Source organism: Choloepus didactylus, chromosome 13 (genome assembly GCF_015220235.1).
Source record: "Choloepus didactylus isolate mChoDid1 chromosome 13, mChoDid1.pri, whole genome shotgun sequence".
NCBI classification, from domain to species: domain Eukaryota; kingdom Metazoa; phylum Chordata; class Mammalia; order Pilosa; family Megalonychidae; genus Choloepus; species Choloepus didactylus.
Genome location: NC_051319.1, coordinates 10,088,544 through 10,149,576, shown reverse-complemented (window position 1 = coordinate 10,149,576; position 61,033 = coordinate 10,088,544). Strand labels below are relative to the sequence as shown.

The following is a 61,033-nucleotide window of genomic DNA, read 5'->3' as shown; positions in this document are numbered from 1 at the left end:
CAGATTTGCTGGACCTGCACTCATTGTTTTTTATTCTGGATGTACTGTTTGGCAAGTATTAGAAGTTCTGTACAAGATAATATTCACATTTGGTACAATGTATATTTTAGTGCTCATCCTTGGGTAAGTCTAAAAGAACTCTTTGGTGCACAGAAATGACACATTTGGCTACAAATCACCAAAGAGTTATAAACGATTGCCCCCACTGAGAGGCTTTCCAGTATAGTTGGGAGTCATTTGTGAATACATTCTTTGCTTGTTTGAGTGCTTGTTTACTAAACATGTACTGTGATAGATATTAGCGCTAGACTTAAATAGATGCTTCCCCAGATATGTCTGAGGAAGACGAAAGTTTGCAACCCGCACTGCTTTTGTCGATGTTACTCACATTTTACTGTATTTTAGAAAATAGAGTTTAAGACTGATAACAAGCTTTTGCATCGTGAGTGTGTTTGCAGTGTCTAATGACAGATGAATCCTTAACATTTCTTTCTACCTGAATACTTTAGACTAATTGTATATGAATAGCACTATCCCTCTGTGTCATGAATAAGTAGGTTATACTTGGACCAAAATTAATGAGCCGTTGGAATAAAAGAATCACAGTACTTTCCAGCAATCAGCCCCTGGTTCCTAGATATGTTCTAAGCGATGCAAATGCCTAATCGTACTAGCGTCATAGTTGGTGTCTTTATATTGTAGCAGTTAAGGCTCTGTAGTTTATGATGCAAATCGGGCCGAGATGTGTGTGTCACTGCATGGCTTCTGGAGGCAGGATGAATATTCTGCAGCTGTTTCAAACTTGTGGTCTGTCCTTGAAGCCTCTATTAATTACTATGTGTGAGCCAGAGGGAGCCCCAGTGAGGGTGGGCCCCCAGCCTGCAGGGAACTTTCTGGACTCCTGCTCTTTGAATTGATGTAGGCATTTGGGCTCACTACTTGACCATTCTCACCCTGTGAAACGTCCCACACTTTGAAGCAAATACAATTCACAGCACAGTGCACACAAAAACCTTGGCATAAGACAGGGAAGGTTCTTCTTATTTTGTGGACTGGTTGCTGTAGAAACGGATAACAAAGGGCAGCCTTCCACTTCTGGTATAATTGTGTAGCCCCTTTTCTCTAGGCTTGACACCTGTCTGAATAAGAGTGATTAGAGCTGAATAATATCCCTCCCTGGCTATTGAATATGTGGTTCACGTACAAAACTTAAGTTGAAGTAAAATGTTCATGTTCGTGTGTACTTGTTTGCTACTACTACGTTTTTGAGGTTTTGTAAAACTTATTTTTTTTTCACAATGTGAAACTGAAGGTCAATAAATTATTAGACATTTTCTCCTCATTGTGTGTGTGCATCTTGCCTTTGTCTGAATATAGCGATTTTAGGCATCGAAAACTTGAGTATTTTCTAGTTCAGTCTAAAGGAGGATCATTTCAAGTGTTTTCTAATGTCCTTTATTTCATCATTTAGTCACCTACATTTGTTTATTAAAGAAATTTTCCATCATATTAAATAATTAAAAATTTTGACCCTTTAGGATATTTCTTTAAGCAAAGCAAAACACCTCATTTATGGCTTATTCATAGCTCTGAGTTTCATGGAACGTCTAGCTTCTTAATAGTCCTCACAAATGTCTTCCAACAGAAAACTTACAAACGATAAAAGTCATGCACTGTGCAAAATACTCAGACAACATGCTTTATATTGGAGAGAAGAAATTTAGTTTTTATCCTCATGTGGGTTATATTTTGATCGAAAGCTATTAGAAAACGGGCTGGAGTTCAATCTTCTTTTCATCTACTGACTTCCACCTTAAAAGTCATTTAGAGTGGAAATGTATGCATATTACTTCCCCGTAAGGGCACAGGAAACCACAAGTTTAAGCCCTCCGATATACGTCCCCCCCCTCCCCCCCTCCGTTTGGAAGCCTTCATAACTGGCTCAACCTGAGGCCAGATGTAGCCTCTGGCCCTGCCTCTGGATGGCTTGTGTCTCTGAGATGTTCCTTTTTATCATTTAAGAAGCACCCCTTGTTTTACTGTTCAAAGCAATGTTGAGGATAGTCTTGGATAGAAGGTAAATGATACCTAATTGAAACTCTAGGAGAGCCCACAAGTATGCAGAATGCAATTACTTACGGCCTTTGGACTTTGACCAAGATACCAGAGAAGATGCCTCAGTTTTCATGGAAGGATCATTCATTTCCATGCCAGGTGAGGCTGCTCTAGAGCCAAGCCTTGGGGAACCAGTGTCTGGGTCCTCAGATTCCAGGTGCACAGTGCTGATGACCCGGGGAAACCCAGTTGACACCACCATATGCATGGCAGGGTAGGAGGGGAAGTTAGCAGTTGGGAGTCAACATGTGGGGCTTAGAATCAGGGAAAGTCCTGATGTTAATCCTCAGAAAGTTTGAAAGTAATTTATATAGAGATGATTGTGAACAGACCGTCTGTTCTCTGGAGTTCATCATCTCAGTTGGGACATGTATACTAGAGGAAAGAAGATACTTGAAATTCTTAATGTTCATTTAGACAGTAGCATGGATTATCCATCAGGGCAGCTGTGTTAGTTCAGATTGCCTTCGGCTGCAAGTAATAGAGATCTGATCATGGTGGCTTAAACATGTGAAAATGCCTAGAGGCCTACAGCCCTGGGCTGCCACAACACTCACTCAAGGCCATCAGGGATCTGGGCTCATTTTTTTTTCTACTTCGCCATCCTGGGCATGGGCTTTTGGTCCTCATGCTTGCAAGATGGCTGCTGTACCTCTAACATCACATCAGCTTTCCAGGTGGCCAGGATGGGACAGGCCAGAGGGAAGAGGTATTCGCTAGACAAAGCTGTCTCTTTTTTTGGAATAGTAGTAGTTTTCCCAAAAGCCCCACTTGGGAGATGTATTCATCTCTCATTGATTAGAACTAGGTCACACAAACTTCCCAAGCAATAAGGGAGACTGGGCAGAGGAGCACTTTTAACTGGACACATTGCCACCCAAACAGCAATGTGATTTTGTTAGTAAAAGAAACGACAGATGTTGGATAGGCAACCACTCTGTGTCTGCTCCAGTGGATAGCCAGAGTCATTTTAAATACTAGCTGTTATCTGAGTAACTCTTACAGGCTAGGGATTGTGCTAAGAAGGTGCTTTGCAATCGTCTGATTTAGGTAAGTGCAGAAAGGTTTTTTAACATCTCTGAACCTCAATTCCTTCATCTGTAAAATGATAATTAATATCCTCTAATAGAAGATTTAATAATAAAAACTTAAGAGAAAGCACCGAGCTCAGTGCCTGGCACCTAGTAGATTCTCAATAATTTTCAACCATTATTTTTAAATGCCACTGGGGAATACATAAATACATCTAAATCTGAGTGCTAATCATGTGCTAGAGACTGTGTTAAGGGTTTGCAGGCCCCTTGCTTCATTTTGTCCTCACAGCCACCTAGTAACAGGGAGCACTCTTACTATGCCCATTATGTGGGTGAAGAAACAGTTTCTGAGAGATTAGATAATTTGCTTAAAGCAGTGGTGGAGCCTGGATTTCAAGGCAAGCTCTCAGAGCTGCAACTCTTGGTCCAGGAATGCGGAGGAAGGTGATTCACGGGGCTAAGTCTAATTGTGGGAAACCCGAGGCTGCCCACGTCAATCGTGTCCTGCAAGACTTAACGACATGGTCTACAAAGGGCTGCAGTCAGTGCTCCCGGCTCCTGGAAATCAGGTCTAAAGAAGCCGATGGAAAGAGTGTATGCCAAGATTCAAAATGTTTCTTGAGTGGTTTCCAAAGATAAGCTTATGGAGGATTTAAATATAAATGGGGGCTCTGGGTGGTGGTTACTGTCCTAGTTTGCCTGGGCCACTGTGACATATATCACACCAGGATTTGGCTTCAACAACAGGAATTTATTGTCTCACAGTTCTGGAGGCCAGAAGTTCAATATCAAGATACTGGCAGGTCACATTTTCTCTGAGGCCTGTAGCATTTTAGCGGTGGCTCAGTCTCTGCCTCTGTCACGTGGTGATATCTCCTTCCTTCTCTGGCTTCTACTTCTGGCTTCTCCTCACTGTGTCTGAATTTCTTCTGCTTATAAGGACTTAGGATTTAGGCTCACCCTCATTCAACCTGGCCTCATCCAAACAGGATCTTCAAGGTCCTTTCTACAAATGAGTTCACACCCAGGCAACGGGGGTCAGGGCTTCAACATTTCTTTGTGGGAGGCCATGATTCAGTCTACACGGTTACACTCAATAATACACTGAGCTGTACACTCATGCATCATGTATTTTCGGTATATAAAATGTTTATTGACAAATGTTTGCTTAATCAAATAATTAAATATTTCAACACAAAGGCCCACAAAAACGAAGTGGGGACCAAAAATTGCAGGTTCCTGGCAAGCTGGATGTTTCAGAAGGATGGCGTTTTCATCCTGAATGTCTGAATAAAATGAAATGTACACAATCCATATAGCATAAAAAAACTGGAGTTTGAGTTAATAGAGTTGAGATTAGGGCATCTGGTTTGCCAAAAGGAGAACAGTTGCTTTGTTTGGGAATATTTTGAATAAAGTAAGAACACTTAAGTTTTACAGCCATATTCATTGTACACATGCTTATATGAATAAATGCAAAAACTTAGCAGTTAATTTCTGGTCTTGCCTGTCACAAATCTTAAGTGCTTCGCCTGTCTGACACATACTCAGACAAGCCATCTGTCCTGCATTTGAATTTAATCATAGACAATGAATTTTAAAGCTCTGTTATTTGCCAGACATTGGACAACTAGGTGCAAGATCTAACTTTTAGAGGGGAAAAAATATGTACATAAGGCATGACTATGAATTAAAAGCAATTTGACTAAGTAAATTGTAAATCTACCATAATCTTGCCCAGCTCTCTTTACAGCCCAGCTTGTTTTGTGAGTCCTGGGGAAACCAAATGAGACAAAGTTTCTCTCTTTTGCTCTCTGGTCCTGTTTCCTTGGCAACCATAATCTTTATCTCTGCAAAGATGGAGGACTGCAGAGGAGGCGAGGCAGTTGGAATTTCAGCAAAGTCTCTCAGTAATCCTTTCCTTATGTTATCAGATAATTTGTTTTGTTAGGAAAAGTTATTTTACACCCACTTTTTAGATGATGCTGGGAGTGTTTATTAGATAGCTTAGAAAGGCTGGGAGGATATTTTTTTCCCCAAGAGATATGCTAATATTGTAACCACAATGAAAACTAAGTCTGCCTCTTGGTGGACAAGGCACCTGCAAAGTGAGAATTAAAACCTCTCTCTTTCTGAGGTCCTGACTAATATATAAGCAAGCTCTGAATTGCAAACACCCCAGCCTCCCCTCAGCACCCCCACACACATTCAGGCTGAGGCATTGTTTCCAGGAGAACCATTTTGAGAGAATGAATCTTGGAATACTGAGAGAATTTGTATGCTCCGAAGGGAAGGAAGATAAAAAGAAGGAAAATGCAGAATGGACCTTTGGGGAGATGTGTCTCTTCCCTCCACTGTGGTCCTTCCTGAAAGTCCACCTATAAGAGGTTGAGGAGGGTCAACTCATGCTCCCCCTTTTAAAAAAATTATGCTGATAATATATATATATATAACATAAAGTTTCCCATTTGAACCACTCTCAAGCCTAAAATTCAGGGGTGTTAATTACAGTCATGTTATGCCAGCATCATTACCATTCATGCCAAAACTTCCAGTGCCTTCTTTAAAAATGGCAATACCTCAGCTACATTTGGGGAGCTGTTAGTCGCTCACACTTTCATGTGAATCAGGCCAGAAGGAAGGATGGGTGGGAGGTTGGGGGTCTTGACAGGCTGCATCAGGGAACCCCAGATGTGCTTGCCTGCGTGTGGCCCAGGTACTTGGTCCTATGTAGGAGAACACTAGGAGGGAAGAGGTCTGTGGGTGCAGGTAGCAAGTGGGAGAACAATGAAAAAGGCGAACTTTGACTTCAGAAAGTTACCATGGCCAGACTCCACATGCTAGAAAGAGAGAAAACTCTTCCTCTGCACTCAAGTGTCCCAGGACTCAGAATCAGGCTTGGGAAATAGGGTCATGTTGGCTCACCAGGGAACCCAACCACCAATTATAAGGTCGCGGCCAGGAGGATATGTGGCCCACATTGCAAGCAACCAACTTACAACTTATGCTGTCAGAACCAGCTTACTCATAAGTTAATGACAGTCTGTATTCTGGCAAATAACTCCACACAAATTTCTGTACTCACAGTGTGAATGTTGATTCAGAAATTTATATTTCTACACCCTTTTTTCCCCTTCACAGTCTTGGGTGTTTGTAATTTAATTCCTGCAATGTATTTTTATTTTCCCTTTCAGGTGTTTCACTGGGGTGGAGAGGTAATATATTAGTGGCAGTTTGGGAGCACAAATATTCATAGGAGACTACAAATTCATTTCTTCATTCATTTGTTTATTTGCTGGAAAAAATGATTAAAAACAACCAGGGAATTGATAGTAATCATAGATGGAAATGTAGAAATGTTCAAGAGAGACAAACCAAACCATTTGGGAAAAACAAGGGCTGTTTCAAAAAGTTGTACTTGAGCTAATTAAAGATTGATGGGAGGACATGGCAGGTGAACTCACTGCCCCGCCCCCCCCCCATGAGGGACATGACTCCCAGGGGTGTAAATCTCCCTGGCAACATGGGACATGACTCTCAGGGATGAGCCTGGACCCAGCCTCCAGGGATTGAGAATATCTTCTTGACCAAAAGGGGGAAGAAAAATGGAACAAAATAAAGTTTCAGTGGCTAAGAGATTTCAAATAGAATTGAGAGGTCATTCTGGAGGTTATTCTTATGTGTTATATAGATATCCCTTTTTAGTTTTTAGTATATTGGAATAGTTAGAAGGAAATAGCTGAAACTGTTGAACTGCAACCCAGTAGCCTTGATTCTTGAAGACAATTGTGTAACTATGTATTTTAACACACTGTGATTGTGTGATTGTGAAAACCTTGTGGCTCACACTCCCTTTATCCAGTGTATGGACAGATGAGTAGAAAATGGGGACAAAAATTAATTGAAAAAGAGGGTGGGATGGGATGTTTCAGGTGTTCTTTTTTTTGGAGTAAAGAAAGTGTTCAAAATTGATTCTGGTGATGAATGCACAACTATATGATGGTACTGTAAATAATTGATTGTACACTGTGGATGATTGTACGGTATGTGAATATATCTCACACTTATTTAATAAAAAAGGATAGTGGGGAGGGAGCAGAGCAGTTAACGTGGTTAACGGCAGGTTCTCCTTGCCAGCTGTTGGGCTGGGGCTGCTTTCCTTGCGCTGCTCATGTCCAGGCTCCTTTCAGCTGCAGGAGGCTTGGTGGGGAAAGGGGGTGGAAAGGGGTGGGGTTGGTACGGAGGAATGGTGACTGCAGGGTAGATTGCTGGGTGTCCGTTGCTTCCAGCAAGCAAGAGAGCAAGGCTGGGAGGAGGATGGGCATAGGGCAGTGACTGCCAGAATGGCCTCCGGAAAGGCACTCGCAGCTTCTCTTGCCCTCTGCGAGCCACGTCCACTGGCAGAGAACCCTGAGGTGCTGAGGTCTCTGGGTTGGCGCCGCGTATGTGCTGACATTTGACATTTTGTAAGTTCCCAAAGGCTGGATGATTAACTGTCAATAGTAGATCCTTTTCTACCCCTGAGAACAAGTGATGGGCATGATTCTCCCCTTTTCATTTCTGAGAATGTTTGTAGGTGCTTCGTCAGAACAATAGAGGAAAGGAGCCACTTTCAAGGTGAGAAAGGGCTGCTGGGATTGCTCCTGGGAACCAGAAGCAGAGAGACGGGGAGTCAGAGAGAGAGAGAGGAGGAGATCTGCCCATCTTGCCTCTCTCTGGGTTCAGCGTGCCCCACGAATGGGGCACAGGTGGGCCTGGAAGGGCATCGGAGAGTCTATGGTGGGCATAGCAATTAGTCTCTGCAAGTGGCCACACTGGACAGATGCCTCAAGAGAACGTAAGGTAAGAGAGGTGGAGTAGACAGAGAAGCTTGTGCTCAATACAGGAGCCCCACTATCAAAGGGGAAGAGTTAGGGTTTAGAAAACATGTTCTCTGTCCTTCCCCCTCTCCTTCACAGGGGTCAGGCTGGCACAGGGAGGTCTGAAAGCTCTCCCTGCCTTCTCTGGCTCTCACCCCTTTTTCTTCACAGGCAGTTCTCCCTATAAATCTCTTGCATGTCTATTCCATCTTGGCATCTGTTCTCGGAGGATCCAAACTAATGTGGGAGGGTTACAGCTGAAGATTAAGGTTGCAATCTCACCCTTATGCAAGCGATTTCATGTGTGGGAAGACAGATGTAGGTGCAGGTGAGGGCAGGTGTTTAGAGGGGCTGAGGTTACCCCAGGGGCCAGCTTTTAGCACCCCACTTTCAGACAGATAGTTTCTTCACTTTCTGTTTATGTTTGGGGAGATGATTAAATGTTTTTCAAAATTTCTTAGCATTTGGCACAGCTGCCTGAGCATAGTAGTATGATTGTTCTGTTCACAATGAAGCCGTGATTTTAGGAAGAATTTTCAAAGCATCCCGGCATCTAACAACTCATAAAATCTTGGCGGTAATTTCAAGGAACACAGCATCAGCTTATTTCATTTTGTTACAAGTCACCTGGGCAAAAGCTCTTCCTGACTCTGACCCATAAATGAGCTAATATCCAATTAGAACACTTTGGGTAATAGCAGTAGTGATTATCCTGAGATGGTTTATAAAAAAAGCCTTAAAGGTAGTGGCACTTCTCTTAACCAAACAAAACCATTATTTTTCTCTGTAGCTCAGATGGGCTATTTACTAATGTCTTACCAGCTCTAAGGGCTTATTCTCTGAGGAGGAAGTAGTATTGGTTTCTTTGAGAATAAATTACTCCTTTTATCTAGGGGTTTTAAATAAAAGGATTTGGGAGCCATTTAATGTGCATTTTAAAATAACATGGTTCTATAATAGCATCATGGCCAAGCACTTTCTGATCATTTTAAAAGCATGACTATTACATCTACTCAAAATTTTCCAGTGGAGACCTTTGAGCATGGTTATGAAATAGATACCGAGCACACTGAGTTCCACAGTTATTTCTTCTCCAGTTTTCTCTTTTTTATTTCAAACAGCTATTATGTTACTCAGGAGTTAAAAAAAAAAAAAATACACTGATTAAATGCATCTGCACGGACCCTCCTGCTCTGGAAGCAGCAGGAGTCAGGCACTGGTTACCTTCAGTTTATTATGTATCCTGACCCTTTAGCAAGAGTCTTTCTCAAGGTCAGTTTTCTGGTTCTTGTATATCTTTTTGGAAAATGACCAAAGGACAGTCCCTTGGAAAGGACTACAGACTGACGCCTATAGCTTGGTGCCGACAGCCAGGGCTGGAGAAGAGTCTGAGCCAGGCAAACTTTGCTGGTTACGGGATCTGCCTGCTTCAGGGTGCCTCGGCTGAACTTGAAGAGGGCAGGAAATGACCCCAAACAGTCTCTGAACTGGGGTCAAACTAGCCAGAGGTGTGTTCCCTCCCAGTCAGCACACCACATGGGTTTAGCCAGCATGGTTCTCTCTGCTCCTCCCTTTTCCGGACAGAGCTCTCCTGATTTCATGGGATAAGTACTGATTCCAGTCTAAGAATTAGAGTTGGCCTTGCATCTTGACTCTCAGACTATGCTTAATTCTTTGAGGTGACAATTAAAGCTCATTAATAAGCTGACACATTGTTTCCAGCACTGGGCTTGTCTCTGTGATTCACTTAAATGTCTTAAGGAAGGAGAAGATACCCTATTAGTCATGGGCCTCTCTTTTTACATCATAAAGTTATTTGGAATTTGATAGTTATCAAATGCTTTAACTAAGAGTCCTTTCTTTTGAAATGTTAAAAGAAAAAGATGATGTTAAACCTAATCAGTTTGTTGTCCTTGATCCAGTTGAAATGTTATTGAGGAGCTAAAATAAAATTGCTGACAACCACGTCTTGTTGCAAATTCATCCTTAGAATTTAACTGAAGGAGAAACAACAGATAATGAACAATGAGGGTTGGTTGTTTGCTTGTTGGCTTATTTGTTTGTTTTAACTCCAGAAAAAGTTGTCTGGAGAGTTTTCATGTTTTAGCTTGATAAAAGTATTTTCAAACTTCTTTTTATCAAAACCAAAATATCTAAGTAACTTGGGCTATTCACCTTATAGTGCAGTGCATAAAACTATATATGTTTTAATATTCATAAATCTTCAACTTGCCATTTAATTTGATATACATAATTTTAGAGAGGAATATTTTCCAGGGAATTTGAAGAAATATTTTTGGATGTGAGGTTTCAGAATTTTTGTGGTACCTATGGTGGGAGAGCCCGCAAAACTGCACCAAAGGGCCAAATAAAAAATGATGAGAACATGTTAGCTTGCTAGAGGGAGGTAAGTTTTTGAGCCACCCAGCCCAGCTTTTGAAAAACAAGACTCAAGTTCAATCCTCGGCTAAGCCATTTATATTTAACAAATTTTGAACTTCTTCCCTAAGTGGTTTGAAAAGATTAATTCATTGCTACAGGAAGCACACTGTTTCATTTCACATCCATGAAGATCATGGGCCAGCACCAAGAGCAGGCTAATGGACCTGAAAAAAAATTGGTTATCTGTCTAGACTGGTGGTTCTTAAGAGCTGAAGCTTCTCAGCCTTCAGGTGTCTATTAGAACCTTGAAAACTATCAATGCCCAGGCCTCTCCCACTCCCCCACCCCAGATACAGATTTAGTTGGTCTGGGGTCAGGTGCATGCATCTGTAAGTTTTTGAACCTTCTTAGGTGAATGAATCTAAGTGCTTTTCCCCTAAGCAATCCAAGCAGGTAGTGCCGGGATTGCAAAGAGGAATGAGGAGAGGGAATTTTCTCTACCTTTTGCAACTGAAGTACTCGTGCCCTGGGTTTATGGGTATACAGTTCAAGTTTGTGTGCACATGAGTGTGTGTATCAGGTAGGGGGTGGATGGTGGTGAAAGGTACATCAGTTATTTAAAAATTACTGTCTTCTTTTTGAAATTTGTGGTTGTTGCGAAGGGGGGAGTTCCTTCTTTTTTTTAATCTCTTTTCTTGCTACAGCACTCAGGGAGGACTAGCTCTTTGGGAACATTTCACAGAGAACTATTTTTCCCTAGATCAATTTAAGTTAGTTTGTTATGAACACCTAAGGAGAGCATTTCAGAACTACTATTCCATTCCCCATTCTCCCCTACTCTGGGCCAAGACAGAACGGGAACCAGATTTTTTAGTTTTAACTAGCTCTTTTTAGGAATACTTTGGGGAGTGTGCAGAAATACTGGTTTCTACACCATCCTAAAGAAAAACTGACAGGGTTTTTTGGAACAGAAAAAAGTTATAAAAGCTTGGATCTTAAACTGTTAAAAAATTGTCAAAATTCTAAAAGCAGAACTCATTTTGTGCAATGAATATAAGGAAAGAATACTGTATAGATTTTTTTTCCTTTTAAATGAAGAAAAGATTTGCTTAAGGGTTGCATACTTTTATTGGAGTACATCTGAATGTTTTACTCCTTTGGAGTAAAACTAGTACTTACCTGTTTCCAATTGTATTTAGCTTCTGGTTGGAATTTGAAAAAATGAAAACCCAAATAAAATAGGTGAAATTCCCTGACTATTCAGGTGAATACACACACACATACACACACACACACACACACACAGAAAATACTTTGAGGAAAGAAAGTTTATTCCTCATTACTAATAAACATATCACCTAGCATGGGACTAGATCTGTAATAGGGGCATATGCTCATATCAAATGGACTTAGGAATGTACTTTTACAATTAGAGTCAGTTCCCATCTTTAGGAATGGCTTATGTTTAAAAGCTGAAAAAAAATAATTATTTGAAATTTAGGACAGATCTTTCCACAGAGAGACTCCAAACGTGTTTGAATGGATGGAATCAGAAATTCATTGCCAGTTTGGCTTGGCTATGGCTAGAACTCGGCATCAACTCCCATAAGCATTATTTTACAGAAGTAAGGTCTGTTGGCATAGAGCTCAGATCTCTGAACTCCTTTCCTTAATTTCTTGGCAATGCATCCGATACAACCATTGTGGGGTTTGTTTTGTTTTGTTTTCTTTTTTTTTTTTTGGATTTTACAATAGGGATTTATTAACTTATAATTTACAGTTCTAAGGCCATCAAATCTCCAAATTAAGACATCAACAGGATGATACCTTCTCTGAAGAAAGGCTTCTGGCGATCTTGGGCTCCTCTGTCAGATAGCAAGGCATATGGCAGCGTTTGCTTGTCCTTCTCTCCTGGGTTTCATTGGAGGTTGGTCTCCTCTGTCAGGTAGCCAGGCACATGGTGATGTCTGCCTGTCCTTCTCTCCTGGGTTTCGTTTGAGGTTGGGCTCCTCTGTCACATGGGAAGGCACATGGTGGTGTCTGCTGGTCCCTCTCTCCTGGGTTTTACTGCTTTCAGCTTCTGGCTTCAGTGACTTCCTCTCTCAGCTACTCTGTGTGTCCTTGTGTCTCAGCTTCTCTGGATCTCTTAGCTTCTCTGGGTGTTTCTCTCTCCACCATTGTGTTTTGTAGCCCTGTCCCTGATGAATCTCCCTCACTGATGTGCCAGGAGCTATGACAATCAACAGTGTCTTGGGATGTAAGATGTTCAGTTAAGAGCTGATGCACTGGGGCAGCAGAGCAGGTGTGTAATAGGATAGCATGCCAATTATGTATGAAAACAAAGAGACCTATTTATCTCGGTAAGAAAATGAAAATGCAAAACATTTACCCAATTTAACTGGTGCAACTTGAGTGGTCTGTCTGCCTTTAAAAGCAACATTAATACTTATACAGAAGCTGTCTCTGAAGTACAAATGATATGATGAACAAACAGATGTGCCATTTATTATTAACTTTATTATAAATGCCTTGAACTAAAGTGATTGTGGAAGTGAATGTGTTCATATTTGTTTATTGATGAAAGTTGAGTGAATGAAAACATTTCTTTCTCAACCTGCTGTCTTCTTTCTTGGGAATTAGGCTTCTTTTCTATTTGGGCAGGCCTTAGGTCCTGAGAGTAAGGCAAGTGGCACTGTTGCTGTAGTAAGGACACCTGGCTTAATCTTATTTTCTTAACTTGCAATTACATAAACCTATGCCACTGGAAGCTAGTGTGCTCAATTACATAGTCTTTAATCTGGAATGTCTCTGCACATGAAAAACATTATTGCTTTAATTATCACCACACCTCTAGGTGGAACTGTTGGTGGAAACTCTGACCAGCATCCCAATATTACAGGTGAGGTTGTTGAAGAAGAGATACTTAGTGACTAGACTGCCTCTGTAACACCCAAACAGCCTGGAGGGAACATGTCAGCACTGAGGAGTTAGGTTCAAACTTTCAGATGCTGATCTGCGTTGAATGTTCAACAGCCAAGATTGTCGATGACCCTGTGGCACCCTGAAGCATTACGTCAACAATTCATTTAAAGGAAAATAATCCTCCTTCTGGCTTTATTGAGTATAAAAGAATGCAATTTGGGATGAGGGGAAATTAAGAACTTTCAAAGAGTTTTGAACTAGGTTCATGGCAGCCTGTTCCGAAAGAGCTAACCAGAGGAACAGAATTTTTTACTCTTGTAGCCAAGTTCATTGGTCTTGCTCTCCCATCCCTTAGGCCAGCAAGCCTTTTTTTAATCACAGACAAGTAGAACACACACACACACACACACACACACACACTCACACACACACCATTGCAGCTCCGTTCTGGCTTTGTAAATCTTTTCCAACTGACAGTTAAAGGAGACTTGCAATGCTATGATATTAAGAACTAAATTAGTTTATTACTTTATTATTATAAGTTTATCTTACTAGCCACCTAGTGTCTTTTCAAAGAGAGCTAAAAGATACACAAGGCATTTTGATGTGAGACTTCAGGAATGCAGTCTACATATGAGAAATGGCAGGTGCTGCTGGGTTTTGAGGGCTGCATCAAATATTGCAATTACTTACCAAAGGATACACTGGGAGGGGGATCATCTGGTGAAAAGTGCTGATGTGCAACGATGCTGTAGAGGGCTACTTATTTTATTCAAGTGGTGTGAAACACTTACATAAAGTGTCATTTTAAGCCTTGGTTACATGCAACCCAGGCTAGAGCTCCCTAAAGTTGAGGAGCTTAAGGTGAAGGGACCCTGATGAGTTCAGCTAGTCCAGTAGTCCTCAAGCCCCTCAGATCCTGTGCCTCATTTTTATTGCAAATATTTTGTTATTTTCCCCCTTTTGATTCCTAAAGGAAAATTGCTAGATAATTTAACACCCAATGTCCTCAAATCATTTAGATGCTCTAATAGTGTCACAGGTCAGGTTCCCCAGGAAACAGAATCTGAGGTGGCATTAGCAGGCAGGAAGTTTATCATTCAGACATGCAGGATTAGCACTGGGCAGAGAGTAAAGGAGGTAGGACTGGGCAGAAGGAGAAGTTGGTTTGTGCTGTGATGCCATCCCACAAAGGCCTTGGCAGATCCCACAGAACTCTGGAGCTGGAGTGATCCTGAAGAACTGTCCATACTCACAGCTCTGTTCCCCACCCTCCAGCTCCCCAGTGACCCATCAGTGGATGCAGGCTGCCTGGAGGCAGGGGTCATGGGCAGGCCCTTGGGACAGGTGGCTGTCTTCGTCTAGGAGAAATTGCCGGGGGTGAGGTAGGGGCCACTTGGCTTTGGGCTGTCATCGGTAATACCCCCAGCAGCTGCGGGAATGAGTGTTTCAGTCCAGAAGCTGGGGATCCGAGTGGAGCACCACAGAGTTCAGCACAAACTGTAACATAAAGAAAAATAAAAGGAAAGTAATTTATAATAAAAGCTCCTGTGTTTTAGGCATGACTGAAATAGTATGAAATGATATGAAATAGATAATTGTATCCATTTATAATGAATGGGTTTCAGCTTAAGAGAAGTAAGACAATATTCAACTGAATGTTGTCAACACTTTTTTCTTTATATTTAACATTTTGAAAAAGGGCGAAGTAAGTGTACTAATATCTATACATGAATAGAACAGTTACATATGTGGACAGATCTGTTGTCATCGGTGATTTATCAAAAGAGTGCTCAGTTCTTGGGAAAATTCCAAACAAAGAAAAGTATTTACATGTAGTGGTGGTATTCTTGAAAAATCCAAAGCATTTTAAAGCTGTGAAATGTATTCTGGGTTTATATGATAAATGGTGTTAGATATTAGGCTCAGATAATTATATCAGGCTTTTCACTTACTGGATTATCTGGGCATTTGAAATTTGGGCTGGATATGGGAACATTCTATGTTATGCAAACCATATCCCACACTTTGCAAGGTGCTTGCCACCCCTGACCCTACCCAGAAATGCTAGTAATGCCTCCCAAATCAGTGTGACAACCAAAAACACTTCCAAAAATTTCCATACTTCACCTGTGGTAACAGCCGTGCCTTTGAGAACTAAGTTACTTAATCCTCTTCTTCTCCTCTAAGCCATCCTCAAAACAGAGCTGTTTTCTCTTTTTAAGACTTTTTAAAGCCAGAGATGTGGCAACCTTCTTTAGGTCCCTCTTTCAACAAAGGAGTCCAAATTAAGGTGTCTACATAGCCACCTGCTCAAACAATCAAGACCAAAGTCACACTTGGGATCTACCTGCCTTGACTAGCTGACTTCCGGTGATGGTTAAGTTCATGTGTCAACTTGGCCAGTTTATGGTGTCCAGTTGTTTTGTCAAGAAAGCACTGGCCTGATTGTTACTGTGAAGACATTTCCTGGACTTAAATTATCAGTAAGTTGATTGCATCTATGACTGATTAAATCTACACTCAACTAAGGAGATTGCCTTTAACAATGAAAGAAGGCAATCCAGTCAGTTGGAGGCTGTAAAAGAAATGATGACTTCAGCAGTCAGAAGACAGAATTTCCAACTCTACTTCAGCCAGCCAGCTTCTCCTGGGAAATTCTTCGAAAACCATCATCAGAGTTCACAGCTTGCAGCCTACCCTTGGAATTTGGACTTGTGCATCCCCTCAGTCGCAGGAGACAATTTTTGTAAAAATCTCATAATATTTACAGTTATCGTCTGTCAGTTCTGTTTCCCCAGACAATGCTGACTGATACAGGTTTGGTACTGGAAGTGTTTCTTGAGAAGCAGAATCTTAAGAATGAGATTTCTGAATTGGTTTTGGGGTTTCTGGAATTGGTTCTCTAAACTGATTAGATTCAAAGGCACTAATGGCTCTATATAAGATGGCACTGATAGTCCCTGTCATGAGTTGGCAATAGAGACATGTAAAACATCACAACTCGATATGGCTACTCAAATGCTTACAAGAGGCAAGGCTCTGGGTGACAGTGTTTTTGACACCTTTACACAGTTTTGTGGAGTTAAAAGGTATAATGATGTGGGCTGGTTGTTCCTAAATATGCTGGATACAGTTATGAAAGAAAGGGATGAACTCAAGGTTTTAAATTTACCACTTAAGCACACATGAAGGATATGAAAGTTTCTGTGTGTGCCCTGAAAGAAAATCTTATTTTGTGTAGACACGGACTTGAGTTTTCTGGAGCTAGACCCAGCATTTCATTGTAAGAGTGGCTGAATTACAATGTAAAATAAATTCCCAACCTTGCAGGGTGTCTGCTATAAAGTGAGGGCATTGATTGGAAAGGAATGGGATCCTGAAAACTGGAATGAGGACATATGGGTTCATAGTGATGGCAGTGGGGACATTGAAACTCTAGATTCTGCTGAGTCTTTGCCAGATGAGACTGTAACCAGCCACCCAACTTCCAAACTTCCCTGAGGAACCAGCCTCCCCACTTCCAGTCTGCCATCAACCTCCACCTGAAGAGATTAACCCTGCTGTGCCTCATAAACCTGTAAACACCTCCTCTAAGGAAACAGCCCCCACACTTCTGTCTGAAGAGATTAATCCTGTTTCACCACCTGAAACTGCACTGGAATGCTCTGAGGCAGTTGGCTTCCAAGATACTTCTAAGTCTTCTTGTGACTCACCCACACCTCCCTCTTTCCTTCCAGACCTATAACTAGACTGAAGTCCCAACAGGCCCCAAAAGGTGAGGTACAAAGTGTAACCCATGAGGAGATACACTACACACCAAAAGAACTGCATGGGTTTTCCAACTTATATAGGCAGAAATCAGGGGAATACATGTGGGAATGGGTATTAAGGGTGTGGGATAAAGAATATAAAGTTGGATCTGGTTGAATTTATTGACATGGGCTCATTAAGCAGAGATTCTGGATTTAATGTAGTAGCTTGAGGGATTAGAAAGGGGTCTAACAGTTTGTTTGAGTGGTTGTCTGAAACATGGACCAAAAGTTGGCTGACATTACCTGAGGTTGAAATACCAGAAATGTAGATGAGGGAATGCAAAGGCTTGGACAGATTGGAATGTTAGAGTGGATATATCATGGAAGACCTGCTCACCCACCCAAGGAATGTCCAGAGGACACACCTTTCATCAGGACTAAATTTGAGAAACTAACTCCGTCATCCCTGAAGAGCTCTGTGGTTGCTCTTCTCTGTAGGTCAAATATTACTGTGGGAACTGCTGTCACTGAACTTGGATGCTAAAATACAGTGGGGATGATCAGATCCTGGGTTGGCAGAAGCCAAGTGGCTGCACTTAACCACCAAAGACAAGGTGGGTGTGGCTACCATAAAGGACAACAGGCTCAAAGCAGTAACCAAAATAGTCTGACTCACACAGACCTATGGCATTGGCTAGTTGATCATGGAGTACCTGGAAGTAAAATAGATGGGCAGTCTACTAAATTCTTACTTGATCTGTATAAGCAGAAGAGTTCTAGTTCAAGTGAACAAAACTAACTTGAATTACAAAAGCAGAGAGTCATGGCCCCTTAAGCAATTCCCAGACTTGAGACAGTTTATAGACCCAGAGCCCCTTGAATGAAGGGAAGGCTGGGTCCCCACGGAGAAGTACCCTGATACACTACCAAAAATTTACACTATTAATCTTCTTTTTAGCCTTACCCAAAGAGACCTATGGCCTTTTATCAGGACAACTATATTTTGGGGTAAAGGAAATTATCAGATGTTTCGGGGATTATTAGACACTGGTTCACAAGTGACATTAATTCCAGAAGACTCAAAACATCACTGTGGTCCACCCAGTCAGAGTAGGGGTTTATGAAATCAGGTGATCAATGGAGTTTTAGCTCAGGTCTGTCTCACAGTAGTCCTAGACTCATGCTCTGGTTATTTCCCTAGTTCCAGAATGCGTAATTAAAATAGACATACTCAGCAACTGGCAGAATCCCCACATTTGTTCCTGGACTTATGGAGTGAGGGCTATTATGGTAGGAAAGGCCAAGTGGAAGCCACTAGAACCACCCCTACCTAGAAAAATAGTAAATCAAAAGCAATACTGGATTCCTGTAGGAGATGCAGATATTAGTCCACCATCAAGGAAGCAGGGGTGGTGATTCCCACCACATTCCTATTCAACTTTCCAATTGGTCTGGGCAGGAAACAGATGGATCTTGGAGGATGACAGTGGATTATCATAAACATAACCAGGTGGTGACTCTAATTGCTGTTTCAGATGTGGTATCATTGCTTCAGCAAATCGACACATCCTCTGGTACCTGGTGTGTAGCTATTGATCTGGCAAAAGCTTTTCTCTCAATTGCTGTTAGTAAGGACCACAGAAACTGTTTGCTTTAGCCAGCAAGGCCAGCAATACACCTTCACACTCCAATCTCTTGGGTATATCAGCTCTCCAGCCCTATGTCATAATCTAGCCTGCAGGAAAGTTGATATCTCCCCCTCCCACAAGACATCACACTTGTCCATTATAGTTATGATACCACATTGATGAGACCTAGTGAGAAAGAAATAGCAACTACTCTCAACTTATTGGTAAGGCATTTGCTTGTCAGAGGATGGGAGATAAATTCAACAAAAATACAAGAGACTTCCACCTCAGTGAAATTTCTGTGTCCAGTGGTATGGGGCATGTTGGGATATCCCTTCTAAAGTGAAGGATAAGCTGTTGTATCTGGCCCCTCCTACAACCTCATTTGGGTATGCTACTCCAGCCCATTTACTAAGTAACCCAAAAAGCTGCTAGTTTTGTGTGGAGACCAGAACAAGAGGAGGCTCTGTGACAGGTTTAAGGTGCTGTGCCACTTGGGCCATATGATCCAGCAGATCCAACGGTGCTGGAAATGTTGGTGGCAAATAGTGATGCTGTCTGGAGACTTTGGTAGACCTCTGTAGGAGAACCACAATGCAGACCCTTAGGATTTTGGAGCAAAGCCTTGTCATCCTCTGCAGATTACTACTGTGCTTTTGAGAAACAGCTTTTTGGCCCACTACTGGGCTTTAGTAAAGACTGAATATGTAACCATGGGCCACCAAGTTACCATGAGACCTGAGTTTCCTATCATGAGCTGGGCATTGTCTGACCCGCCAAGCCATAAAGTTGGGTTTGCACGGCAGCACTCCATCATAAACTGAAAGTGGTATATACAAGACAGGGCTCAAGCAGGGCCTCAAGACACAAGTAATTTACATGAGGAAGTGGCCCAAATGCCCATGGCCCCCACTCCTGGCACATTACCTTCTCTTTCCCAGCCCATAGCTATGGCATCTTGGGGTGTTCCTTACAATCAGTTGACTGAGGAAGAGAAAACTTAGGCCTGGTTTATAGATGGTTCTGCACGATATGCAGGCACCACCTGAAAGTGGCCAGCTGCTGCATTGCAGCAACTTTCTGGGACATCCCTGAAGGGCAATGGTGAAGGGAAATCCTCCTAGTGGGTTGAACTTCTATCAGTGCACCTGGTTTTTCATCTTGCTTGGAAGGAGAACTGGACAGAGGTATGTTGTATACTGATTCATGGGCTATCACCAATGATTTGGCTGGATGGTCAGGGACTTGGAAGGAATGTGATCAGAAAATTGGTGGCAAAAAAGTCTGGGGAAGAGGTACGTGGATAGACCTTTCTGAGTGAGTAAAAAAAAGCACGAAGATATTTGTGCTCACTTGAATGCTCACCAGAGAGTGACTTCAACGGAGGAAGATTTTAATAATCAGATGGAAAAGATGACCTGTTTGATGGATACCAGTCAGCCTCTTTCCCCAGCCACTCCTGTCATTGCCCAATGGGCTCATGAACAAAGTGGCAGTGGCGGTAGGGATGGAGGTTATGCATGGGCTCAGCAACATGGACTTCCACTCACCAAGGTGACCTGGCTATACCACTGCTGACTGCCCAATCTGCCAGCAGCAGAGACCAGCACAATTGCTTGAAGTGATCAGCCTGCTACCTGGTAGCAAGTTGATTACATTGGATCACTTCCATCATGGAAAGGGCAGTGATTTGTTCTAACTGGAATGGACATATACTCCAGATATGGGTTTATCTTCCCTGCACACAGTGCTTCTGCCAAAACTACTATCCATGGACTTAGAGAATGCCTTATTCACCATCATGGTATTGCTCACAGCATTGCTTCTGACCAAGGAACCCACTTCACAGCGGGAATGGGTACATGCTCATGGAATTCACTGGTCTTACCATGTTCCCCATCCTTCTGAAGTAGCTGTATTGATAGAATGGTGGAATAGCCTTTTGAAGACTCAATTATGGCACCAACTAGGTGGCAATACTTTGCAGGGCTTGGGCAATGTTCTCCAGGAGGCTGTGTATGCTCTGAATCAGCATCCACTCTATGGTGCTGTTTCTCCCATAGCCAGGATTCATGGGTCCAGGAATCAAGGGGTGAAAATGGGAGTAGCACCACTCACTGTTACCCCTCTCTAGGGGTCCCTTAATCTATGCTGGTCTACAGGTCTTAGTTCCAAAAGGAGGACTGCTTCCACCAGGAGACAAAAATTAGTCCCTTGATTGGAATTAAGACTGCCACCTGGCCATTTTGGGCTTCTCATGCCTCTGAATTAACAAGCAAAGAAGGGAATTATGGTACTGGCTGGGGTGATTGATCCTGACTATCAAGGGGAAATAAGATTGCAGTTACACAATGGAGGTAAAGAAGAGTTTTTCTGGAATATAAGAGATCCTCTAAGGCCTTTCTTGGTAGTACTATGCCCTGTGATTAAAGTCAATGGAAAACTGCAACACCCCAATCCAGGCAGGACTACCAATGGCCCAGAAGCTTTAGGAATGAAGGTTTGGGTCACCCCACCAGGCAAAGAACCATGGCCTGCTGAAATGCTTGCTGAGGGTAGGGAATGTGGAATGGGTAGTGGAAGAAGGTAGTGAAAAATATGAGCTACAACTTCGTGACCAGTTACAGAAACAAGGACTGTGATAGCGATGAATATTTCTTCCTTCTTTTGTTATGAGTATGTTTGTGTATGTACATAAAGCGAATACCTTTGTTTTCTTCCCTATCTTATCCCCTTATCATATGACATCAGTTGCATTAACTTCATGTAGTAGTACTTAAGTTACAGGATATCAAGTTTAAGAGTGACTATTACCCAAGGACTGGCACCCTATTCTGGGGAGAGTTAGTTACAGATATCTCCTGTTCTGTTCCCTTAGAGAACCCTGACTAATACACCTCCCTTGCTCTCCCATCAGGCCGGGGGTTGCAACCTTCAAGTGTCTGATCCCCATCTAGGTGGTCAGATCTACAATTTGGTTTGTCTATGACTGACTCATGCAATACCATCTAGGAAGGGCTGTGTGCTTCTTGTGCTCCCTTTGCCTAGAAGGTTTTCCTTGCCCACTGTTTCTGCTCACCTGCTTCCTGCTGTGACAGAGCTGGCAGAGTCATGGGATCATAGTCACATTTCAGGAGAAGATAGTGAATACCTGGGGGAAATAAATCCATCAGAGTTGCTTAAATATGAGCAGGGGACACAACTGTTTTCTCATGAGCCTGATGTGACCCACGTTAGTAGGGCCAACTCTGGGCATTCCTTCCCCCTCCACATCAATGTCTGCTCCAGCAAACACGGCAGAAGCAGCCGTTCTGACAGGAATGATGAGGAATGTCAGACCAAGAACCAGGAAATGGAAAGTAGAGAGAAAGGAAGATTTCTAAACCAATTCAAAATACAAGACAATAGCAAGGCAATTTGAAAATCAAAAAGGCAAGCTGCTAATGTGAATCATTTCATACAAATGCCTTATGCAAATTCAGATGTTAAAATTTAATCTTAAAGTGCTTATGCAGGCAAAACTACTGATGCCAATGATGGTTTAATCTGTATAAGGAATTGCAAGGTGCTGGAAATTACTCTGCTTGAGCCTTAGAGTAATTTGCATTCAGAAGAGGTGATGGTAAGGAGATGGATGTGTTTTATCTGCACACCTGAATAACACACAGACAAGTGGTAGTCATTTGTTTATGAATATTTTCCATTACCACTCATTTCCCAACATATGGGAAACATTTCTTATTTTTTTTTCTGTCCCCTCTTTAATGGGCTGCCAGAAAACAGCTGGCACATATCTTTTAATGTTTTTCCTGATGACTTTTCTGAGGTACCGGGTTTCTTCTTGTGATTAGAGTGAAAAATTATTGACCTATCAAACATATTAGTTTGTTGTTGCTGAGATACCCAAGAGCATTTTTTTATATGAAAAATTAATCCCATTGTGAATTCCACTGCAGAAAATGAGCATCTCAGGAATTTTTAAACAAATGCATATTGACATAAGCATCATCCTATATTCAAAAAACCACAGTCTGATAACATTCTAAATCGTGGTATTATACCTTTGTCAACTTGACTAGTTCACATCTCATCAGAAAAAGCTGTGCTCAAAATTGTATACACAGTTAATTGCAACAAACCTTCTTAAATCTGATCCAGGGCAGACTTACTAATTTAATATTGGATTTTTAATGCTAGTTTTCTGGTGTTTGGGGAGGAGACAAACAACAAGAAAAGCAATTCTGAGTATTTGAGGTTTGAGTAAGAACTCAAAATGCATTTTTCAATACTCATTCCAGAAGCAGGACGTCACATTGAGTGCTACGAGTTGTGATTGTCATGTGCTCATGGAGCCCCTTCCTGAACTGCCTTGCAGATGGTCCTGGACTCCAATGAGGTCAGCACCTTCAGATGCCTTATGCTAACTCCAAGGTCATTTTATTACCCAAAGTCATTTTATTCACCCTTAGTATCTTAGCAATATGGACTGAGGATATATCATCGTAGCAATTCGGCAATTCTCTAGTCTTTCAGATGAAAGGAACTTTACCATTGGAACCCTCTCAAAGTAAGTTTAAAAGGGAAAAAGGATCGTGACCAACGTGGGCAAAAACTAAGGAGACTCAGAGATGATCTCTGAAGGTAATTGCAAATAAGGATTCTAAGAAAATGTTTTCAATGAAATTAATACAAACTTTCCAAGTAGTCTTTTTTTTTAAATAAACTATCTACCTGCTTTTTTTTAAATGAAAAATTATCATTGCCAAATATTTCCATTTTACATTCAATTCTAAATTTTCTGTGTTTCTGTGGACAAGAATATTATGTATAATTGACCCTATAAACTTAGTTGAATATTTTATTGAACTGGTGACTGAAACAAGAGAATAAATTAATTGTATCTCCCCTTCTTGTCTCTGCTTGCATGGTGTGTGTATGTGTGTGTGTGTGTGTGTGTGTGTGTGTATGCATTTTTTAAAGTGAGGAGGCAACCTGTAAGAATATAAATAAGACATTAGGTCTGTGAAAAGGTATAATATAGAATCAGCCTTAGAGTAGTTGAGTTAATTTGAAATAAAAATGAGTTGTGTAAATAGCATCTCAAATGAAAATTATATTATCTATATTATGGTCATTGGTCAGAATTAAAATTTAAAAAATTAAAGCTTCTTTATGTTAAAAAAGTTAAAGGCCAAACTGAGCAAATGTTTTCCCCCCAAAATATCAAAGAGGGCTAATTGAAAATTGACAAAGAAAATGAAAAGACAATACATGAAAGAGGAAATAAGACTAATAAAACATATGGGAAAAGGATCAACCGCACAGAAATGCAAATTAAGACAAGATACACTTTTTTTTTTTTGCCTAACAAATTAGTAAAGATTGACAGAGAGAGCGGGACTGTCCAGTGCTGTCATTGTTGTAATAGAACAAGTATTTTCATACATTGCCAGTGGGAGTATAAATTGGTACAATATTTTAAGCTGTAAATTTGGACTATAAGTTTTAGCAATCTTCTAAGTTATGCTACTTCCAAGAATCCTTACTATGGAAGTAATCTCAATTACTGAAAAAGCTTTAGGTTAAATGGAATGCTCATGGAAGAGAGAAGATTGTGTAATCATTAAATGGTACCTTTTTAAAAGAGATGCTGTAATGGGAAAATGTTTATAATAGAATGTTGAATGAAAATAAAACAGCACTGAGAGTTGTACGTGGAATATTAAATCAGCTATGTTAAAAAGAAGAAAAAGCAAAACCCTGAAACAATGTATTAAAAACAAAGGCTGAAAAGAAATACATCCAAATGTAAACTATGGTTTTATTTGGATATGATACAACTATGGATCATTTCCTTTTTTGCTACTTGTCTAATTTTCTTTAAAAAACAAACCTACTCCTTAAATTATAAATTTAAAAAACCATCAATAATAACAGATTGTGACTGTATGATGAGAAAAGTGAAAGGTGTGGCTCCTATTTGGGTGGCAGATGAAAAATCCTACCTTTAAGGGAAATGGGTGAATTTTCCAAAAAATGTTAGATATTGACATGGCTTAAGCTGAGCCATTAAAATAAAACATGAGATATAAAAGTGACGATTATCTAGCTATGTTTATCACTTTGCATATGTGACGCCCCAAGGGAAGGGTGTTATTCTAAATTATCCTTTATGGTTGCCTGAAATGTCTCCGTTACCAAACACCAGAGTGCCGCCATTCACCTGTGCCGTGTGAGCTCAATTTAGTTCAGTCCCTGTCCACCAGTCCCCCTTCCTTGGCCTGTCCATGTGTCCCTCTCTCTTTCCTTTGGAAACCGGACTCCTGGACACTTTCATAGACTGGATGCAAGAACAACCCATTCAGAGTGTTAATTTCTAGTGACCCATTGTGACCTGTTCACATAAAAGCCCAGTTTCATTGTGTCTGATATTTCTTCTTCTTTAGAATTATGCCTGCAGTTGTCAGTAACATCAGAAATTACAGTGAGAAAAATTAAAGAAATCTTAGCCACAAGAGCAAGTTGTGGTGGGCGTCTTCCTGGTCAGTTTGGAGAAGTCAATGACTTTGGACCCTCCTTTTGCATTGTCTGACTGGAAAAAAGGCTTCTCCTAGCCAGTGATGCCCACTTAAGACCTCAGAGCAAGCATCACATCCTCATAGATGCTTGACTCCCAGAATAGGATAAGACCCTGCTACACAATCCCTGACATCCTGCCCTCTTCTTCCCAGAACTTGTAAATAGTTCTTATTTTTAACTCTTTCTTTCCTGCTATACTCTGAGCTCCATGACAGCAGAGACCTGGTCTCTCATGTCTCCATCGTCAAAACCAGGAACCTGGTTGTGTCAGTTTGGATATACTATGTCCCCCAAAACACCATGTTCTTTGATGCAATGTTGTGAAGGCTGACATATTAGTGTTGATTAAATTGGAATCCTTTGATTGAGTGTTTCCAAGGAGATGTGACTCAATCAACTGTGAGTGAAACATTTGATTGGATAATTTCCATGGAGGTGTTACCCTGCACATTCAGGGTGGGTGTTAATTGATTCACTGGAGTTGTATAAAGGAGTTTACAGACAGAAGGAACTCAGAGCAACTGAGAGTGACATTTTGGAGGAGCTGCAGCTTACAGGGAACGCAACTCAGGAGCAAGCAGATGCCTACAGAGGAACGTTGTGGGAGAAAGCCATTTTGAAACCAGAACCCCGGAACAGACGCCAGCCACGTGCCTTCCCAGCTAACAGAGGTTTTTCTGGACACTGTTGGCCATCCTCCAGTGAAGGATTAGCAAACCAGAACACTGGTATATATCAGATGCTGAATACATATTTGTTTAATGAATGGCTTCTCTGGTGTGATCAACCAAAGGTGGAGAAAGACTGTTGCTGCAAAACCTAACAGTGGTGGAGCTGGAAGCCTAACTACTAAAGGCTTCATTTTTTCTCTCTCTTTCTTCTTTCCTTTCTTTTTAAAAAGTTTTATTTGCCCATTATTTTTTGTTGTAGTTTTGGTGATCCTGTGTCATGGCTGTAGCACTGAGTTCAAGAAGATTGCATTGACTTATTGTACTGTGAGAGATGAAAATATACTTTGGTTTGTTCATTTACTTTGAGATTAGCAGACATTTGGATTCCCTCTTGAAGTATAGGCTAAATGGTCCTAATACAACTTTATCCACTTGAGCAGTTCTTGTATGTTTAAAATAAAGTTTAGCACAACTTCAGAAACTCAAGGGAAGACATTCCACCACTTGGTCTCTCTGTTGATTCTCTGTTAATCCCTTTTTCTTGAAGTTCACAATAAATTGCTCAGTTTAGCACATCTATAATTCTGCCACCTCGACTTCCTTGCCTTTTTTAAAAGCAAAATTCTTGGAATTCATTTTTACAGGCACAAATCACCTTGTAATTCTTTGTGCTTAGTTAGTAGCTATTGAGCATGTAACTCCAGAGCTTAACAATTACCATATCCTGTAATCATGCAAAGATTTTAATCTTTCAAATTAGATCTCACCTCCACACTGGGGAAGAGAAGGAAATTTACAGGATAATTAGCTCAAGGGCTAGTCGGCACTTCCAGTCATTGTCAGGAAGTCCTCTGCATGAATGGTTTCAAGGTACCACTTATTTGTGTTAAGTGCCTTTCATTAAAACTACCCTGCATGTTTTGAAACAAAGAAAAATGCTTTTTACAAGCTGAGGCAACCTTCTTCTCCAACCAACCTGGGGCAGAGCTGATATGTAGTTGGTCCCCCATGTATAAAAGAGAGCCAAATGAAATTTTAAAACTGAGAGGCCAAAAAAGTGAAGCCAAATTTTGTATTTATTCTTCATGAGTTGGTTGCACAGAAACCTTGGGAAAGAGCTTTGAGCCTCCAAGCTATCTACCCTTACCTCAAACCAATGTGGGCTGGAGCCGGCTCCACCGGGCTTGCTAGAGCAGCCTGCACACACCATCACTTTTCATCTCCGAATTCAGTGAAATCACATTCTTCACTTGGAACCGGCTGTGGTAGAACTACTTACACCATGAAAATGGGCAAGTGCTACCTATCAGGGCTCCCAACCCCATACCCCAAACTGGTTGTTACACTTTTACCAGCATATCACTTCTCCAAGGCTGCCTAAGGGAGAGCCACAGAGAAAGAGAAGGAAGAAAGAAGATGGAGAGAGGAAGCAGGGTAAGGAATGGAGGGAGAGGAAGAGGGAAACTGAGAGACAGAGAGAGAGGGAGGGAGAGATGGAGAAGGAGGGAAAGAGACAGAGAGGGTGAGATTTGGGAAGCCGTACATGCACAAAAGGAAGCAATTTGTAAAGCAATCTGATAGAGGAGTCCTTGGCACAGAGCAGGTGTTCAATAAATGTGAATTTCTCCTTTAGCCTTAGAGACATGAGAAGCGAGCACCACAGGGCGGGTTAGGTGGTGTGTGTGCTCTGGGGGTGGGCAGGTGGGGCCACCCAAGCACAGTTTCTCTCAGGTTTCATTATGCCTATCAAGTCAATTGTCTCTGCTTTGTGTGACATCTCCAGGAGTTGACTTACAAATGGGAGGAAGCTGGAGAGGAATGTGGCCAGGAAACATGGGTGAATTGGGCTCTTGCTCAGCATTGACTCCTGAGAATGCACAACTGGCAAGGAAATCTGTTGAGAAATTCAGCTGTGATTGCACAGAGAAAGTTAGGGATCACGTTCAGGGCCTTGGGAGTGCTTGGAGCAATCTCTTTCCAAGGATATTAAAAAAGGCATCAAATAATTTTCCAACTTTGCAGTCCCATTAGGAGTCATAAACTATCTCTTCCTTATTCACTGTGATAAAGAGAATCATCAGGATGAAATGATATGACTGATCAAAAAGTATCGTTGAGGGCTTTGTGTGACCTGTCCCAAAGCTGGTGCTGGAGAGGCCTGGAGAAAGATGAAACATGAGCCTGGTTTCCAAGAGTCTTATAATCTCATCAGGGACTAAGTTAACTCATGGAAAACGAGAAGTTTGCTGCTCGCTAAAAATCAGTAAAGGTTTAGAGAAAGGAGGGAGCCCTGTGGACAGATAATTTAAGTCTTAAAGACCATAATAATAGAACCTTTCTGAGTTTCCATGCCTGCTGATGTATTTCTTTGTATTGTTATGAGTGCCATTACCATCATCAGTAAAATTATAGTACTGCTAATAGAGATTCGTAATAATAAATTGTTTACCATAGCTATAGATTCATTCATCTTTAGAGCTGAATTCTACTCCAGAGTAGAATGTACGCCAAGTACTTTATTTTTTTGTTTTTTGAAATTTTTATTTATATTGTGCCAAGTACTTTAAATCCCTGCTTTATACTTACAAAGAGATTCAAGTTGAATACCTTGTCTCCAACTTTCTATCATGTCAGTAGCAAAGCCAGGGGGAAATCAAAACAAAACAAAACAAAATGAATTGAAACTCAAGTCTCCACATGTGATCACTGGCTCAGATGAACTAACTTGCAGACCGATATCAGATTTGAAGATGGAAGCCAGCCTGGAGAAGACCCAAAATGTCAGAGGAGATGAGAACAACCAAGGAAGTAAAATATGCACCTCTTGGATGCAGAACAGACACAGGATTTTCATCTGTAGACCTTCAGACAATAGGGAGTTATGTGGACTGTAAATGGAAAAATTGGAACTGTCAAGCCGAGATTAAGGTGTGCACATGGGTTTCTGTCTCAGCAAGGAGGAATTCTAGGAATGTTTTAGAGATAGTGCCAGGCAGACCTGCTGAGGAAGTGGTTGTGGGAATTCAGTGTAAGTCCAGGGGTCAGGGACAACTTTTAGACCTGTGAGGTCCTGGGGAAAAAAGTTACAGGAAGGAAATAAAGGAAACAAAGTTCTTTTTTCCCCTCCAAAGAAAATATTTAATTTGAACAGTATCGGGCAGTAAAGGCGGGAAACTATTGGTGTGTTTTAAAGTGACAGAGAAGAGAAATAGGGGGGAAATGCAAAGTTGAAGAAGGTCATCATCATCAGAAATAAAGAATTTAATATCTGGAGAAAAGGGAGGTTAAGTATCAAAGTACAGAAAAACTCAACCAAGTTTGGAATAGCTCCAACATTGAATGGGCTATAAATTTTACCAAACTGTTCAGAGAATATAGAGAAGAGCAAATTTCTAAGACCTGGAAATGTTAGTTGCTGCCTGTCACACTGTTGTGCAGACAGGTCATGATAACCTGTTTGACCAAAAGATACTGTCAGGTTGGTTCTTGAATTCACCAGGCTGCTGCATCCAGAAGACAGGGATTCAAATCTTTAATACATTCATTCATTCATTTTTTTTTCATTCATTTATTTAACATTCATGTGAGTGTCTACTTTGGGTCAATCTCTGCTCTGGCTGTTGGGGATATGAAGATAAACAAGGTACACAGACTATGTTCTTGAGCAGCTGTCTGTCAAGCAGATGAAACAGATGGTTTAGAAAATATATAATTACAAAATAAAATGATGCACTGTAATAAAATGAAGTTCATAGGTGATTGCATTGCCTTTTGAAAAGGGATTCCCATTGCACTTCTGAAATTATACGTTTTTATCCTCCATACAAGAATTATCCCTGCCCTTTCCATTTTTCTCTGGGGACTCTGAGGGCAATGGAAGACTAACTCAGAATGACTCGTCATCACACAGAGAAAGCACAGATGTGACAGGGAGATATGAAACTTGGGTCTGAAGGACATTTTTTGTTGGAGAAGCTTTCATTTTTATAGCATTCAACATAGTTCAATATTAAGCTTCACTGCTATAAGAATCCCAGCATTCTTCCTTATCTAACACAGCAGTTCTTGCCAGATGGCCTTTCCATTTTGCACAATGCCACATGTCATCGGGAGACACAAAGGCAAACATACTCAATTGAAAAGTCAAAGATTCAGTCAATCAATAGGTCTTCTTGTTAAATTGATATCAGACAAGAAATTTGATTAATTTTGGAATTGAAAACACATCCTTTTTTCAGAGACTTAACTAAATTGGCGGTGTTTTTGGCGTTACATGAATAATGCAATTTGCTTTTTAAAAAATTTATTGTGGTAATATATATTCAACATAAAATATCCCATTTTAACCACTTTCAAGTACATAATTCAATGATATTGATTACATTTGCAATGTTGTGTTACCATCACCATCACCTATAACCCAAAGTTTCCCACCACACTTAACAGATACTCTGTACCCATTAACCATGAACTCCCTGTTCTAGTTTGCTAATGCTGCAGAATGCAAAACACCAGAGATGGATAGGCTTTTATAAAACGGGGGTTTATTTTGCTACACAGTTACAGTCTTAAGGCCACAAAGCATCCAAGGTAACACCTCAGCAATCGGGTACCTTCACCGGAGGATGGCCAATGGCGTCCGGAAAACCTCTTCAAGCTAGGAAGGCAGCTGGCATCTGCTCCAAAGCTCTGGCCTCAGAATGGCTTTCTCCCAGGACGTTCCTCTCTAGCAAGCTTGCTCCTCTTCAAAACATCACTCACAGCTGCTCTCAGTTTCCTCTCTTAGAGTCAGCTCATCTATATAGCTCCACCGATCAAGGCCCACCCTGAATGGGTGGGGCCAGGCCTCCATGGGAACATCTCATCAGAATCATCACCCACAGCTGGGTGGGGCTCATTCCAAGCAAATCCAACCAGCACCGAAACTTCTGCCCCACACAAGACTAGAAAGATAATGGCATTTGGGGGGACACAATACATTCAAACCGGCACACTCCCCATTCCCTTTCTGCTCCAACTCTGGTCACTTCTTTACCACTACTTTTATAATTTTGTTCAAGAAGGACAAAGACAATATTCATAAGCATTCTGTATTAGGTTGGAAAGATAAACCATGTGAAATACACATGGGGGATAGGATTTGACCTACAGCATCACTCATTGATACTGGAAGAAGTTCTTTATCATGGGGTTTGTTTCAACTTCTGGTCCATACCTCTAGGTATGAAGAATATATCATGAATAAGTCCCAAATCAAGAATGTTTTAAGTAGCCAATGAACAGAGACTATCTATATTCACACAAAATGATGTTAAGAACCGAAGGAAGTTTACATATAATTCAGTGGGAAAATATCCAAATTGCACATCTGGATATTATAAGAGCAGTAAGTAGATATTTTCTAGAATTATTCTCATGGTTGCTTTGATTGTCTGCTTCTCTTGTATGTACGTTGGAATGGTCAGTCATTTTGTACTACCACCCCAGAATCTTTTTCTCGGAAGACATATCCAACTATATCCAAATTTCTGGTGTGATCCCATATGAGCAGGCACTGGAATACCACTGCCTGAATCTCATATTTATAGTAGTGTATTGGTTTCCTGGCTGCTAAAACAAATACCATACAATGAGTTGGCTTACACAAAGGGAGTTTATTGGGTCACAGTTTAGAGGCTAGGCAAAGTCCAAAATCGAGGCATCATCAAAGCAATGCTTTCTCCCAGAAGACTGTTATTCTGGGGCTGGCTGCTGGCCATCCTTGGTCCTTGGCTTTTCTATTACATGGCATTGAACATGGCCATGTCTTCTTTCTCTTCTAGGTTCAGTTGACTTCTAAGTTCTTCCACTGTGGCTTTCTCTCTCTGTTACCTTCCCTTTTAGGGCTCCAGTAATAGGATTAAGACCCATCCTGATTCGATTGGGCCACACCTTAACTGAAGTAACCTCCTCAGAAGGTCCTAGTTATAATAGGTTCACACCCATAGGAATGGATTAAGAACATGTTTTTCAGGGGTACATAGCTCCAAGCCACCACAAGTTGGATAATGTACTTAGTGTATGTTTGTGGGGTGGTTGGGGAAAATTGTAGTGATGGAGATTATTGGAGGGAGGTATAAAAATCCACAAGTTACCCCATAGTGCTGCCCCTTTCCTGTGATTAAAATCTGGGGAAAAGTGAATGCTATCATTCCCCATCTTGGGAAAATCCTAATAGCCACTAGCATATTAAAGGATCCGACAACTGTTCAACTTTAACTCAGCATTTCTCAAACTCATTACAGAAACCAACCTCCTATCTTACCCACATTTTTTCCCTGCCAAACTCCTATTGACACCTCAAGGAAATTGTGTTTCTTAAAAACAGTGGTTTTTAAACTTTACTTGGTAAGCCTGAAAGAATTTTCAAAAACTATGTACTCTCTTATAAATAGTTAACATCTAAAATTTTTCATCACAGATTTAAATAAGTTCACTCTTTGTTAATAGGAGTTAGAAAATATTAAATATTATAACTTGAAATAAGATGAGGGCTGACTGTAACTGAAATATTTTATAACATATTTGATAAAATAGATTAAGTACCTTACTAAAACACTGTTGGAGGCAGAAAGAATTCAAATAGAATTTTTTATATGGGTTTTATCCTAAAATTTTTGATAATTCTAGGAAACATTCCAGAAACCTTTGAATAATCAATTTCAATAATCTATACCAGAAACTTTTGAATAATTAATTTCAGTAATCTATGCCAGAAATATTTGAATAATCAATTTCAACAATCTATACTGCATTGACTCTTCTGAATTCAGAACCTCCCCCCTAAGAAGTCAAGCTTCATCCTTAACAGAAAGAACCGGCATGATGGGGAAAGACAGGGAGCCCCCAGTTTAAGGTAGCTTGGTAAATCAATCACTCGCTCACCATGAGATGTGGGATAGATGAGGGGTATGGCTTTCTTTTTATAGCGTGATTAAGGTTATCGGGCAGTTTTAGAAAACAGGACATATAGAAGTTGAGAATCTAGAAATTGATTTTCTAAAATTATCCCTTCTGTGTATCTCTGGAAAGTCTTTGGATATCCTCAGGGGAGTGGGTACTTCTACTTGGAGACCCTGCCCTAGAGAACCTTCCCAGTGCCGCTACTACAGCGCTGAGCAGGAACATCTGAACCCGTCTCTTGGCTCAGTGTTTCCTCCCCTCTCCCCAACATTCCCTGTAGTTACTACTAATCACCCCAAACCTTTTTCTATAAGAATGAAATAAACCGCTCAGCCTGGTGGGAAAGCCCCTCCTTTGCTGCCTTCATGCTTTCTTTCCCTCCTTCCAGCCCCACCCCCCAGGAGCCCTTTGCTCCAGCTACAGGGACCTATTGGCTCTTTCTTGACACACCTGCTTCTCCTGCCTATCAAGGAACAGCTCAACTCACCCCTCCAGGAGAGTTTCGCCTGCAGGATCCATCCCCCTTTCCTTCATTCTCACCTTGTCTTCTGTTTGGACTCGCAATATATCCTCCCTGTCTGTGTCCCTTGTATTAGCATCACCTGGGCACGTGTTTGCCTTCTTTATGCTGTAGTCACCAGTGTGTCCTCCCAAGCATCTAGCACAGAGCTGGCTAAATGCTGGTCAAATGATCAACCTAACTTGTTTAAACCCATTTGGAATATGAGAGGTTCATAGATTATCCGAGGAGAATGTTGTTTTTCCCTATCCCAGCAGGGCCCTCTGCCTAATGAGTCTGACTCTTTGGCACCAGCCATAGCTTGGGAAACCAAAGGAATAACACATCTGCGCTCTCAACCTACCCTCACTGAAAGGCAGTGGATGTGGGTGATGGGCAAGCTGCTTATATTTGTGGAACAGCTGTGAAATTTGCAGGCTACTGTAAGCTACACAAAGGCAAATAAGTACCTCCTTTTGTTAAAAGGAAAAAAAGAGAAAAGAGTCTGTGCCCAAAGTATTTTAGGTAACTGTAGACCGTAGGACTCCTGAAGGGTCTAGCAAAAAATTTCAGTCCCTGTCATCAGTTATGTCTTTATGGCAGATACCTAATCTTTTCTTTTTCAAATTTCTTTCAAAGGATGGCTAAGGAGTCTTTAATTAACTATTAAAACATTTGTTCTAACATGGAGGACAAGATTTAGAAAATCCCTTTAATTACTGGAACCAGATTTTCTCCTGATTTGTAAATACCAGTTTACTTTGCAGCCAAATTGGGCTTTAATTAAACTGGGCGGGGGCAAGGGGAGCGTTTCAGTGCTGGAAAGTGCTTTACTTTGCATCAGCCCCCCCCCCCCCCCTTTCAATGAAGTTGGCCTAAGGGTGGGCATGAGGGCCTCCTCTGGTTTATTGTTTGAACTGGAAAACCAAGCAAAATGGGATTTGCTTTCCATACAGGAACTCATGGAAATCAGACACGCCCTTGCCACATCCGATTTATTCAAATGCCGTTACCACAGGATTACCACAGGGTCCCTCGGTGGTATGAATCTGTGAACCAGACATCAGTTTTTGTTTTGTTTTGTTTTGTTTTTTCTCTAGATACATAAATCAGGAAAAACAAGGCTTATGGTTCCAGTGACAAGGAAAGAAAAATCAGAGCTTGCTATATCCCTCTCTCATTTTAATGTTTAACATTCAATATGGTGCACAGTTTGTTGAGAAAATAAGGTACATGTTTTGTCATTCCCCTTATGGATTTCAGTCAACACACGGAGGTGTCTGAAATGATCTGCTAATCCAGTTTCCTTTCCTTGAACCATCTGGTTCGAATTCTGTCTACCTGCTTGGAGCGTACCAGTCTCGTCTGCATGTACATGTAAGGAAGTCGCAACTCATTAACAGTTTAGGGAAAATCCCTGTGGAAATATACAACTTTACTATTGAGGTAGGTTTCCTCTTGGGAGCAAATTAGTTAGGACTTTGATGTAAACCAAAGAAACTTAAGGGTTTTTGGAAGACACGAGTGGTCCTGAAAAAAAAATTAAACTAATGTAAAAGGCTTTATTTTAAATGGGCACCAAGTTATTCACTTGATGAATAAATTATTCACTTATTACCTCAACTATAAGAGGGCAGGGACCATGATGAGCAAGATGTGGCCATATTAGCTTCATATTGGGACTCCTGATCTAATTTATCCACAAGCATCCAATAATAATAGAATTAGTGGAGAGTAATCCTGTGGCAGATGCTTGTCATTGGCTAACTCAGTAGATCTACTCAATCCTCTGGTTGTTGCCTCTATTCTAGAGGCTGGAACAGGTCAACACTTTCTTCTCTGGCCACCCTTGAAACTAGGGATGTCCATGTCACGTGGTTTTGGCCACTGAGTTTTAAGTCAAAGCTTGTTAGGGGCTTCTGGGAAACATTTCTCTTTCTGATAAAAGGGAAAAAATCACTGGACCAGCTTCCTTCCCCTTATTCTTACTTTGAACAAAGAAGTAATATTTAGAGCAGAGGGAATCATCTCATGACTGTAAGGGAAAGGCTATAAAAACTGCAGAGACATCAGCCTGACTTTGTTGAGATATCAAACCAAATCCAGCAGCTGCCTACTGCTTCCGATTTATTTAAGCCACTTTATTGGCTCCTTGTAGATGAAAGCAATCCTAACTGATGTAAAACCCATACAGTTCTATATGCCTTAAGAAAGCACTTTCCGAGTTGAATAGCTCCAGCCAACCTTCCTTCCTCCACAGTGGTATGTAGTCTGCACCTGGGACCGCCTATGCTTTGGGTCAGCCTTGTAGGCTTGCAGGGCAGCACCGAGGGCAGTGCACAAGGTTGAAGGAACAAGTCAAACACACAAGAAAAAAGATTAAAGATTAGTCTTGGGCTCCACTACACATATGGGGAAGTGATGGAATAAGAATGTTCCAGTAGAAGCTGGGTCCTTAGTTCTCTTTCCCATCTTGCAAGATGGTAGGTGAAAAGGGCTGAGAAGCTGGCTAATATAGAGAAGAAACCTGAAGCCAAGAACGCTGATGCCAGTGGCAAGGTTAAGAAGGGTAGCCTCAAGGCCAAAAGGCCCAAGAAAGGGAAACCTCACTGTAGGCGAAACCCGGTTCTAGACAGAGAGGAACTGACCGATATTCCTGAACTGCAATGTATTCCAGGAAGGCCATGTACAAGAGGAAGTATTCAGCAGCTAAATCCAGGATTGAAAAGAAAAAAGAGGGGGAAGTTTCTTGCTCCTGTCACAAAACCCATTGGAGATGACAAACATGGAGGTACCTGAGTAGTTAAACTTTGCAAAATGCCTAGATATTATCATACTGAAGATGTGCCTTGAAAGGTGTTGAGCCACAGCAAAGAATCCATCAGTCAGCATGTGAGAAAGGTGCCATCTAGCTTCACTCTGGGAACCGTTCTGATCTTCGTCACTGGTCACCACAGAGGCAAGAGAGTGGTTTTCTCGAAGCAGCTGAGCAGTGGCTTGCTACTTGTGACTGGACCCCTGGTCCTCAGTTCCTCTGAGTAGGGCACACCAGAAATTTGTCACCACCACCTCCACCCAAATTGACATAAGTGGTGTTTTGGTGTGAAATCCCAAAACATCCCACTGATGCTTACTTCAAGAAGAAGAAGCTGCATAAACCCAGACACCAGGAAAGTGAGAACTTCAACACACAGAAGGAGAAATAAGAGCTTACAGAGCAGTGAAAGATAGATCAGAAAACTGTGGACTCACAATTTAGGCCAAAAATCCAAGGTGTCCCTCAGATCCAAGGCTACCTGCCTTCTGCGTTCTCTCTCACAAATGGAGTTGATCCTCACAAATTGGTGTTCGAAACTTCTTGCAAAGAAATAACAGGTACATTAAAAAAAAAGTTCCAGTCTATTTTATATTTTGTGAGTGAAAATGCAAAATGAGCTATTCACATAATATTTCATCCCACCCCTGTTCCAACCCATTCTCTGGTTCACCCAGACTGCTCTTTTCCTCCAATTCTCTCTTCCTGTTTCTCTAGAACCTAGGAATGTCCTGAGATCAATGGAATGGTTTGTTTGCTTATTTGTTTGTTTGTTTGTCATAGCCAATTTACAGGGCCCTTCCAATTCCCTCAAGCTCCCTCCTACCTTCCCATTTTTCTCAAGCACTATATTTTCTCCAGCAATGCAAGTCTCACCTTATGCAGTTAGTTTGAAGGTGCAACAAAATAATCAGAAGTCACAGTGCATGCAAACTTACAGTGTCTGACATTTTAGCCAAAAAAGCAAACCTTTGGTGATGAGGAATATTGATTTTCCCGATTTAAAATACAATGTAATATCTAAAAGAAAATGCCATCATAAAATATTTTTACTTTTCCTGAACTGGATTAAAAAAAAAAATTACCACTGACTTTATATACAGAATAGAATAAAAATGTTAAAAAATTTCAATGTCTTCATTTGTGGTTTTCCCTAGAGGTGTACTATTCAAGGACAAAGAATCTTTTCTGAAAGGAATTTTTCCTCTGCCCTGGAAAAATCCCAAAGACAGACCCCCAATTCAGCAGGTCAGAGGCCCATCCTCCAAAACCTTGTTTGGGCCCAGAGGCGCTGCTTGGGCAGGAAATGGTGGATTTCCCCTTCAATAGGAATCCCTCCCAGAGCAGAGCAGGTTTGGGGGGAGGGGAGACAGCTGTTTTGATCACTCATTTTCAGCATTTAAGTTGGGAGAGAATGCCCAGAACTGAGATCCTGTCCCAGGCCTGCAGGGATGGGACAATATGCTGCTTCTTTCTACAATTACCCAAGTTAGCCCTGATAGAAATGTCACATGGGAGGTTCTGGTAACATTGCACAGAATGTGGAATGACCTAGAGACAGTGTTTCCCAAAGTGCCTTATGGTGTTTCATAAGATGTGAAATGAAGTTTCTGTGGCCAAATAAATTTGGGAAAATAATGACAAAGTTAAAACAGCTTCTTTACTTTTGTGATTCTCTGAGGGGATTTAATGTCCAGTATTCCCCAGATTTACCTGGTGGCAAACTTACTTTTTTATTTTTCTTTTTGCTGGAATAACAAAATATTCTCCAAACAGGGAAATGCTATGGTGAGAAATCTGTTGCTAGGACTTACCTCCCGCCCCCTCCACATCTACACCAATGTGACATATGTAATTACAGCTGACTATATTTGTCCACTTGTTCCAAACCCAGTTCTTCAGTGCAGAAATAAGCAAGGTTCACAGCATTAAATTTAATATCTGAAGACTCTTCTGAAAAAAACATGGTGTTACCCAGAAGGAATGTGAAGACTGAGTACATTGTTCTGCTCCTACTTATTGGCAGAGCAAAGTCACCTTTTTGAAGGGGGAGAAAGCTTCAGATAATACGATGTTGTTTACACAGACACAGGAAATAATTGGCAAAACTGCAGCTGTATTTTTCAGAGTCTCATGAATTACCCATTACATTTATGTGAAAAGCAGAATTGCTTCACCCTTTTCTTTGCTCTTGAGACAAAACCTTGGATAATCCCTTTGCTGGGAAGAGAAAAGAATTTGAAAATGATTGTTCATTTTTAAAAAGAAATTCTTTTTTTCTTTTTTTTTCTGCCAGCTGGGATAATCCATGATTATGATCTCTGTTCTTTTTAATATCCCTAAAACACTACATATGCTGACAGCTTGCAAACTGACCTCACTAGACTTAAACTTTCTTTTTGAGCTCCAAACCACCCACTCCAGGATGTCGCAGAGGCACCACAAATTCACCACAGTTACATCACACCCTTCTCTCCTCTTCCTGTTTTGCCCATCCTGGTGATTTTTTTTCCCAGAGCAAAACCTGGAAGTCATTCTTTGTCTCTCTCTCTCTCTTTCTCTATCATTTTGCGTTCAATTGTCAATTCTACTTCAGAATGGCTCTCAAAAATATTTTCTCCATCTCCACTCTCTTTGCCTTAGTCTGGGCCTCTTCTACCCTTGGCTTGCCTTGTCCTAATCAGCTCCCTCACTACTCCCTGACTCATCTGTACAGCAAGTTCCAGACCAATCTCTCACATTAATAACCAGAGCAACCTTCTAAGAACAAATTTGATTGGTTAACTCCCTTGCTTAAAAACCTTCACTGGCTCCCCATTGCTGAAGGGATAAAATTCAGACCCTTGAAAAAGGCTTATCACCCTACAAGGTCTGACTTGCCAACCTCTCCTGTGTCATCTCCGCCATGCCCCTGCTTCACCCTCTGTGCTAGCCACCCTGGCTTCTGGAACAATCCCCCAGACTTGCATTGTTGTTTCATGTTGCTGGACATTTTCTATGCTGTTTCCTTTTCTTCAAATGACCTTCCTTGTTTCTCATCCAATGAACTTCTACCCCAATGCCTGAGCCCTCCATCAAGTGCTTCTCTTTGGAGAGCCCTCCCTGATCTCCCCAAGCAGAAATGCCCACTTCCAGCTTTGCGCCACCACTATTTGTGAGAAATGGTGAAGGTTTGTTGTTTGGGGTAGGTTTGAAAAACAAACTGATGCAGCTTGGCATATAATAGGTGCTTAATAAATGTTTGTTTAATGAATGAGCAAGCTGAGGGTATTTTATTTTCTTCTACAAGGTAAAAGAAAAGAAGATAAGTTGCCTAACTTAGAAGGAGCTGACAGAGAGAAGAACACAGTGGGAATGCCAGGGATTAATCATTCTCTCACTGCCATCCTGGAACTTTTCACTAGGCAGATGGCAGGGAGCTGCCTGCTCTGGCAGGGCTGTTCAGCACAAGTATTTTTGATGCCCTGAACGCCATCCTCACAGAGCTGGGACCAGATGTCACCCAGCTGGCATCTCACCTTCTGTAGCCTGCTGGGCATCTGAGCCTTTTAAATGGCCTAATAAGCCTAAATTTGCTTAATACAAAGGCTAACAAAGAATGGGTACCCTGTAAGTGTAAGTTTTCTTGTCTTGCCGTTTTTTAAAAAAAGCAAAAATACAAAAATACGTTTTTTCCTTAAAAAGCCAAGCATAGGCAGTGAGAAGAAGATGGTTGCCCAGGTGCAGTACTTGTTGTGTATCTGTTCCTTTTTGTTTCTAAGGTAAACCTCCTCCATCTCCACCATGCCTCTTTGTCTCGCATCCACAACCTTTCCCACATTGCTGCCTCTTGCCTCTTTTTCTGTGAGCAAGCACAAGTTTCTCTCATCCTGAAGAAACCCTCCTCAACTCCGCTCCCTCCTCACTTGGGCTCGCTCTATCAAGTGGCTTAAAAGCAAGTCTCCTCCTGGGGCCTCTGACTTTCATTCTTGTTCCAGCCCGTGCAATCTGGCTTCCACCCCAGCCATTGTCAGCTCTGACCTCCGGTTGCCACATTCAATGGAAAGTTCATCCTTGTCTCATTTGCCGTCTTTGCTACAATGGACTCTGTTAACTACTTCCTTCTTGCTGCTGTGATGTCTCTCTGTCCCGGTCCTCTTCCTGCCTCTCTGACAATGTCTCCTTATATTTCTTTCCTATTTTTCTTTCCTGAATATTGAGATCAGTTTTACGCATCCTTGGAAACCCAGCTCAATTTCTACCTCTTCCCCAAAATCAAATCCCATTTCTTACTTACTGATCTTCACTAAGTCTGAGAATAAGACTCAGTGTTTTCATCTGCAAAATGGAGATCATAAGAGAACCTAATTTGCAGGATTGTTGGGCAGGTTCAATGTGAGGAATTAGTGTGTTATCTGACATTTGCAAATGTCGTAATACATGTTAACTGTTACAAATATTATTTCCACTTAGAATCGATACCTTTATCTCACCATATTTATGAATGGATATTTCTTTCTGGATTGAGAGATCCCAAGGACACTGGGGAGGTGAGGAGGGTTGTTGACTTAGTCATCTTTTTATTCTCTTCCAGCCCCTGATACATTTCCTGTATTTTATGCTGCTCTCACTCACTACAACTAATTCTTTATGGCTCAGTACAATTCAGTTCATTCAATTCAATTTAATGAAGCCATATTGAGCTAGCTACTGAAAGCCAGGCAATGTGCAAGGCCTGGTGACACAAGAATGAATGAGGCACAATCTTTGCTCTCAAGGAACTCTAGGTTGGGCTAGGGTGGGCTTGGGTGCCAACCTCTGAACCTCCACAACAACTTTAAGATTTAGGCTTACTGATTACAAGATTGGTGATCTGGGTTTTTGGTTGGTTTAGGGCTAATTCAACTTGTGGCCATGGCTATACAATTCAGCATTATGACAGCCTGAATCTCTGAGGTGATTGTGTTTTACTCACACCAGTGAAATTTTTCAGTTGTGTTTAGTGCCCTAATGTCTCCTGCTTCTTCACAGGTACAAGCTTGATTCTGCTGACAGACTTCCATGGCCACCAATTTCACTTTCCTGGGAAGTATGGAGAATGTGACCCTTTCTTGGAGAACTGGTCTCTTTCCTAAGCAACGGAAGTGTGTTTGGCCTGGGTGATGTCTAAAGTGGCTTCTGACCCTGAAACTCTGCGATGATATAGAAGAAAGCCAGAGCCAGTGGTCAGAGTTCTGGCGGCAGTATTCATGTTGACCTGTTTGGCTTGTTAGTGTTAATCAGTAAATGGTTGCTAAGGCAATATTTGAGAGGTGGATTCTAGTGGATTAAGGTGGAGGTGGGGTAAAAGAAAGTGTTCTTTGAGAAGAATAGTAGTAAACAAAATAAGCCTAGTTCCAGTCCCTTTTATGATTTATAGACCCTCAGCTCACATGGCATGCAGTCCTTTATAAAATATTCTGAACTTAGACCAAGACAAACCTCCGACCACACAGTTTCACTCTCATTTTTTTTTTTTTTTAATGTGTTTTTGTTTTATAGTCCCCAAGGAGATTTTAATCTATCTGAGATTAGGGACTGTGTCTTACATATTCTGGGATATGTCTTCTTTCCCCCAGTACCTACTTCCGTGCTGGAGATAGAGTATGTGTTTCAAAAGAACTCTATTGATTATCTGAAAGAGACGGTTTCCAAGGACTGTAGCTTAAGCCTTCTGTACTGGGAAGTGAATGCTTGAGGTGCTTTCTCCTCAGCACAGATCATGGAGAAGGATCTTAGAGATGACCTGGGCTAAAGTTGTGTCATTGCAAAGGTGCTTTCATAGGTGGCTTCTAGAAAGAAAAAAACAAGGACAAAAGATGATACTACAGACTCTCCATGGAGTGCAAGTGCGCTTCTCATTCTCTATAGAATGTGAAGCAAATACTTTCTCTTTATCCTTAACCCTATTTTCCACCTCTTCTTTACATCCACAGACCTCTTGGAGTCCAAGGTTGGGAGCAGGGTGGAGGGTGCAAAACTTTCCAAGATTTCATGCAAATTGTGATGTATGATTTTTCTGGAGAAGGGGCTCATTGCTTTAAACATCTTGGTGTTCCCCAAATGTTAAGAACCACTACTTTATCCACATTTCTGCCACACAAGCTTTCTAGGGAATGATTTGTGTGGGACCATGACCAGATCCTATAACAGAAGGTGGAGATGGACAGCTCATTTGATTTGGGGCCTCAAACTAAAGGGTGGAGTTCCAATTTTAATGTTCTTTTTTAGTGGCAAATTTGTTCAGGGCAGGTAGTTGAGATCTTGACACTAATGTTACTAAATCAAATTCATCAACTTGCTTCTCACCCCCATATTAGCTAAATCTGATAGTGGGAGAACTGACTCAAGGTCAAGGATCCTCAAAATTGGAAAGCTTGGGCTTTGCAGAGGATTTTTGGAGATTCTGGGCATGGTCTGGTTCCAGCAGTGAATCTGGAACCAAGACCTTGGAAAGGTGTTCTCACGTCAGTAAACATGGAAAGGAGAAAGCTGTGAGAGAACTTACCTGAAATGTGAGCAACCCATATGTGCTGGTTTGGGTCTATTGTGTATCTCACAAGAGCCATGTTCTTTGGATCCAGACTTGTGAGTGCAGACTTACTGTGGGTGGGATTTTTTGATCAAGTTATTTCCATAGAGTTGTGACCCACCCAATTGTAGGTGGGATATTTTGATTAGATTATTTCCATGGAGGTATGACCCCACCCATTCAAGGTGGGTCTTAATTAGTTTACGGAAGTCCTTTAAGAGAACTCACAGAGAGAGAGCTCAGAGCTGACACAGACTGAGAGGCTTAGAGAGAAAACTCCCAGAGACATTTTGGAGACAGCCATTGAAACCAGAACCAGGAGAGAAGCTAGGAGATGAAATCCAGAGTTTGCTCCAGAGAAGCTGAGAGGACCCCCAGATGGTTAGAGAATTGCCCTGGGAGAAACAAGCAAAGTGCACAGAAGTGTGAGAGAGAAGCTAAGACAGAAACCCAGAGACATTGTGGAGAAAGCCATGGAAACCAGAAACTAACCCCAGGGGAGGCCCAGCAGACTCCAGCCATGTGCCTTCCCATGTGACAGAGGAACCCCAGATGCCATCGGCCTTTCTTCTATTGATGCCTTTGTTTGGACATTTTTATGGCCTTAGAACTATAAATTTGTAACCTAATAAATCCCCTTTATAAAAGCCGATCTGCTTCTGGTATTTTGCACTTAAGCAGCTTTAGCAAACCAGAATACCATATGATATCGGGCCCAGAAAAATTAAACAGTTAACGCCCCACTCCTGTTGCCAGAGGGATCTTCAAAAGAGTTCCAGAGAAAGCATGATGGCACCCATATTTCTGCACAACAGGAGATCCATTTTTAGCTCCCACTTTAAGCAGGAAGTGGTTCTTTCTGACATAAGAGGGGTTTCACTGCTATCCCTTTCATTTTCTAAACAATACAGTAAGACAGACAGAGAGTTCTCAATTGGAGCAAAGGAACTATAACATTATACAGCCACTCCTGGGGTTAGCAACTAGCAAAAACCAAGAACTATGGGTGGTTGGAAAGAACGGTGCGAGGCAGGCAGCACCCACCAAGCAGCACCCAACAGACAGCATTGCCCTGAGCAACTTGGAAAACACCTAAGAAGCTCCACATCTGAACCAGTCCTGCTTAACAGTGGTTAACACTGGGAAAGAGTTTATTACTGGTTTTGTAGTAAAGAGAAATTGAAGCCAATCTAAAGCAGTTGTGTCCTTTATGTTTACTGTATATATTATATAAAGTATATCTGGATAGTATATCTGTACAAAGTAAATTGTACATAATTCTCATAGAATTAGAATTAGAGAATTTTCACAGTTCTTTTGTTCCCAGCAATATCTTTTGTTGTCCTCATAATGTCCTGGGTGGAAGAACCCTTAAGTAATATCAAATTGAGATGCCTGATCTGATAGATCCTCTAGGATGATGAAAGACAGTGTCAGGGCTCAGAGCGGGCAAATTCAGGGATCTCCTCCTTTTTAGAACTCTGCCTTAGCAAGGCTTGTTTCTGTGGTTTAGAATTGTGGCTACCATATTGAATGTTTCTGTGAGCTCTTAAGTCCTAATTTTCTCTATTAACACCCTTCCAAGTTTTAGTTCCTTTGGTCAAAGGATTAGGGAAGGAAAACAATTGCTTTACATGTATTAAATCAGTGAATCCTCACAACCACGTCATGAAATAGGTAACATGAATCACTCCTACTTTACAGATGGGGAAATGGAGGTGCTGAGAGGCTACAGACTTGCCTGAAGGAAATAGTTGGCAAGCAGCAGCACTGGATTCAAACGCAGGCCATCTGGTTCCCAAGACCACATTTTAATCCCTTGCCCTGGTGCCCTTATTGATGCTGTGCTTTTCTTCAAAGTGCCCAGCCTCCCAAGACTCTCCAAAAAGATTGCAATGGTAATTTAGATCTTAGTGTCTTCTGGGTACAGGGCTCCCCCAGATCGCTGCTGGGAGAGGGTGGGTTACTTGCGGTATGTGGGCTCTCTCTTAGTCCCTAATGATGAAGGCAAGGGGGTTGGGGGAAACTGAGTCCTATTCCAAGCATGCACAACCCCATTTAACCCCTGGGGGTGGTGAGAGGAGGCCACTGTGCCAACATAAGTGCTAGGCACCCAGGGTTAGACAAATAACAGAGAATCAATGTCCAAAGATCTCCTGACTTATTTTCCCTTTGTATCCTGTGCATTCCTAGGTAAGAGCATTTTTATGGTATCAAAGCAAAATGCAAATTGGAAAAGGTGAGTGTGGGCAAAACTCTCTCAAGCAGGAGTTTAGTAAGCCCAGAAATGATTCATCTTATAGCCTACTCCTTCCAAATGAAATATTCATTTTATATTAAACATAGATCATTAAAAATGAATTATTCTTTGAAATAATCTATTGAGAGACCCCGTCTACACATGTAGTGCAACCATGTCCTCTCCCATCCACACAAACAAATGTGCCCAACACACCAAGGCAAACAAACACCAAAACAATGTGACAGCCCCAGGGGTTGACAGCCTAAGCAAATTACTTCCTTATCTACTTGCTTTGAGGCTTAAGCAAATACCAACTCAGTGGTAAAGCCAGCCGTGCCACAACCTAAGTAAATATGCTCTTCTGATGGCTTCTGATGTCCAGGCTGCCGGCTGCAGCAAAATGGACAAAGTCCTGTGTGGCTCATAGGGTGTGGGTCCCCAAATTGGGCTTGTGTCAGTGTAGGACCTCTGAAGAGGCCTGAGATGTTGTGGGATCATGGTGACATTGAGTCAATGCCTTTCTGGAATCTGAGGCCCTAAGGCTTTGTTTCCTGGCCAGGGACATTTTCACAGAGCTAGAAATATCCTCCCATTCTCCTTTCCTTCATTCCCACCCCCTTTACCCTAAAACCTGCATCATTCTCACAGTCCTCTTTGAAGCTGAAACGAGGTCAGAATCTGATCCAGCCTCTTTATTTCTTGCCTAATTTCTCCCAGTTTCTACATTTGGCCCAGTGGAATATCAGAGCAAGACTAAAAGCAGATTGTGTGACACAAAATGACTAAACATTTTTGTTTATGAAGGACAACTTAAAGAAATCAAGAGATTGCTTTGCATGAAGTAATTGTTTTTACAATAAAGTGCTTTTGGAGTTTAAAAGTGTCTGTTGTGCAGAAAAACTGTGGCCCTCAGCATGCATTTGAGATGGAAGGTTGAATGCGTTTATTGACTATGACCTCTTTCTTTGTAAATTCAATGGCCTAACACAAGTGCTCCCAGAGCTTCATCTCCTGTAATCTTCACAAATGACCTGCAAGAGAAGCAGGATAGTATCATTGTCCTCATTTCACAGACAGAAATAATCTGAGAGGCTGTGACCTTGCTAAAGCCCAAATCCCAGTTAGGTGTGATATGAGGCTCAAATTCAGATCATGTTGCTAAATCCCATGTTTTTCTTGTTACAGGATTCTGTTTTACTACATTGTCATAAAAATGTTTCCTTTCCTGTTGTTTCCTAGAATTCTCCCCAACCCAGAGAAGTCAAAGACGTCGTATTCCAGCGTACAGTTTCAGAGCCTTCGAATGTCCCAGACAACGTGTGGGACCAAGGAGAGCCTTATGTTTGTCACATTGAATGCCACACTCCCCAGGATCCCCGAAATCTTAGGCTAGTGAAGTGTGAAGAGGAGTTTAAGTCTTTCCCAACTTGTCGTACTCAAAGGGACTAAGCCAGGAACTTAAGTAGTGGAAGTGAATTATGTGTTTCAATTATACTTTTCAGTTAAATGTAAGTAATTATAGTCATCTTTCATCCTTTGTAATCTTCTTAACGTTGTGGTATTTCCTGACTCTGACATATGCTTTGGTGTGATTAAACCTATCAGCTGGGACTATGACTAATTCCTTTGAGCTGTTTTCTGTCTGTTTGCTGTTGTTGTTTGTGATGGGGGACTATCTTTTGTAAATCTGCACCAAAAAGACCAGTGATTTTTATTACTTTCATTGCTAAAGCTTAACACAGTACCCAGAACACAATTAGTGATCAATAAATGGGGGTTATAGTAATTTAAAATCAACGTTTGCTCAGGAGCCTGATGAGCAGGTGATTTTTGAGGCACTATAATCACATAATAACCTGGGAAATTTGTGAAATGGCCCAATGACTATGGCCACATCAGAAACCCAAGAAAAGGTAACAAAAGAAATGGCATGTCATAGCATCTCTTTTTTTATTCCTTTCATTTCCTTAATTCTTCAGTGAAAAAGAGAGATGAGGACCTCCCAAAATTAATATTCACTTTATATAGCTACAACTTTGGAATAATAACATAAGCATACTTGCTTGATTAGAAGACCTTGACCGTCTAAACTAATCATCTGATAAAATACGTTCTGAAGGACTATTGGAAGCTGGCCTCTGCCTGCTCCAGCCCCACTGAACTGCAGAAACCAAAGAACTTTCACCAGATGTTCACCTTACCTGCTTGGTCCTGAGCGATCTGAACCAGACGGGGGCAGAAAATTAAATGTCCAATTCTTATGAGCAGGTAAGGTTTGTGTCAGTCTTGAGTGTCCAATAAGTTGTAACCTTCTTTTCCGATTTCCATTGTGTATATCTATTGTTTGATTTAGACTCCATTTCCCCCATCTTGAAGTGACCTAGAGACTCCTGCTGCTGTGCTCTCCTTACTCTCCTTATCAAAATAGACAATATTAGCCTATAATCAATATTAGCCTATAATGTACCTGAACAGTTGCATTAGAAAGGTAGGAGGTGAAAGCAGTGACCTTAGGGTGCAGGGAATAAGTGGGTGCTTTGACTGCAGCGACTTCAAAAACAATAATACAAGGAACTAAAAGTTGGTTTGACTTTTATTATCACCACATGCAGACCATCTGTTCTAGTTTGCTAATGCTGCCAGAATGCAAAACATCAGAGATGGATCGGCTTTTATAAAAGGGGGTTTATTTGGTTACACAATTAGAGTGTTAAGGCCATAAAGTGTTCAAGGTAACACATCAGCAATCGGGTACCTTCACTGGAGGATGGCCAGTGGCGTCCGGAAAACCTCTGTTGGCTGGGAAGGCACATGGCTGGTGTCTGCTCCAAAGTTCTGGTTTCAAAATGGCTTTCTCCCAGGACATTCCTCTCTAGGCTTCAGCTCCTCAAAAATGTCACTCTTAGTTGCTCTTGGGACATTTGTCCTCTCTTAGCCTCTCCGGAGCAAAAGTCTCCTTCCAAAGGCCTTCTCCAAAATGTCTCTGTAAGCTGAAGCTCCTCTCTCAGTTCCAGTGCGTTCTTCAAAGTGTCCCTCTTGGCTGTAGCAGCTTGCTCCTTCTGTCTGAGCTTATATAGTGCTCCAGTAATTTAATTCAGACCCACCCTGAATGGGCGGGCCAATACCTCCATGGAAATTATCCAACCACTGTTATCACCCTCAGTTGGGTGAGGCACATCTCCATGGAAACACTCAAAGAATTACAATCTAATTAACACTGATAGGTCTGCCCACACAAGATTACATCAAAGATAATGGCATTTGGGGGGACACAACACATCCAAACTGGCACACCATCCTAAACAATGTCAGTGATAAATACTTCTTCCTAAAAAAAAAAATCTTTTATTGGTCTAAGTTCTAAACAATTGTTGTGGTTACTGTTGAATTTTAATAATATATATGTAAGCTTCGAATTTGCACATTTTTATTATTGCCCTTTAGTAAACATAGTATTTTTCATGGAATTTAGTTCTGAGAACTCCTAGTTATACAGCTGGGCCCCAACGTGTGTGGACTTGGACACACGTGTTTGTTTCCAAACCGAGTAAGTTTGGAAGTATTGGAAATTATTTGAGAAAACTGAGTGTAAGTTGGTATCTCCAACCCCTATGGCAACAGATGTTCTTGCATTTAAATAGTAGATTCAAAATAAACAGCAATGACACAGTGACTATGAACATGAAGAGATGTGATCACTTGGAGTTTTTATATCTGTTTAAAAGAGTGAAACAGAGTATAAGCTGTGAGATTCATTACTACAAAAGACCAACGTGTATATATGTGTTTTCTTTTTTCCAGAAATATATTAATGTAAATTTTTTAACCATATTTATTGATGGATCAAAGAACACAACTTTAATGGAGCAATAAGGCACAACTGTGGATTAAAACAGTTTGCTATACAGTCAAAAGGGGGGGGAAAAGCCATAATTTTAGGAACTTTAAATATGCAAGTCAAGGAGCCTCTGAAGTACCTCTTTAACAGATCAGTATGAGACAACTCTTCTCTTTTATATAATTCCTATATTACTTCACATGATCACTAAGTCAGACTGATACTTCACAAAGAATTCATCATTCATTTACATTTTAGCTGTCCAGCCTGGCCACTCCACTGTTCCCTACCCCTTTCCTATCCTTTTGCAGTGGTATTCTTTAGTAATTCCCTTCCTAAAAAATTGTGTGCACATCTTGGATAATCTTCCAAAGCAAGGAAGCAAGCAACAAGTCAGAGAAAGCTAGCCAAGGCCAGATATATGAATGAATAGACTCTAACGGAAACATTAGGATGAGGTCTAAACTTAGCTGACATTGGCAGAGAAATTGCTCTATCGTGCTCAAAGGTCTATTAATGCCACTCAGGTTGTGCCACCAATGGCAGACCCCTTGTTCTAAGGGATTAGCAGGGATCTACACAAGGAGCTAGGAAGCCAATGTAACCAGGTAGCTAACGTTACAATACATTCAGTACTGTGGCTTTGTTTTAGGAGCTGACTGGCTTCCAGCATAATCATTTGCTAAGGGTAAAACTCATAGAGAATTTTGTGCAAAACTTGAAGACACCAAGGACAATCTTTAAATCTCTTGGACTGGGATAGGTGAGGCACTTCTGTAACACTAATCTTTCTTCTTGGAAAAGTGAAGTGAAAAACATTCCAGTGCACATAACACTGAGGTGTAAGCCCATGCTGCGGAGGTGTGACTACAGGAGGCTTTACAAGTTGCTCAACCTCCTTGTTCAAAAGGCCATGAGAAAGTCTCCAAGCATACTATCAGTCTCTGAGCAGCCATCCTGGTGGCGAAGGTGCCCCCAAACTAAGCAAATCTCCAGGTGTATGGCTATTTTCTGAAGAGCCAACACTGCACTAAGAAGGGTAACCATGTAGGAATGTATGTTGAGAATCAGAGGCCAGAGGTAGAGTGACCCGGACAAGCCACCTAAAAGACTTGGCTCTACACCTATCGTCAGAGCCACCATCTTTCAAGAACATCTCTATCTAGCAGCGCTTTGATGATAGAGCAGAGTGCAGGGACCAAGAGACAGTCACATTCTTCTGGGAGAAGTGTTGGTTACTGAAAAGCTCCTGGAAAGGCAACATCCAGAGCCCCATTTAAGAGTGAATGTAGAGAAAAACTGCCAGACCACTGAACTATCCTGCCAAGTCAGAAATACTTTTAATAGGCATAGCTTGGGGTACCAGGAGAGCAGAGGGGGATTTTGAGGCTTAATAAAGAGCAAGAGATTGAAAGACCAAGTGATTGGCATACTGGTGAAAGAGAAATAGGAAGCAAAGGACATATTAAAAGGGTTGAAGGAGCATGGTGAAGCCTGGCTGGAGGGAAGGCAGAATGGCAAGTCTACATCCAGCGAAAGAGCTTGGCTGGCTGGTTCTTGGCATGATTCCCTCTCTCATTTTCTCACACTGAATGGTATGTGGCATTCAACAGCAGGACAGGGGAAGATGATATTTATAAATGGAGAACCAGTGAATGGATACTGAAAAGAAATAGACTGGGTGTACCATTCTGTAATGCCCTGTTTACACCAAAGGCAGGTTTGGGCTGACAGAACATATCTAGGGTTGTCATGCAACAGCAGTACTACTTTGGGAGAAGGGAGATACTGGGGTGGAGGTAGGGCTAGTGGACAGGAGGACTCTCAAGTTCAAGTTCTTAAATACTAGAAAGCAAGGAAGAGTTCAGTCTTAGTCCTTTAGTGAAGAAATTGGATGCTCATTTTGCATTCTATGTCCACCTTCTCCAAAACCTTAACAAATTCTGTGAAAGGTATGGCGCCATCCCCATCCTGATCAGCCTCCTGGATGGTCCTGTCTGCAATGCTGCACAGCTGCTCATCGGAGATATTCACTCCAGCCATCATGCGTAGCACCTGTAACAGCTCATCACAGGAGATCATGTCATCTTTATCCAAATCATATAGTCGAAAAGCAAAGTGCAATTTGTTGCTTCGGCTGTTGAGCGGTTCTGGCCCATTCATTCACATCTTTGCTTTTTTCATGATCTTCAGTGGGTTGGAAGTGAGCTAGAGTTCTCATGAATCCACGGAAGTTTATCTGGTCCTCTCCCTCTGGGAAGAAGGCATTGATGATCCAGGCTCCCAGTGGGTTGATGGCAAGTTCTGGAATCTGCTGAAAATCTTCCTGCTGAGAGTCCCATTCTCTCCTTTGTCCAGACTGGTGAACCGGCTGTGGAAGTGGGTAATCTGACTGTGGGAAAAGCCAGTCTCCTTGATCTCCTCAAGCCCTTTGTCTCGAGTAACATGGAGACCTGAGACCCCATCCCTGAGCCGGGAGCTCCAATAGGAACCATGGCACTGAAGCGACAGTGACTGGAGGGAACGTGGGAGGGGGGGAAGAGTACGTTTTTAATGTATATTTAAAAGTATGAATACATTACCTTTTTTCCTTTCATATCATTTAAGATGTACTATATCATTTAGTATTATTATTTTTTACTGGCATGATTATGCATAGGCAATTAAATAAAAGAAAAATTTTGCTGTGTTTCTTTTCCAGCCACTATTATTACTCAGTTTGTTTCATGAGTATTACTAAAAATAATTTTGTCATATAGGGGAGGGAGTTGTGAAAAAAATGATTCACTCGTGTCAAATAGTCTCAATACGCCACTGAGTCAGAGTTCACTGTGCTTCCTTGAACATTATGAGTTGGACTGTGGGGCATCCTTTGCCCTAAGGCACCCATCCTATCATTTATCTGTTAGTCCCCTTGTTCTTGGTCAGCCAATTATGGCTTATTACTCTTATGACTTACCAGCATGCCTTGCACCAAACCTACTAGAGTTTTGACACTTGAGTCAATGACCATGTCTCTCTAAGAGGCGATATCCAGATGAAACGAAAATTCCAGTTAATTCTCTATATCTTTGTTTATTCAAAGGCACACATCTGTTTGATTGAACACTTCCATCAGCATAATGATATGGTCAACATCAGTCCAGTATACTTTTCTCATTCAAATACATCAATACATAGCAGGCATATAGGTGTTGTTCTTATCCAAGCAGATCTAGGAAAGGTTGGCAAAATGGGTCTCTGCTAAATAAGGTTCTAATCAGCTATGTACATAGGCTCCTATTTGAGCTTTGTTTTGCTGCCACTGGTTTCATGTATAACTTGATTATAATTGGGGCCCCATGTGGCACAGACTTAGTGTGGTTTAAAGAAATAGTTGTTCAATAGAAAAATATGACATATAGCAACTTCATTGTAACTTATGTGTAGAGAAAACACAAAAGGAAAGAAAGAAATACACTCTTAATTTATACCAAATTATCTTCAAAATTTTGTCTTCCCATTGCAGCGACTGTTAGTGTGCTCTTTATAGAAAACAGTTGCTCCTTCCCATCTCTCTCCCCACCACCACTCTCAATTCCTAACCAAAAAATAACACATGCAGTGGGGATCTAGCAGTTGGGGTACATACATATACGTAGCAATCCCCTCAGAAACCAAAGTGACCCATGGTGGAGCTACTGCCAAGCCATGCATCCTTTCAGCCAGGTCCCTAACTACTAGTGCACCTAAATGAAAAAATTGGGTGTTTTTGAAAACTGACCTCATCTGGCTCCATGGGTTGGGATTCTCTAATGCAGAAGTTACCAGAGGCAGAAAAGCTGATCAAAAAGGGGAAACTGAACTTCTGTAAGACAGAGCAAATCCAGGACTGAAAGCTGTAATGAAAAGTTGGCCCAGAGATTGGGGTTAGGGGTTGAGCAAATTGTAACCACTGGAGAGGAGAATTTGTATGAAAACAAACAGAACAACCCAGGACTCCTGGAGGAGGAACAAAAGAAAGGAAATCCTCTCCTGGAAGGGAAACAGTTACACTTAATAGGGTAATTGTAAAAGTAAATGCGTATACCCAGGGCAAGAAGCAGGTGCAAAAAGACCTAAAAAATCCTATTGTTAAACACAGGCTGCTCTAAAAGTTCAGTATAAACTGGACCAAGAGTTGAAGAAGAGCCTTAACACACAGCCAACCTGTACAAAAACCCTAGACAAGAGGGAGAGACTGACTTCCAGAATTAGAACATCAAAATAATCAAATGCCCAGACATCAACAAAAGATCAAAAGCCTTATAAAGAAACAGGAAGAGATGGCTCATTCACAGGACAAATTAAAGCAACAGAGGAAATGCAAACACTGAACAACTAATAAAAGATGTTCAGTCAACTCTCCTAAATCAGTTCAAGAAGCTAAAGGAAAATGTGGATAGAAATAAACTAAATATGGATATAGAACTAAAGAATATAAAGAAGACAATGCTTGAGCAAAAATTAGAAAGTTTAAAAAGGAACACGACAGAACTTATGAGAATGGAAAACACAAAATGGGAGACTAAAAATACACTAGGAGCAATCAATAGCATATTTAACAGGCAGGAGAAAGAATCAGTGAGCTAGAAGACAGGACAATCAAAATCACAGAGTCAGAAGAGCAGAAAACGTACAGAATGAAAAAATGTGAGCAAAACCTAAGGGACCTGTGGGATGACATGAACCACACCAACATATGCATTATGGGAGTCCCAAAAGGGAGGGGGGAGGAAAAAGGGTCAGAAAGAATTTTTGAGAAAACAATGGCCCAAAATACTCCATATCTTACAAAAGACATAAACATACATGGCCTAGAAGCAAATGAACTCCAAAAAAGATAACAATAGATCTACTCCATGATACATACTAATCAAAATGTCAAATGCCAAAGGTAATGAGAGAATTCTAAAAGCAACAAGAGAAAAATGATTGTCACCGATAAGGGGTCCTCAAGAAGACAAAGTGTCAATTTCTCATCAGAACCCATTAAGGAAAGAAGGCATGTTATGACATATTTAAGGTACTCAAAAAGAGAAAAATTGCCAGTTAAACATTCTTTATTTGGCAAACCTATCTTTTAAAAATGAGGGAGCATTTAAAACATTCACAGATAAACAAAAAACTGAGAGAATTCATCACCAAGAGGCCTGCACTACAAGAAATGCTAGAGGGAGTTCTTCAGGTTGAAAGGAAAGGACAGGACAAAGTAGCTTGGAGAAATATGAAGAAGTAAAGATCTACAGTAAGGGTAATTACAAGAGTAAATGCAAAACCCAACAGTCTGGTATCTTCAATATGTAACTCTCCTCTCTATTTCCTATAAGATTTAAAATATAACTGAATAAGAAAGAATCATATTGAAATGTTATGGACATGCAAAATATAAAGATATAATGTATGACAAACACAACATAAAGAGGGGAAACAGAGGATTATAGGAGCAGAGCCTGTGCATGCTATTGAAGTTAAGTTGGTATCTTTTTGAACTAGTAGGTTATAGACTTAAGTTGTTTAACACAAACCCTGAGATAACCACAAAGAAATTATTTAATAATATATTCAGAAATGGAAATGAGAAAGTGGTCAGTTACATCTCAAAAGATAGACTATATACAAAAAGGCCACAATAAAGGGGAAAGGGACAAAAAAGATGATGTAAGATGCATAAGAAACAAAGCACAAATGGCTGAAATTAAGTCCTGCTTTGCAAATAATTACACTGAATGTAAATGAATTAAACTTCCCAATCAAAAGACAGAGATTAGCAGAATGGATAAAAAAGCATGATCCAACAATATGCATGTATGTTGTTTATGAGACTTCCCTTAGACACAGATACAAGTGGGTTGAAAATGAAAGGTCAGAAAAAGAATATTCTATGCAAACCAAAAGAGAGTTGGAGTGGTTATACAATAGTGGACAAAATAAACTTTAAGTAACAAACTGTTACAGAGACAAAGAAGAACACAATATATTAATAAAAGAGTCAATACACCCACAAGAAAAAACATTCATTAACATTTATGCACCAAATCACAGTGCCCCAGTGAGGCAAACACTGGCAAAACTGAAAGGAAAAATAGACAGCACCTTTACAAAAATAGTTGGAGACTTAAATATACCACTTTCATGAATGGATAGACCGTCTAGATAGAAGATCAATAAGGAAACAGAGAACTTGAACAACACTATAAATGAGGGAGCATTTAAAACAGTCATAGATAAACAAATTAACTAGACCTAACAGACATATACAGAACACTATACTCCAAAAGAGCAGAATATACTTTCATTAAAGTGCACATGGATCATTCTTCAGGATAGATTACATATCAGGTCACAAAACAAGTCTCAGTGCATTTTAAAAAATTGAAATTATTTAAAGCATCTTCTCTGAATACAACAGAATGAAACTAGAAATTGATAATAGAGGGATAAATGGAAAATCTACAAATATATGGAGTTGAACAACACACTCTTAAGTAATCAGTGAGTCAAAGAAGAAAACATAAGGGAGATAAATAAACACCTTGAGACAAATGAAAACAAAGAACACTACATATCAAAACTTACAGGCTGCAGCAAAGGCTATACTCAGAGGGCAATTGATAGCCCTAAATGCTCACATTAAAAAAGAAGAAAGAGCTCAAATAAGAGACCTAATCTTCACCCCTGGAGGAACTAGAAAAAGAAGAGCAAACTAAGTTCAAAGTGAGCAGAAGAAAGGAAACAACAAATATTAGAGATATATGAAATGGAGAACAAAAAAAGAATATAGAGAATCAATCAAACCAAAATTTGATTCTTTGAAAAGATCAATAAAATTGACAAGCCTTTAGCTAGCATGACAAAGGAAAAAAAGAGGGAAGATGCAAATAACTAAAATCAGGAATGAAAGGAGAGATGTTACTAACAACTCCATAGAAATAAAAAGAATTATAATTATAAGAGGATACTATGAATAATTGCATGCAAACAAATTAGATAACTTAAATGAAGTGGACAAATTCTAGAAGCACACAAACTACCTACAGTGACTCAAAAAGAAACAGAATCGCAACAGACCAATAACAAATAAAGAGATTGAATCAGTAATCAAAAACCTCCCAACAAAGAAAAGACCAGGACCAGATGGCTTTACTGCTGAATTTTACCAAACATTCCAACAAGAATTAATAACAATAATGCTCAACCTCTTCCCCAAAACTGAAGGGAATGGAACATGTGCTGGTTTGAAGCTCTTATGTACCCATAAAAGGCCATGTTCTCTTAATCCATCCCTGTGGGGACAGACCTATTTTTGGGTGGGACTTTTGATTATGTTGTTTCCATGGAGGTGTGACCCAGCCATTCAAGGTGGGTCTTAATTCCCTTGTTGGTGTCCTCCTTGAGAGGATAAAAGATGGATGAAACTCAGAGAGCTCAGAGAACCTAAGACAGAAGCCCAGGGGCATTTTGGAGAAAGCCATGGAAACCAGGATCCAAACCTGGGAGAGAAGGACCCACAGACTCCAGCCATGTGCCTTCCTATATGATAGCAAACCCCAGATGCCATCAGCCTTTCTTCAGAGAAGGTATCATCCTATTGATGCCTTAATTGGGATATTTTCATGGCCTTAGAACTGTAAATTTGTGAACTAATAAATACCCTTTGTAAAAGCCAATCCATTTCTGATATATTGCATTTTGGCAGCTTTAACAAACAAAAACAGAACACTTTCCAACCCATTCTATGAGGCCAACATCACCATAATACCAAAGCTAGATAAAGATATCAAAAGAAAAGAAAATTCAGACAATTATCCCTCATAGGTATAGATGCAAAAATTCTCAACAAAATACTAGCAAACCAAATCCAACAGCACATTAAAGGAATTATAGACCATGATCAAATGGTATTTATCCCAGGAACACAAAGTGGCTCAATATAAGAAAATCAATTAATGTAAAACACCATATTAGCATTACAAAAAGAGAATTAAAAAAATGCATGATCATTTCAATTGACATAGAAAAAGGATTTGACAAAATTCAGCACCTCTTTCTGATTAAAACACCCAGAAAACTAGGAATAGAAGGGCATCAACATGATAAAGGCTGATTGAAAAACTCACAACTCACATCATCCTCAATGGTGAGACTGATGGCAGACCAAGATTCTTTAACAAGTTATTTGATTCAAGCCTAACTCAACCTCAAGTCATTCCCACTTAATGGATGCAAAGTTATATACTAGGATCAGCCCAGTCATTGGTGGTCAACAGTCCGTGACCAATGGCTCCATTGTTTAACTGGGAAGTGTTGACTGTAAACTGTGACAAGTCTCTTCTGATATTCCTCTTTGTATATTAGCTCGGGTATTGCACTGTGGTTGGGGGTGGGGGAGATATTTGGGAGAGGAAAAGACATTTTAAAAATGTGAAATTACTGTGTGCTTTCGCTTGTTTTTTGCCCCATGGGATCACAAAAACAAGCTCAACTAGTGTCAAACTCCAAGAAGTGTGTGAGGCTGCATGTTAATGGCTCTGGCTGGGTGTAATAAATTGCCAAGAACAGGGCATTTCCATGTTGTTGTGGATCCTGAGGTAAAGTGGCATTTTCACAGTCTCTTGATTAATTTGAACTGGAGAACTTTTCAAACATACTAAGGAAATACACAACTGCACTATCTACAAGTCTAGTCTTTTCAAAAGCATGTCCAGTGTCATGTTTGGAGACGTTCGATCTTAGTTGCTGTGACGATTTTGATCAGTGAACTTTCTTTTTTTCCTGTCCTCTAATTTCATGGCCCAGTTTACTAGTTCACTTCCTATTGCACATCCACTTTGTGAAATGCAGTTTCAGATAACTGGCATTTTGTTTTGATCAAAGCTAAGGAGAATTTTATGCTGGCTATGTTTCCTGGTTGCAAGTCAATGGGGTAATTTTTAGAAGATAATATAGAACCAGGCAGATACATGTTACTTTACTTACTCAGAGACCAGAAACTCAACTGCGTGGAACTCAGGGAGTCCCAACAAAGAAATTGTTAAATGAACATGAATTTAGAATATAAAACGCAAGACATAGCAACTTATTCCAAAGCCAGTATATTCTTTATGCAGCAGAGCATCACCCAAGCACCTTATTTCAATAAGAATCAAATAAAATGCATGGTAGACTTTTCAGTCATTTCCCTACTTTGATTTTCTCTGGAGTCAGTGACCTGTAAGCTCCTTTATGATCCCTGAGCTGGAGGGACCCCAGAGATTGCAGTTACAGTGCCCTCCTCCTCGCAAGAAAATCTCCCAGGTCAATAACTTTTTTTTTCTGACCTATTCACCGGCTCTAGTGGGCCATGAAAATCTAAATACCATTTCTTTCAGATTCCTGGGAGCTTCAAGTCTCTTGACTCTAATTCTCAAGGGGAGCTTTACTCCCCATATATTCAGGTCATTGATCCTGCAATAACAGCAAGTCATCGGTGAGAGTCATTTCTCCAGGGAAGGAAAAGCTTCTGCTGAATAGTGTGAAGGGTGATGTCACTGGATAACTATAGTCCTCTCCAAGGCCAGGAAGGTCTCATTTCTAGGGGCTTGGGAGACTTGGAGCAGCATTACTAATAGGGATGTGGATTGAAATCTTGGTGGAGAAGTTTGAAAGACTAATCAATAAGGTAAGTTTCTGCTGACTCTGAGACTTATTGAAATTTTTATCCAGAGGTCCTGTAGACGGCACATGGTCTTAGAAAAAGAAAGCAGGCAGTACTTATTTTCTGATGTGCTTCTGATGCCTGCTTGTTCTGACCTTGAAATGATTTGGATAGGAACATCGCAGGCAATGTTTGCTGGAAATATTTGTGTATAACTTGAAGCTGCAGGCAGGCTTGACGTGCAACACAGCAAGAGCTGACCCAGACTCGGAAAATCAGTCCACTCCTTACTAGGGAAGCAGAAGGCCCACTCTAAGCAGATCATTTCTATAAGACTTGACAAAATAACTAGTTGTGTCACTTTTAGGGAATGAAGTATCCTTTTCCAGTTAGGAAGTGATATTTTACTTATGCAGTTCCCACTCAGTAAAAACAAAGACCTTGATGGGGAATCATCATATCTGGCTCTATCAGTATTTAGCTTGGACTCTTAAACTCTCTCTATCACAATTTCTACATCTGTGAAATGGGGTCACTATTATCTGCTTGCCTACTTCATAGGGCTATTGTAGCAACCAGATAATAGATGTGAAAATGTTTTGGAAATAAAAAAGGGATAATACCCACTGTGTCAAAAAGTTTGAGTTTATTCCGACTTTTCTTGATAACATCCTGGGGAAATGAGTTTTAAAAGTAGGCTCCTCACCATGCAAGTGATGCTTCCTCATCCCTCTCCTTTCTCTTTTTGGTGGGGGGAAGGGGAGGAAGGGATGGCGAGGCTTAAATTTGTGCCTTTCAAATTTTAGGGTGAACCTGATACAAAATGTCTCTATCATTTTATTTGTCAAGATGAGTTATCTTTGAAAATATGTAAGATTTTGCAGTTAAGTGACCAAAATATAAGCTAATCAATATAAACTTTATAATCCATCAACAGCTCACTCTGCGTTTATAGACTCAATCAGGCTTTTATTGTAATCTGCTGCAGAATACTGAATGAACAGTTTTGATTTTATAAAAACCTTATGGGAATTGTTCATCTTCCCTGCTGCACATTGGCTACCCTGCTGGGAGATGACTTATGGGCTTTGCTTCCATTTTTATAAACATAAGAGAACTGGAAAATTGTTCAGTGAAGGCATTGTTAATGGGAGAAAAGTGATTTGGGTTGACTCACCGCTGGGCTTGGTAAATTAATCTTTGCCTGCAAAGGAGGTAGGTTCGAATTTAGTAAATGATTAATGGATTTCAAGATGGTTTACCTTTAATTTGACCAGACAGTTAAACCTGAATATGTGATCCTCGGATTCCCTTAAACCTTGGCCTCAGGCTTTTCTTCTATGCTCAACAAAATGGTCTCTTGCTGTTGAAATGCCTGATAAATGCCAGGAGTGAGCTCCTGCTGTCAATGATGGCATTAAGGCTATCCAAATTATTTTCATTGTACTGAGATTATACTATCTCATTAAATTTCCTAATAACGCCTTTAAAACATAAGTCCATATTTAAATATACCCATAATGCACAAATTCTTTCTGGTAAAATATTCAAGTAATACAGAAAAATCAAAGCCCTCCTGCCAAATTGCCCCATTCTCCTCCCTGCTATGAATCAGACCCTCCTCTGCAGACTTTTTAAGGCATTTATTTATATGTGTATATGTCCATACAGAAAAATATATTTTGGTTTTGTTTGGTGTACACATGTACATATTTTAACATAAATGGGATAATATTTTGGTTTGCAACTTGCTTTTTTTTACTTAATATGTTTTAGAGATCTTTCCAACTCGTTACATAAATATCTATAGCATTTTTTTAAACTCTTGTGGGGGTGGGTTCTAAAATATGGGTATAGTATAGTTTATTATAGTTGACTTAAACTTTGTCCAATTTCTTTATTGTTGGAAATGATACTGTAATGAATAGCTCTATTTGTGCCTGATTTGTAAGTGAAAGTTTTGGATAGAAGGGCATGGAGCTTTTATTTTATAGTCCCAAAGGAAAGGTAGTAATAAATTACTTGTTTGCTGTGGTGATGCCTATCTATTTTGTTTGTGATAAAAGAGATTCTGGTTTCCATTTCTGTTTTCATAGTCATTTCCGCCTGGGTCCCCTTCGGGGCTATACTTGTGCTCGTCTGCAGCTGAAGAATACATCACTACTCAAAATATTTCTATCCCAGGAGCATATGGGTTACAGGGTCTTGGACACTAAACAATAAAGACACAAACTAACAGAGATACCAAGATGAATAGCTCCTCTGGAAATAAAACTCCTTTCAATAAAATTACCCAGGAATTGGAGCAAGTCAGAGTGTGGTTTGCTCTCCCTCGCTCTGAGTTGGTGGAGATGGCTCCGTGGCACACAACCCTGTCAAAACCCAGCTGGGTTTAGGTGAGGGAGGCAGGACTGCACCTCCCAGCTCTTGGGAAGGATGGAGGCCCTACGCTCAGGACGGTTTTCTGAGGCCTTCATGCTCACTGGGTGAGAGCCCCAAGTCTCCCAGGCACAAGCCAGGTGGGCAGCACAGTCACCAGCTTCCTCT

The 61,033-nt window shown here is 40.8% G+C and overlaps 1 long non-coding RNA gene and 2 pseudogenes across 1 annotated transcript; 2 read left to right on the top strand and 1 right to left on the bottom strand.

The window, feature by feature from the left end:
* The first annotated feature begins 3,581 nt into the window (after positions 1-3,581).
* Positions 3,582-41,315, top strand: LOC119508421 (annotated as a pseudogene).
* Positions 41,316-44,499: 3,184 nt separating this feature from the next.
* On the top strand, positions 44,500-47,248 carry LOC119507618. Its single transcript, XR_005211332.1, has 3 exons — positions 44,500-44,649; positions 46,233-46,501; positions 47,113-47,248. It is a non-coding gene; the product is annotated as an uncharacterized LOC119507618 (long non-coding RNA).
* Positions 47,249-50,709: 3,461 nt separating this feature from the next.
* LOC119508420 lies at positions 50,710-51,844 on the bottom strand (annotated as a pseudogene).
* Positions 51,845-61,033: the final 9,189 nt, after the last annotated feature.